Here is a 71808-nt window from a genome sequence, read left to right as displayed (position 1 = left end):
GGGCTACTGCAGTTCATATCCAAAATGTTACCCTGCAAAGTACTGCAAAGTGCGTGTCATTCCCGTTGTCCACGCCGCTTTAAAAGTTGATTTATCTTTTGACATCGTGACAGGAGAACCATGTCAACTTTGGATGCAGTTCTCTAGCGATAGTTTCTGTAATAGGTATACCTTCTATATAGGCTACATATAGTTGGAAAGCTTAGTTTATGGCCGTTCATGTGAGCACAATTAAGCATAACTTCATTTCATTTTTCTATGTAGTCCATGCAGTTGAAATCGCTCCGGTTCTCTCATACTTATGACATTAACATCGACTACATAATAGCTTATGCAGAACAGACAAACAACCATATAAAGTGCCCTTCACAGCTTATTGGCCTATATATAAAAAAAAAGCTCCGCCTACCCTGAGTAGTACCAGACACCATTGCTTCAAGAAGCTCCACTGAGCTCAGAGTGACGCCCCCTTGGGTGGCAGGTCGGTCTCCTAGGACAATATCGATAGTGTCGAACCACTTAAAGTTTTTTCTGTTATTGCCACTTTTCTTGTTGTGGTCCTTCGCTTCCTTGTACTGGGATTTTAGCTTCTTTAGCTTCTCCCGACACTGTTTGACCGACCGCCTATAACCTAGCTCAGCCAGACGGCTGCTAATATCGTTATACACTGCTGCATTTGTATAAACCGAAGAGCCAAATGCACCCTGTATGTTTTCATCGGACCACACGGCTAACAAAGCTTGCACCTCTTCCTCACTCCAATGAAAACTAGCGTCCATTTTTATCTCCCTTTTTGTTTTCTCGAAATAAATAACTGAAATAACGGTAGCTGGCTAGGCTAAATTCTTTTCTTTTACTTACCTTATTATTACGTTTGATTCCATTTCCACTCCCGTTCGAAGTCCTCGGTCTGGCCTCGGCTGGCCCTGCCCAACTCCGGGGCCGGACTGAGGCCGTTTCAGCCCCGGCCCTGGGCCGGCCCCGATCATGGAAAGACGTCAAGCCCGAGGCTTTACCCCAAACACCGGGGTTTTACCCCGTAGTGGAAAGGCGCCATACATGTACATGGGCACTAAAGGTTGAATACAAACCTATGGAGAAAATTGGGAAGTCACCTGTTGTTTCTCTTTTCTCCTTTTCAATATTGTAACTTCAATCTCTTCTATGGAGATGAGATGTAACATTTCCAAACAGTTTCTTTTCTTTTCTTAGTTTGTGAGGTGAGCATTACTTTCACCCTAGGCTGGGTGAACCCTGCCTGAACTTCCGGGGAATTTGAATTTCGCCCGGCAGCTCAGGCTGGAAACCAGCAGATCTATCTGCTCTGTTTACTGCCAGAACCTTTGGCTCCAATCAGAAACGGCCATACTCTAGTCCAGGCAGCCTATTGGCCGGTGACGTGACGATAACGAAACTTAAGCGACGCGAAATGCAGTAGAAACAAAGCGCAGCCTCCCCAGGCTAATGTTCAATCTTAAAAGATTGAGCTTAGTATGGTGAAAACCAGACTACTTTCACCCCATAAACAGTCCAGAAATCACATTGGTGGATGCTTATAAATATGAGCAGGGATGATGTGCATAACTAATGATATTTGTTGTCCAGTCAAAACATGTTGGAGTTAATCCAATCCAGGGCCATGTCCCCACAACTCACTCCTTGATTGGCAAGATAGCAGCGAGCACGAAAACCAAGTGAGTTGTCCAAACCTTTTCTTTTAGTAAACTCTGTGTACACAAACAATGTGTTCAATGTTTGAGTGTGTAGAGACACTGATGATACAGTACTTCTTTCAAAGTTTTATGTTGTGTCGAGCCTTCTTAGTGTTTTAAAAATAGATTATGACGCCATCATGTATAAAATAGTAGTGTTCCTACGGTTCCCATTCAAAATGCCATTTGACCGAAAAACAAAAGTGTAAAAGTGGCGGTTCCGACATAATTATGGATGCGTATTGGTGAGAGTTACACTTTAAGTAGATAGAGTGAAACCTAGACATGCACCCACAATTTCATTATGAATGGTGACCAGGGTTGGGCAGTAACTAAGTACATTTACTTGATTTCTGTGCTTAAGTATAATTTTCGAGTATCTGTACTCTTCTTGAAAATTTATATTTTTGGAAACTTGCGAATTATATTCCACTACATCTGAAAGGCAAATACTGTAGTTTTGGCTCCACTACATTTGAAATATGAGCATGAAGTACTCGTTACTATTAAGGACATTTGAAGTGATTCTTTAAATGTAATAGACCATATTAAAAGTTCTTTTTTTCAATAGTTACATTTGAATTTGGCTGTTGTAATGATAGTGAGAGCAGATTCATCTTCAGAATATCTTCCATGATCATGGCAAATTTGAAATGAAATTAGACAATCACCTGACATTCACCACATAGCTGGATCTTAACATCATTAAATGGTAAGTAAATTACTCATCATTTAGTTATCCTGTTTTGTTTTCGGCGATGAACATGTTTTACATTTTTGAACAGAGAATGAACAACTATTAACAACAATTTATAACAATTGCAAATTCATGAGAGAAGGAAAAATGTTGATGCTGGATGCAAGGAACAACAAAGATGCCAGGTCTGTTTAAGTCCTTGTGAACAACCAACGGATGTACATCCTCTTGTTCACAAAATAAACATAACATTACAATACATTACGAAGGACAAATACTTGTACTTTTGAATACTTCAGCATGTTTGAAAGCAAGTACTACTTGTATTTGGAGTATTTGACGAGGTGTATACTTTGACTTAAGTAAAGGAATTGTGTCCTCTGGCCACTTCTGATGGTGACATGCAGGAGAGGAACCTTTCAGTAGATTGAGATAATTCCCCATAACATTACACTTTATGGTGTCAAAATTAGAAGCATCATAAAATATACACTAAGTGAATATTTAGGTTTCATTCTATCAGTCTAAGTTTGACAATCGCACATGTCCATTTAATCCACTGAGTAAATGTACAAGGTCCACTGTAAATCAGGACCATATAAAGATTTTCATCCATCATAAGGATATATACAAAATGGCTATCAATATAAAACAGGTTTTTAATGCATGAAGGTGTCATTGTCATGTGTTTTATTTTTAGCAACATTATATCTGTCCTTAATATGCCCTTCCCGAGATTTAGCAAATCTACTTATCTCTAAAAAGTCAATATTTTTCTTTCTTTCTTTTTTTTTTTTTTTAAAGGAAATTTTAAGTTTAAATTGCATATGGTAACACTTGTGCATGTAGGTTGAATCTATACATTTAGTTGCGGTCAAAAAAAGATTAAATTCGAAAATTTGCTTTCAGGGCACAGAATTTTCTTTGCTTTCAGGCAATGCAGAGAACAATATGGAAATGGATAATCTAGTCACCAACATCAAATAACCCTTTACAGTATAGCGCGCTCTGACAAAGAACACACCCCTCTGATACTGTATGCTGTTGAGTCAGGGCTTTAGTACAATGGTGCCACAGATGGTTTGGGTTCTTAGTTGGGTATAAAAGTGGCAGCTGGTGATACAGGTTTCACTGCAGGTGTGCGACAGGACTTAAAACATCATCATGGGAAGGGTATGGGACTGAATCATTACTGCATTTTCACATCTTTAGGCATAGTGTATTTCATTGATGGATTGAAATACTATCATGTAGTCTTGTTGTTGTATTTTCAAGTGGGGACACATCGCTCTCTGTAACAATTTCAGTATATATCGCCGTGTGGAGGATTCAATTCAGCGGAATTTACTTTGTTATCTGTATTTTCAGATCGTGTTCTACGAGGAGAAGAACTTCCAGGGGCGCTCCTATGAGTGCATGAGCGACTGCTCTGACATGTCCTCCTACCTCAGTCGCTGCAATTCCATCAGGGTGGAGAGCGGCTGTTTCATGATCTACGACCGCCCCAACTTCATGGGCAACCAGTTCTTCATGAGGAGGGGCGAGTATCCCGACAACCAGAGGCTGATGGGTATGGGCATGATGAGTGACTTCATCCGCTCCTGCCGAATGATTCCCCAAGTGAGTATATTGGACTGAGAGGAGGGAATTCCTAACTTCACAAAGGTCTCTAGCATAAAACTAAACCAACACATACAACTCTGAAAACCCTCACACTAAATATGCATATTGTTCACAGCCATTATAGTACAGACTTCTAGAAACAAACATGCCTAGTCAACTCAAGTGTGTCAAAACTGTCATGGCGTGATAATTTGAATGACTGAATAGAATAATTTCTGAACTGTCTCAAAACAGCACAGAGGACAGTTCAGAATGAGGATCTACGAGAGGGAGAACTTCGGTGGTCAGATGTCTGAGCTGATGGAGGACTGTGACTCAATCATGGACCGTTTCCGCATGTCTGACTGCCAGTCCTGCAATGTTATGGATGGCCACTGGCTCATGTATGAGCAGCCCCACTTCAGAGGCAGAATGATGTACATGATGCCTGGAGAGCACAGAAGCTTCAGGGAGATGGGAATGAACAACATGAGGTTCATGAGCATGAGGCGTATCATGGATTCTTGTTAAACTGAAAATCAAATGTTTATCTACCTGAGCCGTTTGTACAAAATAAACTGTTCAAAAACGAATGGTAAAGAAAGAGTTTCTATGTTAAATTCATATTATCAGCATGTCCCAGAATTTCCCAATCTACATGGTGCAAACCATTACTTCAAAAGGTTACTAATAGGTACTAAAGGTTATTAATACAAGTTAATTCATACCTCAATGCAACCAAGAAATGAGCTTCAGTTCGATAAAAGTCTGCAAGCAAAGCAGCATAAGAAACGCAGTCCATCGTGATCATGGATTGCATCTAATTCTACCTATTTTGCAGAAATGTATTTTCCAAGTAGAATCAAAAAAATGAAATGCCATTTTAAGGTATAACAAACTATACACAATTGTGCTTAAATAGCATACAACATAGTTTTGTAACTAGCTGTAATGCTGGTGCTTCCTGCACACAGATAGGTAATAAAATCAGTAATTACATGGAATTATTACACAGCTCTTCAGAGTGCTGCAAAAAGTTCCATTCACATGAATGGGCCTTCTAAACGTTCGGAGGTTTGTTAAATCTATATAATGACCACTGCAAAGTATATAATGACGGCTGTTAATGGCAACAGGCTTTGTGCTGCTAATTCATATCTTTCATATCAATCCACAACAAATCCATTCGCTAACTGCATTGAAAGTGAAACTAAGCTAGCAAGAGATTGACGGGAGAACCATGTAAACTTTGGATGCAGTCATCTTAACGATCGTTTTTGTAATACCCTTGATATACATATCGTTGGAAAGCTTAGTTTATGGCCGTGAGCACAATAACTTTATTTTGTAAATGTTACCAAAGCGACTGGTTTCGGCTTTCAGGGTCAATCTTTTGAGATTGAACATTAGTCCGGGGACTCTGCGCTGTATTTCTAATGCACAAGAGGCATGTTCAATAGGCATAGTTCAAATTACTTTGAACCCTTGGATAGTCCTTCAACCAATCAGACCAACAAACTAGGTGCACCTGATGGATAAGCCAGTTGTGCCTGGTTACAGCAAACATGGACAGAAAGCAGGAGAGATACTCTAGGCTAAATATGCAGGTTTCCAGCCTGAGCCACATGGCGAAATCCAATCTATGCTACATACAGTCTATGTGATGCATACATACTGTACATGCAGTAAACAACAAATACATAAAACTGAGAAAATTATGCCATTTACAAAGCATAATTATTGGAGCACTTGGACAGAATTACATGTTTTCCTCATGTGTTTCATTTTCTCATGTGTTTCATTTACATTGCAAACATTTTGAGCTTCGTTGATACTGTGTACTCATCATGCTCTTGTAGACAGTATAACTATATATTTCCTATGGAATTACTTATGCAATATGTTCCCCTGTCCTTCCTGTTCGTTCGTGCTCGTTAGTCGGCTTATCGCGACTTGATTACAAGATGGCGGTCAGCGGAGAGATTCTATAAAGGTACTGCTTGTAAACAGTCTTTTTAAATAAACTTCCTGTGCACTTCCAAAGTTCTCAGTATCTCGTTTTAAATGTCAGGGCCCTCAGAAGTCTACCAATAAAGTGTGGAGCTACTTTGAGCCTCATAAATGGTGTAAAACAGTGATTTATTTGCATGGCTAAGCCGATGAAAACTCCCATTTAAAACCTGTTGGTAGCATCGGCTAACTAGCGGCAAATTTCTGAGTGCAAGGGGCAGGTCGAGATCAGCTCTGAGACAAACGCTTACATTCGGTATCATGTTTCAACACACTTTAAGTCAATATCACACCGGAATTCTCCTTTAAGCAAGATACAGATCATTCAGCAGTGGCAATCCTAGTCTCTGCTCAAACCCTCCACACACACAGAAAATGGCTTGTCTTGTATCTATTTCATATTTTGAATAATTTAGGATCTGCATAATTACTTATAGCTTAAAATATTCAGTTATTCAAATACTTCATATTGCTTACACAATGTCTTTAATGATATTACAGGGGTGGTGTGTAGGTCTAATTGAGTGCCTGTCACTTTAAGAAGTACTGTAGGTGAACATAATTAGGTTTCATTCGGTTTTAGGAAAATAGTTACACATAGTTCAAGGATACATGTTTTCATTAAGTAACATAAATGTTCAAAAAACGAACAAAGGTGAAGACAAATATTTCTGGTGTAATAGAAAAGATGAGTGTCCAGCAATGTTAACTTCTATGATTTAGGTAGCCTAACGTGGCATGGCATTGAGAGTTGTCCCGTTCACTTTTTCCTTGGTCATGTTTAATTGGCTGGGTGCTTAACTTACTCTACCATGACTTGTCTTGGAGTTTGGTATATCTGTTATATCCAATGAGTGACAATCAGTGCTCAAAATAAAACGTTACGTTACGTAACGTATTCTCCTGATAACGTTAGTGGAATGGATTTAATGTGAACGTAGCCTACATAAAAAGACGCAGAGTGGCTATATGATACAGCGCACATTTGCGATGAAAATGTTCCGCCTTTTTAAAGCAGGTGTAGCCTTCACCTAATCGTGGTTAAATCCATCATTTAGACAACAGAATCAGCAGGATACCATTTTTGTTTCATAGAAGTCTACCAGGCCAATGTCTCGGGTGAAGCTGGGAGGAATTTAACACACGGTTTCCACACTGTGTTTATCAACCGTGATAATAATAATATTTGAAATGAACATGGTAATTGTTATAGACAGCCTTTTTATCATGGTTTACCGTTTCACCGGTAATCGCTACATAGTCACTAACTGATAACGAACAGATTGAAGAAAAAGAAGAAAGGATTTGGAGTGACATTTCTTGTGTGTGTGTGAGAGCGCGAAGTTGATGCTGAAAGCGTTGAGTGTCCAGCCAGGTGCGTAAGAGTTGTCAACTCTGAAATTTGTATAGAGATGTGTGAAAATTGTACTTAACTTTGATTCATTGGATTGGATTCATTTTGGGATCAAAATGCGAATGGAAGGGTTGAAATCAGTAGGACTACTCACACGTGTGTGCCCATTTTATTTTTTCTACTCGCACTTATATATTTCTAGTCGCATTTGCGACAATCTTCTCGCACTGTACAGCCCTGCTCTGACTGACTCTGGACCTCGACGCAATTGGATAACTACCACCAAAACCGAAAGTTGTCGTCATCAGTTCAGCTTGCCTTTGTCCCGCCTATGCCGATTTGATTGGTTAGCTCCAATGTAGGTGCAAAACATAATGTGTATCATTGCTCGTGGCCAGAGTATCTTGCAGACACAATTCAAATTGTGCTCTCGCAAGAACTCTGGATTTCCAGAGTAATGTTTTCTATGTCATTGTTTAAAATACAGGTTCAAAAACCTAACAACTTGAAACAAATCTATCTGGGATCATAAATTGAGTTACATTACGCCAACAGCTATACAGGGTTGTTTTAATTAATTTGTTTTTTGACAACAATCCAACAATAGCATTAATAAATGCAAAAATGCAACATTGTGTCAGCAGAGTATTAACTGTCACTTATGCTCTCAAAGAAAAGGCCTCAAATATGAGAAGTAAAGATGATCTGGCACCACAATCATGACTGTGATATCCTCTGCATCCACACCACTCCTACCATCACACAGTTGGTCTGTGGCCTTCCATTTCTAATTGTCACAGCTCCCCCTTATTGTTAAAGTCATAAAACCTACAATATCTCCCCAATCTATGTTCATTTCTACTCTAACATGTTTTGACTATGGGCCTTTCCTCTGTATCTCACAACTGTCTCTCCATTGTGGTCTATATTTTGCCTTCGCTAACTTGTTGGTAGATTACGTTTAAGCCATAAGTGGTTAGCATTTCCGGCAGGATATTTATGTAGATATCTCCCAAAAATTAGTAGTGTAGTTGGCTAAGGAGCTAGGCCAGTAAAGTTGTGGGTTGAGTTCCCGGCTTCCTTCAGCAAGGCACTTAACCCCAAGTTCCTTTGGGGGGAATGGCCCTTATAGTATAACTGACATAATATGTCAATGAATGCAGCTACATGTATTCATCAATCTCTTCCCCCAACCCGTACATTAAGATCGCATTTCAATTAAACAAAATTATTCCAAAATGGCTTGTGTTGCTTAGTATAATTTTCTCATGTGTTAAATACATGGCTAGTCAACTACAAAATGAAGAAGAGCATATATAATGCCCACAAAAGTCCAACTTACAGAAAGTGAAACATTTGCTGCAAAGTTGTGCCTAAACTGTGGACTGGCACGATAATACTGTGAAAAGTAACAACACAGCCTTTTATTCTCTTCAGATTGATCTTCATGAATGCACTCAAATATAACAACAAAATGGGATGGGAAAAATCACCTAATGTTAGCCCTTAACATTAAAAAAAAAAACATATATGGGGAAAATTGAGAGCTTCTGCTTTGTAGTGATGTGTGTGGAACTGGAAATTTCTTTTTACTTCATGTGGAAACAATACCAACACACATGCTACAGAAGGGTATACAGTGAAGAATAACAAAACCGTTGGAACTGTCCCTGCAGGGCAGGTTTCAATGTGTTGTTGCTGGGTCAGATGTTTATATACAATGGCGAACATGTTATTTACGCTGATCAGGTATAAAAGTAAGGGTTAAATCGTCAGGATGTCAGTGCATCACTCAGTCAGTCCTGGGACACAGCCATTTCCAACATCAACATGGGAAAGGTATGTAACACCAAAGGCCAACACTAACTCTTCCTACCCACTGTGACAATCCAAATTCAGAATTTATTCCTATATTTTAATATTTATATCCTATTTTTAAATATCTTTAAATTGTTAGTTATCCATTATTGAAAGTGATTGATACTGACTAATTTTACAGTGAAACTAAACTAAACTATACTGAATTAAACTGAATTATCTCATTTCATTATTTTTTTAATTACCATTAACCATATATCAATCTACGATTTCAGATCATCTTCTACGAGGACAAGAACTTCATGGGTCGCTCCTATGAGTGCATGAGCGATTGTGCTGACATGCACTCTCATATCAACCGTTGCCACTCCTGCAAGGTGGAGAGCGGTTGCTTCATGGTCTACGACCGTCCCAACTTCATGGGTAACCAGCACTTCATGAGGAGGGGCGAGTACTCCGACTACATGAACATGTTTGGCTGGAATGACTGCATCAGATCCTGCCGCATGATCCCCATGGTAAATAAATTCAGAATTATGAGTATTTGTTTTTATTATAATGACTATTATGATAATTGTTTTCTAGAGAATTAAACGTTTTGTAACATCTCATGTCTACAGCACAGAGGCCAGTACAGAATGAGGATCTACGAGAGGGAGAACTACGGTGGTCAGATGATGGAGCTGAATGATGACTGTGACTCCATCATGGACCGTTACCGCATGTCCGACTGCCAGTCCTGCCACGTTATGGATGGCCACTGGCTCATGTATGAGCAGCCCCACTTCAGAGGCAGAATGATGTACATGAGGCCTGGCGAGTACAAAAGCTTCAGGAACATGGGATTCAACAACACGAAATTCATGAGCATGAGGCGCATCACTGATATGATGTAAATGTTTTTTTTTTCTTCATACTTTCTGGGTCGAACAATGGGTATGATAATGACTCAAATAAAATCTTTCCCTTTTTACAATGAGGGGTGTGTGATATCTTTTTTTAAAGCAGTCTAAATGTGTATGTGTGTGTATACATATAGGCTATATATATATATATATATATATATATATATATATATATATATATTTATATATATATATATTTATTTATTTATTTTTGTTGGCTGTATCATTCCCCAGTATACTCAAGACCTGAAACTAAAAAGTCATATAACGGTATACACATTCCTCAATCTAGTGTTTTTTTTTTTCTGAGTATGTCGGCCCAACGATCAGCACACAGTAACAGCAGAGGACAGAAACACCACCTATTGGACTGTGACAGCCCTACACCTTATGAATGGAATATGTGTCCACAAGCAGTTTGCTGAAAGATTAGGTTATTTTGGCAGTAATAGTAATTCATTACTACAGTAATTGATTACCATTTCTAGTAATAGTGATATATTAACTATCATGCTTAGTTAATATATTTTCCAGACCACTCATCTTAATTACTAATAAGAAGCACTACTATGTTCATTGGGTGCAGAGCTGTCAACATTGAGTATTGAAAATAAAGGTGCACGAAATTAGCTACACTAATTAATTAAACAAGGTGTGAAGTTAGGTCTAACTTGACGTGACTGATTGCCGTCAAATTGTGCTCTCAACAATCACGTTGTTATCTTAAATAGGCTAATTTCATTCTAAGGTCACCTTTAAGCAAGCAAAATTACGCTTTGCTTGCTGGAAGTGCAAAGGGTAGTCAGGATAACAGTAGGCTACTGAGACTGACAGTGTTAAAATATGGGATATTTTACAGGAAAATATAAAAATGGGAGGACAGATGAAAAAAGGTTGAAATATGTGAGGACCCCAAAAAAAACAGGCTTGACAGCTATGACTGGGTGAGTGTACTATGCAAAATTACAATCAGGGCTGACTGTACAACTGTTATTTTGAGGGATATAATGAAAAAAGTATATGCATTATCTAAATAGGTTTTCTTCACCAATAACATGGCATATAAAATGGCCAAATATGAGACAAACAGGGCTTATAAATGTTTAAAGGACTGTCCTGGGTTGGATTATACTGTATGAACTTGAATCAGCTAACAGGCCACAACAAGCATAAAGACCAATGCTGACTTGGTCGCGGGACGTTCTGAAAATATGTCAAATATATAAATATATAAATGTGTGTGCGTGTGTGTGCTCTATCCCTGGGACTAGGAGACTGGACTGGACCCACACACACACACACACACACCCTTGTCTGTCTTGTTCTCCCCTTGTCTTGTCTTGTTTGTCTTATATGTTGTGCGTCTTATGTGTCGCTATGCCTGCATGGAGAAATTGCCCCTCGGGGATAAATAAAGTTTTTTGAATTTAATTGAATTGAATTGTTTGGGGTTTTTTTTAATCAGAATTCAGTCCGCAGTATATGTAAAAACATATATAAACATTTCCTCAGGCTACAAACTTCCAAGTCTACAGTTTTGAACATTCAACCAATCAAATGACTATCAGATACAGTATATACTGTAAAATGTATCAACTTCAGCGTCACTTACTTTGGCAGTGCGCTACACTGGTCTCTTGCAAAGATGTAGTCTGCTAGTAGTCTGGCTATCACCATACTAAGTTCAATATTTTAATATTGAACATTAGTATGGGGAGGCTGCGCTTTGTTTCTACTGCACAAGAGTCATGATCAATGGGCATCGTTCAAATGACTCTGTACGCTTCTATAGTCCTTCAACCAATCAGATCAACGATCCGGTGCGTCTTTTGGATAAGCTAGTTTCTGATTGGAGCCAAAGGTTCAGGCAGGGAACAGAGGAGATAGATCTGCAGGTTTCCAGCCTGAGCTGCCGGGCGAAATTCAAATTCGCCGGTAGTTCAGACAGGGTTCACCCAGCCAAGTCTGCTAGTGTAATAAGCCATCATGGATACATTTCATAAAAATATGGCAAAATAGGCTATGTGGAAACGCCAATTACTGATGAATCTAATCGATCGCGGCCTGCAGAAGTTTTCAGAGTTGACTCTCCCTCAGTTCTGGCACAGTGTTGTGAAAGGATATCCTGCCCTTGCCTTTAAGCACCACCTACTTCTGTGAAGCTGGCTTCTCTACGCTCACGCAGCTAAAGAACAGGCTAATGGAAAACTGTTTGCAAACGTTCGCCTATGTTTGCGAATTTGGATGCACCTCTGTATCCCAATTTGTTAGGCTATTAAATGTGCAGTACATACATACAGTAAATACAGTACATGTATTTGAATGTGTAATCATATTTTTTTTATTTTCTAAAATATTTTTTTTAATTATTGGCTTGCTGAATGAGTGCTGTAAATTTGCTACTGGATCGCAACTGAGTTGGTATATTCAAAATTGGTTGAGAACCACTGACCTAGGTCACCAAGGGGTCAACCTGACTTCTGAATTCTCTGCATTGTATATTTGCTCCAATTACAATAAAATCATAGAAATACAAGCGACAGTCCTAAAAAATGTGACTAAGTGGAATAGCCACGGCCGAAGCCATAGAGTCAACATTGTTTTCTTTTAAACAATAATGTCTAATCATACTGTTTTTCCTCATTTCCGTATGCTAGTGAGGGTTGAACAAATTCTAACTACTGTATAATCATGTGAACATCTATGCATTGATATAGAAAATAAGACCACACATTGTGGTCAAAGTAGCAAATACTAAAAAACTTGCTTTTGCAACATCTCCATGTGCTTTCTGGGTATGCCTTTGTGTGCCTTTTTGGCAATACCACTTTCATTATGTTAAAAAAGGAATCAACATTTTGCATGTTCATCACAAGACATTTTCTGAAAGTCAAGTAGATTTCAAGAGTTGTATGCAAGTTGGTAATGTTGTAATTCAGAGGGAGACAGGAGCTGAACTCCAGCAGAACATCAGTAGTTAGATTAAGAGGCAGAGCACAGCTCCAGTGCCAGCTCTGACCCAGTTTAAACCTTATCTCAAAACAGCAGGTCACGCTACTTTTTTTGCACGTTACTTTTGCCCCTTGCATCGAGGGAAACCAATCACATCGGATACATATGATATACATATACACTGATATAGGTGGGCCAGAGGCGAGCTAAACAGATGACGACAGCGCTGCAACGATGGAAGTCAGCAGGTATATAGCAGGTAAGAGGGATAACTATATTTTGTGGCGCAGTAATATCCTTACTCTTGCACTTTCAGTTTCACTTTGGAGTGAGGATATTACTGCGCCGGGTCTAAGTGCTCCCAACTGTTATTCCGCCACACAATATAGTTATCCCTCTTACCTTATTAGAAATGCACCACATTTTATTTTGTCTCCCATTGTTGGTCGTGTGACTACTCGCGCAACTGTATTTTAATAAGGAAAACATGGAGGTGTTTGGTCGTTGGGCTAGCTAAGTGCTATCAAAGTATGTATCAACTCGTCTTAGTTAAAGGTTGGGTACGGAATTCGCAAAACGGCCGGCAGATTTTGAACATATACAGCTCAAGTCCCTCCCTCTGGACGCACATTCATGCAGGAGCAAGATAATTCAGATGCGCGAGAGCGAGCAGACTAAATGAAATGCCAGCCTGGCGTCTACAGCACTATGAGCTCTAGTCTTCATACAATCAATCGCTCACATCAACTTCCCCAATTACATTCTTTATTCACCTCCAAAGGGTTGTAGGTAATAGTTCCACAAATCAGACAAGGTAGATGATTTTATAGCCTACATTATGGTAAACGCACCAATTAGGCTACCAGCCCTTTCATTCGGAAATTATAAAACAACGATGCATTTTAATACACCAAAATAACATTTGATATACCTCACATTTTTCAGTAGCCACAGGTGTGTATATTTGAACAGAATCTGGTTTGGTTCTTACCAGGGCGATTATCTCCTGAAATATCCGAGTTTAGTGCTGGTAGAAGGTTAAGAATACTATTGGCTGGAGTTTTTCGAGCCCTGCCCGTTCTGCAGATGATTGACGTGTTTAATTTCCATTTCAATGCTTCCAACTCAGTGGCTGTAAGTGGGTTAGGAATAGGATTTCAAGTGATTTTGCAAAAATGGCCAAAAAAGCTAATTCCATACCCTACCTTTAACCCTATGAGCCCTAAGCTGTTTTAAGGGCATTTTCACTACCTCTAGTTAGAAGCATTTATCCTGGTCATTGTAAGTGCCATTCACACATGCTACATATCGTTTTTTTCAGCACAGTCTAGGCTACCCAGATCTGCCACAATATCAGGTATACATACTTGCATTGATTTGATTTAGATTTTTAAATAATAAAAATTTAAAAAGCATACTATACAAATTCTTACATTTTGACGTGTATCTCACCACAGCAAGCTCACATCTCGACAAAACTTGCATGGTTGTGTAGGCCTGACTGTCCTGAAAACGGCAATATAAGAACCATGGTGGAGGTATACTTTGGGGCTGAGCAATTTACAGAAATATGTGGTGTGTGCCTTCCAGAAATAAATGTCCATTTTTATGTAGTGATGAGAAATGACTTTTTTACACTTTTTGCGCTCCATATTTGTGACACTAGCTGATCTGGCCTGACTTGTTTGCGTGGTAGCACACATGACGTGCACAGATAATGATTCTCTATAATATTTTTTACTGCATTGCAATGAACAAAGTAAACGCAAAAAAAGTGTTTATTTGCCAACCAAATTTGGATGCAATATGAGTCTTGAATTTGATACCATACAGGAGTTTGCTAGGATCTCAAAACCGTATTATGAACGTCACTTGCCATAGAGAAACACATGATAACGTTGGATTATGAACATAGGTTATTATGCCACACAAAAACATGGGGTAAGTGGAGCTAAATGAAGTTATTATTTCTCTGTCACCTTGTCTGTTTTATGGCCTAGAAGGCTGTATTTGGTATCTGTGGATAGCTTTAGCTCTCCTCTTTCATCTGACATGCGTGCCATATCTTTCTGAGTTCGGTTTCACGAGTAAATCAAACGAGAGTAAAGGTAGCTGAAGCTATATGACATTATTATTTGTTTGTCACTTCGTCTGTTTTTATAACACAAGAGGATCGATGTCTTTGGTATCAATGGAAAGCTCTGTTTCCCCTCTTTCATTTGATATGCGTGTCATGTCTGTACGATGCGGGGTCCGCGAGGAATTCAAGCGAGAGTCCTGGATGCGCAGGTGAACGCAGAGCAATATAGACTGTAAATATGATATACTTTGATTTAACTTTATGATTTTATTTTATTTTCATACTTGATCGTACAGACAAGTGTCTAGTCTTTTTTTTTTTTTTAAAGATTATTTTTTTGGGGCTTTTTATGCCTTTAATTGGACAGGACAGTAGAGAGTATGACAGGAAACAAGCAGGAGAGAGAGTAGGGGTGGGATCCGGAAAGGACCACGGGGCGGGAATCGAACCCGGGTCGCCGGCGTGCGGTGCAGGTGCCCCAGCCAGTCGCGCCACGGCTGGGGCCAAGTGTCTAGTCTTGTTGGAAAGCCCCGGTTCCGCTCTTTCGTGCAGTATTCGTCTCATCTCGCTGTGACAAATAATCGCGGAGCAATGTAACAGAGAAGAATGGGTGTGTTTTTTGACGCACTTTGCGTCCGTCGGGCTCATAGGGTTAAGGGAATAACATAGTTTACAGTAATATGAAAAACGGTGAAGTTTTCCTTTGAGATTGAGTAAAATTTCATGGTAAGCCAATCAGAGGTAGAGTTGGGCGGGTGTTGGAAAGCACGCATAGTTTGACACACACAACGGGCAACAGAAACAAGCCAATCAACGACAAGAGGTATGCCCAACTACAGTTTTTCTCAGTCGCTTTGGTACATTTCTCAGATCAGAATTGAAATTCTCAAAACTACCTGTGCAATCTTCACATCAGTTGCCACGTTTACATGATGTTTTTAATTCCGAATTAGTTTATTCAGAATTAAATAAATCGGAATTAAAATATTCTCCTTCGAGTTTACATGGAAATAATCATTCCGAATTGGCGTTTACATGGAACATAGGTTAATTCCTCTTTATTGTATTCCGCTTAACGTCTGGGGGTCGGGAAGGGTTCCGATTGGACAGGCGGCGCATGAACGCAGCCTAATTAAGGTCTACCGGAAGAAAACAAACTTTAGCTGGCTAGCGGCTTTTTTGTCTCGGGTTAACGTTACAGCATGGGCAATAACATAATGAAAACGGTTTTGGCAGTAATTCTGATAATAGGCCTACTATTTAACCAGCAGCTCGAGAATATTGTCAAGCTTCACGTTTGCTAGCTGAGGAGGAGAAGAGTGCCGGAGAAGGGGGGAAGAAGACGGAGCCGAATTAGCAATGAAACAAGCATGCGCTGCTGCTTCCTCCTTGTATGAGCATGCGCCAAACAAACGGAATAAACTTTGAATCGGAATAAAGGTTTACATGATCAAGGAGTGTGTTAATTCCGCTTTAACATCGGAATAAACCAAGCACTTAAATCGGAATTAAGTTTAATTCCGAATAATCATTTTCAAGCGGAATAAGCGTTTACATAGTCTCTTTTTAAAGCGGAATCAACTTTTATTCCGAATTAACTTGGTTTTATTCGGAATTAAAGCTCTCATGTAAACGCAGCAATTGTGTCACTTGTGCACATCAAAAAAGCAGTTTCTTATTTGTTTCAGCAAGTTGCAAATGCTTTGGTACATCCATGCAAATTGTTATAAACAATTCTCTGCTGAATAGTCTCACCCAACATTTAGCATCAGTTCATGGCAGAAGTCTTTACAAAATGGTTTAACATGTTGTCATATGAGAATTTGTGTCACAAAAGACAGGAACGTCAGGAGGTGTAAGAAGACTACACTGTAATTCCAACAGTACTGCAGTTTTCCCTAAGGAGATTGTCCTATGGTCAAATTGTTCCCCTTTGTACTATGCAGTGCTGTCTTTTCCTTTCTGTATCACAATGACAGGGTCTGTCAACAAATTACAGTAAAAAACAGTAAAAGCGTAAATGTGAATATTGTCGATCAAACTCCCACATACACTACGGTGTAACCTATAATTTACAAAAAAATTTCATCAAAAGTTTAGCCATAGTTTACATCAGATCATCCCTCCAGAGTACACTGTTATACTGACAACATGACTAAGCCATTTGACTGTCTTATTCGACTGTCTTGACTGTCTTATGACACAAGGACTTGTCATTCTGATGCACTGACATGTTCATTGACTGACATGTTCATTGTAATACACTGACCATGGTATTTAGCCTTCTCTGACCTTGTGTGTATTTCACTTAAATTAGAATCAAAAGCAAGTAGAGCTCTTTTCACAAATGATATTAATTCTAATTAATATTTACATTAGCCACCTTCGTAGCTTAAGTATACTGTATGCGGGCCATTACTGGTCAATATTTACATTTTTGTCCTGAGAACTCAGAACAGAAAGGCACACAGTCAAAAATAACAAAACCTTTAGAACTGTCCCTGCAGGACAAGTTTCAATGTGTTGTTGCTGGGTCAGGATTTTACATACAATGGCAAACATGTTCTTTACGTTGGTCAGGTATAAAAGTAAGGGTTAAACCGTCAGGATGTCAGTGCATCACTCGTGAACGCTCAGTACTGGGACACAGTCATCTCCATCAACCATCAACATGGGAAAGGTATGTAACACCAAAGGCCATAACGTACACGGCTGTGACAATCCAAACTCTCAGAACTTCTTATTTTCTTATCATGACCTGTTAGTTATAAGTTATTGATCCTGATGTCAGATTAGTTCTACAGCTAAACTATACTTTAACGGCTTTGATTGGGCTTATTTAATTTAATTCATTTGTAATCACTATGATTTCAGATCGTCTTCTTCGAGAACAAGAACTTCCAGGGTCGCTCCTATGAGTGCATGGGAGACTGCTCTGACATGCACTCTCATCTCAGCCGCTGCCAATCCTGCAGGGTGGAGAGCGGCTGCTTCATGGTCTACGACCGTCCCAACTTCATGGGTAACCAGTTCCTCATGAGGAGGGGCGAGTACTCCGACTACATGAGCATGTTTGGTATGAGCGACTGCATCAGATCCTGCCGCAGCATCCCCATGGTAATGGATTTTTAGCATGAATATTTAGTCGATTCTGTCCACTCAATATATAATTGAATGTAGCAGGTATTAACTAATAAATATCATCCCTCTCCAATACAGCACAGAGGCCAGTACAGAATGAAGATCTACGAGAGGGAGAACTACGGTGGTCAGAGTATGGAGCTGATGGACGACTGTGACTCCATCATGGACCGTTACCGCATGTCCGACTGCCAGTCCTGCAATGTCATGGATGGCCACTGGCTCATGTATGAGCAGCCCCACTTCAGAGGCAGAATGATGTACATGAGGCCTGGCGAGTACAGAAGCTTCAGGGAGATGGGAATGAACAACATGAGGTTCATGAGCATGAGGCGCATCACTGATATGATGTAAATTGTGACTTAAAATAATGACTTTAATAAAAAAGTAGTAGTTTTTACAATGAAGAATGTCTGATGTGTTTTTGAAACAGTCTACAGTATATCTTTTTGGCTGTTTTCTACAGCACACTCCCTAACACTCAATACCTAAAACTAACTATTCATACATACATATTCCTTAATCTGCTGCCACCATTTTTGTCTGGGTATGTCTGCCCTTTGATCAGTAGACAGTCTTCAACTAACAACAGAAGACAGCAACACCACCTATTGGAATGTGACAATACTACACCTTATGTATGGCATGTGTTTCCACAGGTAGTTTGCTGGAAGATTAGGTTTATTTGGGCAGAAATAGTAGTCTATTACAATAGCAATCTGTTACTCTTTCTAGAAATAGCAAGATATTATTATTGGGTGAATGTGCTGTGTAAAACTTTAAGATCAATGTATTCATGGCATCAATATTTGGAAGATCTGGGATGACAACTGTACAGCAGCTATTTTAAGGAATATAGTGAAAAAAAATATGCATTATTTAAATTGGTTTTAGTTCACCAATTACATGGCCAGATGTGAGATAAACAGGGCTCATAAATGTTTAAAGGAGGGGTTGAACCTATGCTCAACCTGGGTCACCATGGGGTCAACCTGATTCACCAATTATTATTATTTTTTTTGCATTGCTCATTTGATTTAATAGCCTCATTTACATGGACACTTCTATTCCAATCAGAAACGGAATAACAGCTCATTTGGAATAAAAATCACCATATAAACACCTCAATCCTGATCCAATTAGAATTTTAATCGGAATGGAAGAGGTGGTGTAGTCCGTTCCTATTCCGAATGAACACCCATGTATACGGTCATTTGGGTTGACTGCTATATCTTCCCAATGAAAAGTATGCAACAACGGATATTCCGATCAAAGATTTCAAAGCGCTTGAAAGCAAATGATCAGAATAGAACATACCCCACGTAAATAGAGGGCACAAAATGTTCAATCGGAATAGTTTAATCGGAATGACAAAAAAACTGTCCATGTAAACGTGGCTATTTATGAATTGTAGAGAAGGATATGAGAACACAATAAACAGTGCTCAAACATGTGACTAAATAGAATAGGAGCTGTTTGTTTCTTTTTAGCAATACCACCAGTATTGTGTTAAAAAAGGAGTCAACATAGCAAGTCATTGTCTGAAAGTCAAAGTAGATTTGTATGTAAGGGTTCTATGCAAGCTGCCAATGCTGCGATTCAGCGATTAAAAAAAAAAAAAAAAAAAACATGAATATGCTGTAAGTTATTGAAAGGAAATGTCATGTTGAATTACATTATTTAGATAATGTTTTTGAATGGATTCATTTTAATTTGAATAGACTACTATGCTCATGTAACCTACTTGTAAAGTAGCTTGTCCTGTCACAACAATTAGCCTAATTGTCAGTTTTAGTCACTTCAGAGCAGTTATTCGAAAGGATTAGGAAATCTCCACAAAATAAGAAAATCTCCACAAAATAAGCCTAGGCTAGCCTCTATTTGTTTGCTAGAGTGCCCATTGCCCATTATCCTATTGTCCTATCCTCCGACAAGAATTTTTGGAAGTACTTTATAGTAAATGGCTGAATGAAAGAATGAATGAATGAATGAGTAATCTTAATTTGATCAGCAGCAGCAGAAAAATAAAATAGGCTGATCTAAAAGGGTTTCAGCTGAAGCAAAGCTGATAGATGCCGAACAATATTCATTTCCAAGCAGATAAGTAACAATAATACAAACGCATATGGTGCATACATGTAATAAAATCACGTGGTACATATATGTATATACAGTACATATCCACATACGCACACATGTATATGTACCTGTCTTGCATACATACTGTACATACAGTACATACATACTGTACATATGTACCCACGAACATAAATATGTACATAATGTACCTACATAACTTGTGTCTACGCCCAAACAAATATCAAACAAAACAGAAGAAATTAATCATATAATATTCTATATTTTTCAAAAATGTTTTTTATAAAGTTTGTCTATAAATGGACAGCACTTTTACTCTCTTTAATATCCACTGTGTGACGGAGTACCGTCACTACAGTTGAGTATGCGCTATGACTGGCATACCAACAGGCCTGGTGTTGCGGTCAGGCTGCAGAGTTAGTACCCCAGCGACCCCATGTTCAAGACCGGATGGGGTCACCACTCTGTCCCTTCACTACACACCGGTATAAACTATTCCACAGTTTCACTCCATACAGTAATTTCCCTCATATAAGCCTCATTGTGTATAAGCCGCAGGACAGTGTTTTATGCAAGTTAAAAGAAACAAAACCATATTAACGCCATACTAACTGCCCCCTATATTAACCTCATAGCGGAAGACATTTTTCAAAATCAAAGTATAAGCCGCGGCTAATAGTCAGGAAATTACGGTAGACTGAAATGCACATAGTTTTCAGTCTGAAAGCTGGCTCTCTCCTTCATATCACCAGCTGTGCAATTGAGTGGTGAAATCTCAACTGATAGGACAAGATGTAAATATTTTTTATGTGCCAAAAACACTCACCAAAAGAGTAGCGCAGTAGATTTGATGACACTGACAGGTTGACACAGAGGAATTTTCAAATAGGCGTTCTCCTTCCTTAGCGTTTCCTCCATGAGCCTAAGATGCCCCCAGAGGGCAGGAAAGTGACTCCAAGCATCCTGGGACCACCCCCTCTCCATGCCAACCATGGACGGATTATGAGCCGCTGGGTCCCTGGGCACAGACATGAAAAATGCCCCTTGTGAGATTGTGAGATTTTTAAAATAATATCTAAAAAAAAAATACGGGTAACTGGTCTATTTTTGCTTATTTTGCGCTTTCCATTACTAGCTACAGTATGTTGTGTATACAGTATTTGTGTATTAAATCATAAACATAAGCAGTTCAGTGTACTGACAATTGCCAGAAGAAAAAAAACAGAAAAGTGTAAAGACAACACAGAGAGTTGTTGAAAGGTAGGTAAATATCAGTTATTCAGAATTATTTTGTCGACAATGTTGACTACTTTTCCCATAGGCTTTACCCACATGTTTTACCTTTGACCTGGCTCAGAAAGAAACAGAATTTTTGCTATCTGCATTTCAGAGATTAGTATTTATGTGTAACCTCTTTTGCCTTCCTCAGCCCCGCCCTCGCCTGCCCTGAACTCGAACCCACAAACAGCAGCTCAGATCGGAAGTCGAGTATCATATTCGTATTTATCCATATGTAGCCAGCTTGATTGCTGGAATCGAGCTGGCTACATACGGCACATAAGGATCTGATGTTGTTTTTGTCCCTCAATGTGTCATACTAAATAAGGAATTATATGAACTTCACAATGCTGTGTTCTTTTTTTCCCCAGTTAGGGTCAAATAGCGATGGGAGAAAATCAAGTGATGTTATCATAATGAGTTTGTACTCCAATAGTTACAGTATGTGTCAGTGTGTCACCTAGAAGCTCTTCACACTGATTTATTTCAGTCATACCCTAATGTACCTCTTACAGATTCCACTATTAGTTTTTCTCAGTCGCTTTGGTACATTTCTCAGATCAGAATTGAAATTCTCAAAACTATCCGTTCAATCTTCATATCACTGTGTCACTTGTGAATATCAAAAAAGCAGTTTCTCATATCTTTGAACATTTTGCAAATGTTTTGGTACATCCATGCCAATTATTGTGCATAATTCTCTGCTGAATAGTCTCACCCTCACAGCATTTAGCCATTAGTTCATAGCATAAGTCTTTACATGCAGAATGGTTGAACATGTTGTCATTTGTGCCCCAAAAGACAGGAACGTCAGGAGGCGTAGGAAGACTGCACTGTAATTCCTACAGGACTGCATGTACAGTTTTCCCTAAAGAGATTGTCCTGTGGTCACATTCCTACTTTTTTTCTTTTCCCGTTGTACTATGCAGTGCTGTCTCTTCCTTTCTGTATTGCAATGACAGGGTCTGTCAAGAAATTACAGTAAAAAAAACAGTAAAAGTGTAAATGTGAATCTTGTCGATCAAACTCCCACATACACTAAGGTGTAACTTACAATTTACAAACATTGTCATAAAAATGTTAGCCATAGTTTACATCAGAACATCCTTCCAGAGTACACTGTTATACTGACATGACTAAGCCATTTGACTGTCTTATCCGTACACAATGACACAAGGACTTGTCATTCTGATGCACTGACATGTTAATTGAAACAGATATTTAGTTTTGAGATATGAACTAAGGATTTTGACTTTCGCAGGTAATCCATGGTGTTTTGCTATTTGTAGGCTACAAATAGTTTTGAGAAATGCACTTACTGTTTTGCAAATCTCAAGCATGATTCGAGAAATGTACCAAAGCAACTGAGAAAAACTTCGAAAGGACAAATCCAGATCATAAATCATTTAGAAATGGTTTACACCTTCTCTGTTGTGAAAAGTAGAGAAATTATAAATGACAAATCCGTAGTTGTGGTTAAGATTGTGAAGAATAATTCAATTTGATTGTTTTATAGCATGTACCTGAAAAATAGCCAGGAGCTGTCTGGAGGTGTTGATAAACATATTAAATGTAATATACTGACTAACTAAGTATTTAGCCTTCTCTAACCATGTGTGTAATTCTATTTATATGTTCTCTACAATAGAAAAGTGATTGCCTTTAAAACCAAAAGCAAGTACTCATCTTCTCACAAATTATTAAATGTAATGAATCTTACATGAACAACCTTAGTAGCTGAAGTATATGCTAGCCATTACTTGTCAATATTTACATTTTGTTCTAACGTATCTATGCTCTGATACAGAAAGTATAGATAGATAGATAGTTTGAAAGAGATATAACATAATACATTTACAATTCAACTATTACTTAACTCAAATGGTCCTGAGAACTCAGAACAGAAGGGCACACAGTCAAAAAATAACAAAACCTTTAGAACTGTCCCTGCAGGACAAGTTTCAATGTGTTGTTGCTGGGTCAGGATTTTACATACAATGGCAAACATGTTCTTTACGTTGGTCAGGTATAAAAGTAAGGGTTAAACCGTCAGGATGTCAGTGCATCACTCGTGAACGCTCAGTACTGGGACACAGTCATCTCCATCAACCATCAACATGGGAAAGGTATGTAACACCAAAGGCCATAACGTACACATCTCTGACAATCCAAACTCAGAACTTCTTATTTTTTATCTATGACCTGTTGGTTAAAGGTTATTGATACTAATATCAGGTTCCGTCTACACTTAAACTATACTTTAACAGATTTATCTTTGTATTCTTTTATTAAGCTTATTACATTTATTTGTAATCACTATGATTTCAGATCGTCTTCTTCGAGAACAAGAACTTCCAGGGTCGCTCCTATGAGTGCATGGGAGACTGCTCTGACATGCACTCTCATCTCAGCCGCTGCCAATCCTGCAGGGTGGAGAGCGGCTGCTTCATGGTCTACGACCGTCCCAACTTCATGGGTAACCAGTATTTGATGAAGAGGGGCGAGTACTCCGACTACATGCACATGATGGGCATGAGCGACTGCATCAGATCCTGCCGCAGCATCCCCATGGTAATGGGTTTTTTTTTTACATTTTAAATCAATATTTAGTATTTAGTCTATTCTGTCCACTCAATATATAATTGAATGTAGTAGGTAATAACTAATAAATATCATCCTTCTCCAATACAGCACAGAGGCCAGTACAGAATGAGGATCTACGAGAGGGAGAACTACGGTGGTCAGATGCACGAGATGATGGACGACTGTGACTCCATCATGGACCGTTACCGCATGTCCGACTGCCAGTCCTGCAATGTTATGGATGGCCACTGGCTCATGTATGAGCAGCCCCACTTCAGAGGCAGAATGATGTACATGAGGCCTGGCGAGTACAGAAGCTTCAGGGAGATGGGAATGAACAACATGAGGTTCATGAGCATGAGGCGTATCATGGATATGATGTAAATGTTTATCTATTTCATTCTTTCTGGGTTGAACAATGGGTCTAATAATGACTCAAATAAAATCTTATCCTTTTTACAATCAGGGATGTCTGATATCTTTTTGAAGCAGTCTATATCTTTTTTCCTGTTTTCCTACATCACACTCCCTAACACTCAATACCTGAAAATAACAATTCATACATATTCCTCAATCTGCTGACACCATTTTTGTCTAGGGTATGTCTGCCCTTTGATCAGTAGACAGTCTTCAACTAACAACAGAAGACAGCAACACCACCTATTGGAATATTACAATACTACAACTTATGTACAGTATGGCATGTGTTTCCACAGGTAGTTTGCTGAAAGAACAAAACTTTAAGACTAATGTATCCATGGCATCAAGATCTGGAAGTTCTGGGTTGACAATTGTACAGCAGTTAACTTAAGTATGGCCAAATGTGAGACAAAGGGCTTATAAATGTTGAGAGGAAGGGCTATCTTGAGTTGGGTTATACGTGCTAAAATCAGACAACAAGTCTATGACTGCACCTCAAAGAGCCCATCTGAAAAACTCGATGAGTTATCTTACAGGCAGGAGTTGGAGCAGCTGGTCCAGTGGTGCAGTCCGAACCACCTGGAGCTTAACCCCAAGAAGACTGTGGAGATGACAGTGGACTTTAGAAGCGCCCTGGGATCATCTATTTCACAGGATCTAAAATTGTCTCCGCACACTGATGCTATCCAGAAAAAGGCCCAGCAGAGATTATACTTCCTGAGACCGCTAAGGAAGTTTAATCTGCCTAAGGAGCTGCTGATCACTTTCTACTCAGCCATCATTCAGCCTGTCATCTGCACCTCCATCACTGTCTGGTTTGGGTCAGCCACCAAACGGGACAGGGCCAGACTGCAAAGGACAATTTGGGCTGCAGAGAGGATCATTGGAGCTGAACTCCCTCCATCCAGGACCTGTACTGGTCCAGGGTGTTCATCTACCTCATGTGCACTTCATTCTGCACTATTTATTTTCACATTATCATTGCAATAAACTGCCTTACGGTATTCTATATGTATAATAAATCTTAAATATTGCATTATCCCCACCTTCTTTTCAATTGTATAATGCATCTTGCATGTGCCTGTTGAGGTGTCCCCCCAAGGTCATGGGAAGGCTTACTGGAGCTCTGGTTGTACTACAATGATTAAACCATGAAGATAAGCAATTCAGTATACTTTGAAAATGACGTGATGACGTGAAAAAAGCATCCCTGATGATCAGACAGTGCAACCTGATGCGCCACTGAAGTTAGACACAGGAAAAAGAAATACTGCGAAATAATAACGCAAATAAAGGAGGCAAAAAAAGTTATAACATAACATTCCGTTTTGGTCAAAAATGAAGACATATTTTAGCATAGTTTTTATTTTGTAAACCACTTTTAGTCTCATTTTAATCGTCAACAATATTGCATTGATATTAGTGATGCTCCGATCGATCGGCCGCCGATCATGATCGGCCGATATTGGCTAAAAATGCCTTGATCGGTGAAGCCCAAAAGCGCCGATCAAAAAAGCCGATCGTGTGACCTAAATTACTTGCGTGACTTTTTTCCACCTCCAGGCGCGGCGCACAGGCACACAACAGTAGCCTAGAGTAGAGGAGCTTGCAGTGACAAACATGAGTAGGCTAAAGGTTCAGTGTAAAATACCATTTGCAATGTATGTCGTGCTGAAATCCCTCGAGGTGGAAGCCACCAACGAAGTTTTAACACCACTGACGGACAACTGAATATGTCGGGTATGAGAAACTAAACCAGCCAACTTCCCCACCCTTGAATCAGCCGACTGTAGGCCTACTAACCATAGGGATAATAAGAGATGGAAAGACATCACGTTCAGAATTAATTTGCCTCCACGAACAACCTCGTTGTGGAGGATAAAGCCCTCCTTATACAGTAGTTACGATTTTGCAAATATTTGTAGCCTAAAAGATTTTTGAAAGACAGTCAGACTCTCACATCTAAAACAAGACAAATCACAGAGTTTTAAGTCACAAACTAGTCACAGACTATGCAGACAGGCGATAATATCAGACATGTTTGATATTGTCGTAACGGCAAAACTAGAAAAAGACTCCGACTGGCTTACAACCGCTAATGGACACCTTACAACGAGTTTACGGGAGCGCGCCGCGCCATGATTTCTGTCCCGACTTTGGATATTTATTCGCCGACATGGCAACATCGTGCAATGTAAGTCGGCCCTAACCTGCCTTGATCCACGATATGACCCCGCAGGCATGAAATACTAATGTGTATCTCCCCGTGTTACCAAACAGTGTAGCCTACATTGACAAGCTGAAGAATAGAGTAATAGCTTCCCAAGCGCAGACGCCTGTCCAATGTCCCTGCTAGCTTAACAGTGCACTTTATTGACTCAAACTGGTGGCATTTAACGGCATGTTTCAATCATGGGGGATTCCAAAAGAAAAAAGGCTTGCAATTTATTGCTTACAGTAGCTTAAATTGTTTCTTTTTTGGGGATTTGGAACAGAGAAAAAGCCATAGTTTTGCACTTTGTGGCAGTAGGTTTTGATGTAACACGTTTTTCATCTAATGTAGTCAGTGTATTTAAAGGCTGTACTTTTCAAGTAGCCTAGGCAATGTAATTTGGACCCATCCCATTTAGGTGATGTGTGTTGGTCTGCCTGACCCCCTCCTTGTATGAAATCATTTTATGTCTCGCTGCATATTTGGAAGAGATGGCCAAAGTTATTTACAGTAATTTTCCAAATACAAATCGATAAATGGTTGTTCTTCAACATCTTGACTAGCCTATAGGACTACTGTCTTCTATGCCACTTACATTAATTCATAGTTAGTTCAATTTCTACAAATGATGCAAACTCTATTAGACTATTGTTAAAAGACTCTCATTCCCCTGCCATTCTGTGATCGGCAGTGATCGGCAATCGGCCGATCATGATTTTGGTGATCGGTAATCGGTGATCGGCCCCAAAAATGCTGATCGGAGCATCTCTAATTGATATTGATATTTTTAAATTGAATTATAGTCATCGTCACAAACCTCTGCATTTACGTCTCGTCTCGTCTCGTCTCGTCTCGTCTTCCTCGCATGACACCTTGTCCTAGTTGTAAGCGACTGTGCGACTGTTGCGTTGCGCCGGATAGTTTGCGTCCACATTGTATCTGTTAACAATCTTTAATGAACCTTTGTTACGTCGAGAAAAAGTTAGTGTCAAGGTGACGCAATGCGACTAAAATAGAAACGGACAGAGCAACAAAACAGGGTTGAAAAAGTTGCATAGCAAAGCAACTTGTCGCAACTTGTCGCATTCAGTCAGGACATTCCAATTGAAAATACAGCGATGGAACTGATTTTGTTGCACGCATTCAGTCGCGTCGCTTGCAGTTAGGACACGGTGTAAGTCTACCGTCCTGTTCAGAGTCTATAGCAACCATCAGAGTCTATAGCAACCTTGATGAGACTGACAAGATAATGCAATCGTAGTTGAAATACTCTAAGACCGCAAAGAAAACAAGGTAGTGTCAAAAAAGCAAAAAAAAGTTTTTGGTGAAACCAACCTATATTGTACTGCCGATTACTAAAGACCCAGATCAAAGAAGAAAGTCTACTCTTTCTATTGGTAGTTTCGGTGTTTAGTCATAGAACTCACTGTTCTGTGGATCTTGGAAAATCAGTCAAAATGCTGTAAAGCACTTGACAGTATATGGGGCTCCCTGCACTGAAAATGGCTGGCAGCCAATGAGTTAATTGCATTTATGTTTTTTAACACATAGTGTATTTCAAAATCTGCAGCTATTAACGGGCTGAAAATCCAAGAGTGATGATATGACTACGCGGAGTCTAAGTGCTCCCAAGAGCTATACCATACAGAATAGTTATCCTTTTTACCTGCTTAGAAAAGTGTCACGTTTTATTTTGTGTCACCTTTCTTTGGTTGTGTAACTACTCGTGTAACTATATTTAAAGGGGAACTATGCAGGTTTGGCGATTTTTTGGTTTTCGTTTTCACTCATTTTACACTGGCAGGTTTCTCTGCAGAGCTTCCCCAACAGCTTTAGCGTGTATATTTTACAACACTCTTCAATAGGTCAGTCTGCTTTTTCATGAGTGATACACGAGACTTCACATCACACTTCCTAGACCAAGGGTGCGACCTGAGGGCTCCTGAAATTGCAAGCGTGGTTCTACCGCTACAGATCTCTAGGGCGGGCGAAAAAAAACATTGTTCGACTGGTAATGACTCATTTACGTAATCATGTATAACAGTATGAAACGAATTGATTAACTGAAAAATGTTGCATAGTGTACCTTTAAGTAGGGAAAACGTGGAGGTGTCTGGTCACCTCTAGGCTCTAACTTAATCTCTGTTTGGATGCTAATGAATGAACTGGGCTAGCTCAGTGCTTTCAAAGTGGTGCCGCACGCCAAAGCCACTGAGCGCACACACTGAGACGTGAGAGGTATGTATCAACTCGTCTTAATTATGGGAATAATGTAGTTTAATATGAAGAAAAACAGTGGAGTGTTCATTTAAAGATGTTGTATCACATCTTTAATTTAATGTAAACTTCTTGATATATACCAGCAGCACTATAAGGTGTAGGCTACTTTATACCTAACTGGATAAAGAATATCTAACACAGATTTCTTGTCTTTGAACAGTTGTTACCATTACAGGAACCCCATTTTCTATTTCATGGGAACATTCCAGTCATCATGTACATGAAATTATGACAAAGGCATCTCCACTGTAAAGAGCTCTATGTAGTGATGCTTGGTCAGGGGTTTAGAAACAATAGGAGGCCACATATTATCTATGTTCAGTCACATATATAAGGAAGGGTTAAACCAGCTAGGACAGTGCAGTGCCATCAGTTCAGTATTGGGGGAAACGCCTTAAACTACCATCATGGGCAGAGTAAGTATTTGGAAAAAAAAAGATTATTATTTTCAAAATAGAGCATTTGTGGCATATTTAATTCATACAATATTTACTATGATTATAGATCATCTTCTACGAGGACAGGAACTTCCAGGGTCGCTCCTATGAGTGCATGAGCGACTGTGCTGACATGAGCTCCATGCTCAGTCGCTGCCACTCCTGCAGGGTGGAGAGCGGTTGCTTCATGGTCTACGACCGCTCCAACTTCATGGGTAACCAGTACTTCATGAAGAGGGGCGAGTACTCCGACTACCAGCGCATGATGGGCATGAACGACAGCATCAGATCCTGCCGCATGATCCCCATGGTAATGTTTCTTGAATTTTAAATCAATATTTAGTCTATTCTGTCCACACAATATGTAATTGAGTGTAGTAGGTAATAACTACTAAATATCATCCCTCTCCAATACAGCACAGAGGACAGTTCAGAATGAAGATCTACGAGAGGGAGAACTACGGTGGTCAGAGTATGGAGCTGATGGACGACTGTGACTCCATCATGGACCGTTACCGCATGTCCGACTGCCAGTCCTGCAATGTCATGGATGGCCACTGGCTCATGTATGAGCAGCCCCACTTCAGAGGCAGAATGATGTACATGAGGCCTGGCGAGTACAGAAGCTTCAGGGAGATGGGAATGAACAACATGAGGTTCATGAGCATGAGGCGTATCATGGATTCCTGTATGTAAAAACTACAGAAAATGCACTGTTAAAAGGTTTGAATAAAACCTTTTGAAAAAGCAAAAACAGACTTCAATAAAGCTGCTTTTATATTAAAGGTGACATAGAATGGCAATCATTTTTGTCTTGGTTTTAATTAATTAGGAGAGGTTGTGCATAACCAAAGAGCTATCATGAATATGAGGCATGGTTGTGCCCTCCTTCATACGAAAATCTGTAACTTCAAAATAGCCACCAAAAAATGGGCGAATTAGAACAAAGCCTACTTGTGATGTCAAATATCGCAAAGCCATTGAAGTTCAATTGGGATTGCCAAAGAGGGCGCCATTTAAGGCCTATTCGGACAGGATTCGTTTTATGGGGTGACATCAGGTAAAGTAATAATTACAAGGGAATTTAGTCCCGTCCGGATGCGCCATGTCAGTAAACATAACGGAGTATGTCGGTGAAATTTACAGCCACTTTTACCTTCCATAAAACGGTCTGGAGAAATTACCTTAGGTAATATTAATCCCGTGTGAACGCGACCCTCTGTAAAGATGTCTGTAATATTTTGTCACATCCTGATTTGAAAACAATTCCACTATAGTCTGAATGAAAACCTAACATGCTGGGCAGCTTCTAATAGGACGTTAGCTAGTTTGCCTAATAGATTGATGTTGTTAGTCATTTCAAACTACTTATGGCATAACATAAAGATAACGTTTGCTAGTTTAACCAACTTGTGTAGTCTTTCAAATTCAACTGACGCAAAGTAACACGTGCATGGCGACGAAGATGTGACGGCAGAACGTAAACGTAGTTACTCCTCCCATGTCAAATAAAATGACAGAGATGTCTAGACCCGTCCGAATTGGACATTTACATTACAGAGGTCATATGATAAACCTGCATTACTCTACATCCCCCTGTAAAATAAGTCCTGTCCGAATAGACCTTTAGTCAAACGAACCATTTCAATACCCAGCCTAAATATAAGGTTTTAATTGGGCTTGTAAAATTGCTATTGAGTTTAATTTTTATTAATCAAAGTTGAATATATTCTATTGTAACATCAGAGAACACAGTACAATATTTGATTAATCCATTGTCCTCTTTAACTTTGTGTAGAAAAAAATGCAGTTGATGTGCAATGCTCAATATATTACAAAAAATACTGTAGAGGTTTAACCACTTACCTTTCTTACCACCTCTACATTTCTTCTCCAATAAGGACCAATCAATCACTTTTTGTATTAGGGTACCCCCTCACATTAGTGGACGAGGTTGCATGGTTTAGTATTTCGGAGAGGCCCCCCTTGTAGAAACATACAATAGGACCTAAATTCCTGCACAGTTAATTGTATTTTCACAAAACTGACAAAACTGCTCTTTCATGCACGGCCATTGTATCCCTAATGCGCACCAAATCCGCGGTCACACGTACACAGATGTGTTTAACATGGGGTTGAAAAGACATACAGTATGCGTAACACAACATCAGTCCAGATGGTGAGAAATTGACATTTTAGTGAAAAAATGTGCAGTTGTTTTTAGCACTGCATAATATGACAGCCTTGTGGTGCTGCATGTACTATCTGAAGAAAATGAAATCGCAAATCTCAACTTCTCTCTATCCCCTACTAAACCACAATTATTTATGCACTGTACCCTTGGTTGCTGAAATGATCGCTGAAACCTAGTCATATTCTCTACAAGGTCAGAAACATGTGTGCAATATCTGACTAAGACAATTCTGCAACAATAGACAAAGTATGGTTTGGGTGACACCTAAATGTACATCTGTATTTGTGTGTGTATATGTACTGTACCTCTGTGTACGTGTGTATGAAAAAACCTATATGACTACAATCAGGGCTGGACTGGGACCAAAAAACGGCCCGGGCATTTTTGGCCATAGTGGCCCACCATGATAATTTACACGATAAAACATATGTGCACACTGTTTTGTTTGTAAAAAATATTTAAGTAAACCGCAGTAGCCTGCATGGAAGCGAGTAGGCTAGCCTACCCTTGCTAAAAAAATATTAATTATTATTATACTCTCTCTCTCTCTCTCTCTCTCTCTCTCTCTCTCTCACACACACACACACACACACACACACACACACACACACACACACACACACACACACACACACACACACACACACACACACACTAGAGTGACCTTTAAACCAGCAAGGATGAGGTTGTGCACAAAACTCATGCTATTAAATGCTTCACTAAATAAAACCTGCTATAATTTATGTTGAGCATTTGCACAGTTTTAGCCAACAATTCACCTTGATACTATTTAGTGAAGATGTATAGGCTACACATCCCAAAACATTTTCATTGTTAATTCCATGGGCTATCACCATTCCTGTTTCATTCCATGCGTCTGACTGCATGTCTGTGTGTATGGGTGTCTGCTTGTCGCAAAGAAATGTGATAGTTTGCTTGTTGTACTGCGTCAAGATTGACAACAATTTCGACCAATCGTGACTGTCTTATGATTTCAGAAGGTTGATGGCGAGCCGACAACTCGTTAATTTAATGGGTATCGCAATTCAAATGCATGCGAGAGGGGTAGGCCTACACAGAAACCACACAAAAAGACGCGCTCACACTATAAAACTTTGTTTTGCTTAACTGGGTGCTGAATCCTACATAGTAGGCAGGTTAATACATCTAAAAGAAGCAAGGGGAAGAAGCAGTCGCAGATAAACTTTTAATTGTTCGTTGTGCGCCCAAAAAGTTCAGCCAACATTTCGGCTCCTTCTTACCTACCTCACAGTAGCTATTCTGACCTCCTCCTCAATCTGTCCCTGCTGGGTCACGTCTCTCACCTCTTCCTCCTCCTCCGAATCAATTTGAATAGCTACTCCTTCCTCTGTGTAACTCTGTTGAACACGCATGTGCCTCTCTAAAGCCTGCACTCGGTGCTGCTTCTGCACTGCTGCTATATGTCGACGGCCCTGTTTGAACTTGTGGTGGCAAACATTTCTGTAATTTTAGCACATTTTTGCTGCATCCACTTGTAGGCTTTAGCCTTTTACCTCGCAACTTCTCTGCGTCCCCCTTGCGCTTTTGTGGTTTGTCTTCGTACATTTTCATATACGGACGGTCTCAAACTCCGGTCGAACTCCAGTCAAGGGGGAGATGAGGCCGGGAGGGAGATAGGGAGGGCCCTGAGATTTCATTGGACTAGCCCAATGTCCATTAAGGCAGTCAACCAATGGGCCGCGATTCGCTGCCGTTGTGGCCGTACGCTATATAAATGAGCCTAATATTTTTTTTTTAAATTATTATTAAATTGACAGCCTCGGCCCAAATATGCGTCGGCCCACCGGGCATTGCCCGGTATGCCCTATGGCCAGTCCATGCCTGACTACAATGAGCTAGCACTAGCGGCGGTCCTAATAGTAACCATAAATAATAATAAAATGCTTACTGATTTATTCAAAGTTTTAAAAAACTGTTTGTTCAGCTCTTTGTTTATGATTGGTTGAATCCATTCCCTTCTCTGTCTCTTCAAGACATAACCATATGTCTTACTGAACAATCTGCACATTGGGGTAGATACTAGATACTGTATCTAATATCACACTGAAATGACGGTCTTGCTACTACTCCGATTAATGTATTCTTGCTCTCAAATGAAAGTTTGAACTGGCCTGTGTGTGTATTCATTCTAAAAAAGAAAGTGGTAGGCAACTTTATATGGAGTTATTTAGCAATGTAGGTCGCTACTTACAGTATACTGTATCTTATGTATTTGGCCAAAGCTAAACTATGGAGCTACTGTATGTGTACAGACGTTACAGTGTTAGAAAAGACATGTAGATGTTTACATTCCGCCAAAAGCTAGCGTAGTAGACGCGTTACAACAACTAGCTGATAGGATAACAGACATTGAGAAAACAAAGGAGATCAAGGTAGCTAAAAGAAACTACAGTGAGAAGCTAAATAATAGCCTATCAGCCAACAACCCTACAGCAGTTTGGAAGGGCCTGCAACAGGTCACAAATTACAAAAGACCATCCCCAAGCCCTGCAGAAAATCCCAGACTGGCTGACGACCTCAACGACTTCTACTGCAGGTTTGAAAAGCATCCATTATCACATCCATCACCTACAGTACAATAGGCCTAATCTTCACGCAGATCTTCAACCAGTCCCTGGAGTTGTGTGAAGTGCACTCCTGCTTTAAAAGCTCCACCATCATCCCATTCCCCCAAAAAATCACATAAATCCATCACAGGATTAAATGATTACAGGCCCGTTGACCTGACGTCTGTGGTCATGAAATGCTTCGAAAGACTGATGTTGTGCCATCTGAAGGACATAACAGGATCCCTGCTAGACCCCCTGCAGTTTGCCTACAGAGCAAATATTCAATCTTACAGTTGCAATATTGTTTCTTTACTTTGTACTGCATTGCACTATATTTATATCAAATCTTAAACCTCAGTATACGAAGAGAGAATGGTATCAGTACTGCACTATTCCCATTCTCTCTTCAATTGTATATTGCATCCTGCGTCTTGCCTGTGCCTGTTGGAGTGTCCACGGCCATGTTACTGTATACCTTGACAGGGACAGCAAGGCATAACAAGGCATAACATAACTTACTGCCCTTATTATAGTGCATGAAAATGCACTATACTGTTCTTCCAAAGTCTCCTTATTTTTCTTCTAACGCATGCAATTCAGCTTCAACCGATTAACGCAGAAACTCCATTCAAACTATGTTGCATAGGTCTTACTTACGCAATGTGTGCTTTGTATTTTTCAACTTTGTAACTTTTATACTTTTTAAACTATTAGTTAAAAACTATTCGGTTGTTAAGTCCGACGTCACGGACCCAGCAGCTATTTTGTGAAAAGACGTTTATTAGCGCAGCCAGACGGGTTTTGCTACTTGTAAACTTTGTCATCACCACCTTCGTTTTAGCGGTTTTAAAACAAAATCGCTAAACTTTAACAAAGTAATCACTGTAGCTATGCAGCCAGATATATGAATGGGTAACGTCCAGGCTTCCGCGAAAAATATAGATTTGATTAGGTAGAGGCAACAAGTCCGTATAAGATGAAAATTGTCTTAAAGGCTAGTCAGAATAGCGGAAAATAATAGTTTATTTTACTGTCTATGGAGAATAACATGAGAGTTTGAGAGCCGTTGGACCCGGAAAACTATTTATTATCCCATTATTACATCATCACTTAATAACCGAATTACAATTTCCCCCATAGACTTAACATTGCTCATTATGACATCACGGCAGCAATTAGAATCTTATGCCAGGTGGCCGGCCACCTGGGCACCAACTGTCAGTTTCTCTGGCTTTAAACATACGGGACATTCCATAATTAGAGGACATTTTGGCATTTACACTTCTTAAAAATAGATCTTCAATTTTAACATGGTATGTTGAATATTTAAGAAATATGGGTCATAAACTACTAAATGATATGATTTGTTGATTCAGAATGCTGCAGCACGACTGGTCTTCAATCAGCCAAAGAGGACACATGTAACCCCTCTCCTAGTTACTCTCCACTGGCTCCCTATAGTAGCCAGAATTAAATTTAAATCCCTCACTCTGGCCTATAGGACACTGACTGGATCTGCTCCCAGCTACTTCAGTTCTTTAATCACGATGTACATTCCCAACCGCCCATTGCGATCTTCTGAGGAGCGTCTGTTATGTCGACCAACCATACATGCTAGGTCAAATTGTAGATCCTATTCTTCAGTGGTTCCGTGTTGGTGGAATGAGTTGCCCAGTGCTCTCCGTTCCAGCAACAGCTTTGGATCTTTTAAGAGGGGTCTTAAGGCATATTTATTTAATATGCACTTAGTCCTTTGAGTTTGTGATGTGTTATGGTTTGTATAATAGTATTGTTTTGTTATAATTTGTCTATTGATAGAATTTGAAATTTATTTTGCTATTGTCCTTAAATTTAGCCATACCATGCTTTAGTTATTATTATTATATATAATTAACTGAGTGACTTATTTGATTGCTATTCTCATTTCACTGTTTTATTTCTCATTAGGTTAGTGCTTAAAATTATTGTTTTACTGATAATATTACTATTCTCCCTAGTTTGTAATTGTTCACTGTTAATTTAATTTGTATTGTTATTTATTTGTATGTCGCTTTGGACAAAGGCGTCTGCTAAATAACCATAGCCATAGCCATAGCCATAGCCATAGCCATAGCCATAGCCATAGCCATTTGTCAAGCTCAGCCATCGACGGTACCTTTTCCACCACATATGTTTTATTTGCTATGTGTATACTGTATGTCCGCGCAACCCTGTTACTAACATATTAGGCCTATATCTTGGAAATAATCACAACAATCTTACCAAAATTAGTTTATTTTCAAATGTTATTGGATCTGAACATGTATTGTGGCACACTATGCAGTGATGATGCTGTTCTAACAGAAGAAACATAGAGATTCCGGCTATTTATTTTAAATGTCTAAAATATGTAAATATTTTAATAATATTAAGTAAATTCTTGTCCAAATATATGAAATTACACAAATAAATTCATTTTTATTATTTAACTAAACATATTTATCCACAAACACCCTGCTAACTATGATAATAACCATGTTATTTCATTTCAGTAACAGGGTTGCAAGTAACAGGGTTGCGAAACCAGTGCTAATACAGCCTCTAGCTAATGAACAAAGGCTAGCAGGTTGATTTTGCTATTTTGCCAAGGTCAAGGACCAATGTAGTTGTACAAATTTAGAAAATAAAAATTGAAATTATTCAACGTTATTCTTCAAATATGGGTAACAGGGTTGAGTGGTTTAGCTTGACGGACTCGGTTAACAAAGACAAATTTGAAAAAATATCAAAAATGCAAGAGGGCACACACCTTTGGTCTACCCATGGATTTTCAAAATGCTTGGATGATGTAATTTCCTGTTTGTAATATGACATAATATTTTAACCCTTCATCAGCCAGGCAAAAATGCTATGGGTAACAGGGTTGCGTGCACTTTTAAGGACACAACGTCATACAATAAATACTATTCAAAATACGTTTTATCCTATTTTTTTGTTTTTTTCAGGTACAATAAATTCATGTAATGAAAATAAAACTGAAGACAATTAATTCAAGACTTCTTTTAGATATTGAAAATGATGTTAAAGTTTGTCACCTGGAGGCGTGGACAAGAGAAAAACCTCGTTTTTGGGGGTATTTTACACCTATTAAGTATGTTTAAACCCGTAAAGACACAATTTTCCCCTGCAAAATTAGTATATGTTGCTTTAGGACTGATTGACAAAATATGTGATATATTTCATTGTTTTGGACTTAGGTATTTTAAATGTCAGTAGGGGACAGCAAATGTCCTCTAATTCTGGAATGTCCCATACAGTCTCTCAGAAGACTACATATCCTGTTAACCAGTGTTCGAATTACCCCTCCAGCTTCGGGGAGTTTTTGTAAAAATGACCATTGACGTCACAATATTGCCCAGTGTACAGCAGTGGCGGCTGGTGGTTTCAGAATTAACGGAGGAAGGTGTGTGCATGGGGGGGGGGGGGGGGGGGGGGGGTCTTTCAGAGAGGGAAGTTGTTAAGCCCACATTATGGTTATGGATATGATTTAATGCCAAAGTAAGTAAATTAGAATTAATAAATACAATTATTTGTACCCCAGCTTGTTAGTATACTTTTAGTATCCTGTACTGAGTCTGTTTTATACCCCTTTACTGCAAGACATAATTCATGCACTGAAAATGTGGAAGGACTTTTATTTTTACATTTCTTATAGTTTTCAGCCGATTGATAACGTGAATTGTGAGCAGCTGGGTAGAAGTGTCAAACTTCTAAAGCAAAGTTTCTTATCCGTCTTTCTGCCGTTCTGACCCTGTTTGTAAGTCCAGTGAGTGACACAAAGTTGGATGCTCAATCAAACGTTTGATTTATTAACAACTAAGCAACTGAAATGATTAAGTTAATTAAGTTCATTTTCGATCCACATACTCGACTTTCCTGCAGCATGCCAACTGATGTGTACAGTTATCCTGCATTTCTGATTGGATATTAGCAGCATGAGCTCCACTGATTGGTTCATTGACGGAGACACTTCCGCGGAGGATCTTCCTCCCTTCGGCCATTCACTTGAATGGTATCCATGAGCCGCGGGGGTCTGGAGAGTTTATAATGGGTGCTAATGGGGGTCTTGAGGAGGAAGATCCTCTGTGCAGTAATTTTCAATTGCGATAGGGGTCGCTTTCACAAATTTGACTAATTTCAGTAACATTGAGTTTGAAACGCAATTAGTTCTATGTTGTTTTAGTTAGGAAGTTGGTTAAATATATGTATATTTTATTATTAATTTCCCTGAAAAGTTTAGGGAGGATTGTTCTCCCTTTCCTCAATGGACGAGCCTCCTCTGGTGTACAGTAGGCCTATGTTCATACCTACATCACTACACACTTACGGTGTGTAACCAACATTCGTGGTAACTGCATACAATGCCTATGCCAGGTGGCTAATTCTGAAGAAAAATATTGCTAACAAATGCAGCAGCAAGCAGCACCAACTTACTTAATAAGACAGGATTAAGGAAGCATTTTTGCAAATTTATTCACGTGACCTGCGGGTTAAGGCAGCGACGCGCTGAATGATTGCATGCAGATTTAAAACTTTTATACGCTCATTCAGAACATATTCGTGACCAGAGATTTACAGACAAGTTAATTGTAGACAGGCGAAGACAGACATATTTTGATCTCAAACAAGCTTTAGCCTACATTGGTGCCGCCTGCGCGCGTGTGTGAGATGAGAGTGGGAGAGAGAGGCATGTTACAGTGACCAGAGGGATGTGAATGTAGCGATACTCTTATAAAGATCACAAAATAAATCCTCGGATCCAAACCGCTGTGCAAATTATTAACCTGCTGCTGTTGTGAAGGAGAGAGGGAGTTAACCCGAGTCAATTCAAGTACCTCGGCCCTGGAGCAGCCAGCCAAATATACAGTCTCCCCTGAGATCTCAAACTACGTCCTGAGACAACGCAGGAAAAGTTAACGTTGGGCTCCGTACAGTACAGCCTAGGCTACTCGAGTTAATGCGTTGTCAACTCGTCTTTCATGCTGCGCCGAAACAAGCCGTTTTTCTTTAACAGACGCTTCAGTTTTCATGCTTATAATCACATTGTGTCTCACAGACAAATCCACTAGTACTGTATATTGTTGTATGTGAGCCCCAGGTTAAAGTAAAAACCTAATAATGTCCAGATTATCCACGAGATGAGTTTTAGCTGAACTGCACTCCAAGTAAACCTGGATGATAGCCTATCCAAAGTTGACAGGAACGACAGGGACACTGGCATGGCCTAGGGAACCAGACAGTGAGGGAGGACGGAGGCGTGATAAGTTTAAACAATCATTTGCGGTTTAACCAAATCACAAAGAAATAATACATTAACAAAAACTAAACTAATGTATAGGCTACAGTCTAGGTAGCGATCAGTATGCAGTGGTGAGGTGCGCGCTTATGTTGCGTGTGGGTAGGCTAATGCAGTGTGTGCGTGTTAGCGCAGAAATGGAACAGTCCACTGAAGGGGTGTGTGAAATCGTATGCCACTAGATTACTCCTAGTACGTTGAGAAATATTAAATAACTAGAGATGTTTTTTCAACACTTAATTTTAATAATATATTAAGTATTTCAGGACCCCCCCAAAGTTTTGGTCCCATTTGGGGGGGTCCAAGTCACGTTCGGGGGGGTCTGACCCCCCCGATCACCCCCGTAATTCGAACCCTTCTGTTAACTGTTTCCTCTGTCCACAACTGTTTCAAAATAAAAGTCCTCACTGCAATAATACACTATTAAATCATTTAACCATTGAAACTACTCAACTATTGAACTGTTCAACCATTCCAACCGTCAGTTATCATCCACTTTGCCTCCAGTCAACTACATGAAACCTCCATGTACCTAGCAACCAACATAGCAACCATTAAAATTAAGTGTTTATGACCGTTTCCGTAGCAACCATCATGATTATACTGCAGTAACTTCTTGTTTCCTGATAGTGGCCACCATGGATACCCTAGCAACAAATGTTTCAAAATAAAAGTCCTCACTAGCAAGTTAGTTAGTTAGCATGGTTAGCATTGTTAACATAGTTAGCATTTTTAACATAACTGCAAAAAATCATCAACTAAGTTAGCTAATCAACCTGGTTAGCATTGTTAGCAAATTTAGCATTGTTAACATAGTTAGCATTTTTAGCATTACTGCTAGAAATCATCGGTTAAGTTAGCTAATCAACCTGGTTAGCATTGTTAGTAAAGTTAGCATTGCTAGCATAATTAGCATTTTTAACGTAACTGCTAGAAATCATTAGCTAAGTTAGCTAATCAACATTTTAACATGAATAGAAATCATTAGTTAAGTTAGAACTGGAATGTTTCATCTTTAAACTGTCTACCTTCACACTATCAACTCTCTGTAAACTATGCAACCACCATGTTTACCCTAGCTACACCTTAGTAACCATATCTACATTATCTATCTATTTTTGCATTTTCATGCACTGGTAATTCCTTGGAATTGCATTTCTAGTTATTTTTTACTGTTTAACCAGAGTCAAATTCGACTGCTGCCAGTGTGTCCTTGAACACGTCACTCCAGGGAGAGTCTATCAGTTGCTTTTTTATAAAAGTGTCAGCCAAATTAATAAATACTCTAACACTTGTATGTAATCTACCTGTGTAACTTATATTGTTTGCGGATATCTGCACTGCAGTTGTAAGCAAGTGCTATTTAAGGGTAGCTATGTTACGAGGCTATCTATATTGACTATAATGACTCTGAGCAGGATGTTTTATAAAAGTGCTAACAAAGCGTATGTTTTTAGTTATGGCAATGAGATGTGAATGTGACATGAGTTATTTGGCTATGGTTAGTGACAATGATAGGCTGTGGTGCTCTGTCCATCTCTCTCCCCTCAAATGTGCACTTTTCCTCCTGCAGCTATCAGGCAGTGTGTGTTCATGTGTTTTGGAAGAGCATTTAATAGCGAGGCCAAAAGGAAGGGACTGAGATTGTTTTGATCGTGACATTTTTCTGTTATGTGTGTGACATTGTCAATATCTTTGATTATTCGTACCCTCAACAAAGACATAAACAATTCCCTCCGGGAAAATAAGTATTGATAATTAAAACTTCCACTTATAATGTCTTTACCCACTATGATTACATAAGGTCTTACTGATCTGTTCCAATCAAGTTATTATTCTTAATTGTAAGATTAAGATATCAGGACTGGCAACTGTGAGTTGGCATATTGCATACTTGTACCCTGGTGTTGACCCAGAAGTATCATACTTCAAATGAATGTGAATGACAGTGTCACTAGTTTTCTGTGAAGTCATCTCAAGTACATTTTAATTAACCAAAATCCTGATATCCAACACAACAAGGATAATTATGCCTTATTTTGATTGTTGTTTTGAAGTTTGACAGCAACATAAATTCACTTTGTGTATGTGATCCAATAGAGATTTTAATAAATAAAAAAGAAGCCTTTAAAGTAACAGGGAAAATACTATACATCAGTCCAACACATTTGCCTCTGTGGTGTATTTCTACCTGCATCTTTGACCAGTTCTTCCTCTTCTATAATGTTTTGTTCCCTTCACCATCCTCTGCTGGTTCTGTCAGGGAAGTGAATACGCTTTTGTTTTAAACATTGAATATTTACTTTAACAAAACGTACATACACTGTAAAAAAAATATTGATGTTCCGGTATGTTGTAATAAGCCAAAATGAAACATTGACACAATTAATATGTCAACATATTTTGGTACATTTCATACACTATGCAAAATCATTTTCCCTCGTACCTCCAGATCTTGATCTGTCATAAAGGTACATGATATGATTGCCATACTGCAATCTGCTATGCAAAGAAAATTAAGCACACTTCCAAACAAGCACACGTCCTCACCATATCCCACTCCTGCAAATCTTTGTTTTGGTTACTCAATGATTGTTTGGTAAAGCGATACAACAATATAGACAGTATGAACAGGTTGAACTGCAAAATAAATTTACATGAAATAACATGTGTACCAATTGAAGCTTTATTTCACCAGATGTTTTCTGTAAATGAATGCAACTGCTTGAAAGTTGACTGTCAAATTGAAGAAGGGGGATTACTGAGGGCCTCAACGTGTTTCAGCACCTTTCTGTCTGGGAACATTAATTGCTTTGATGAGTTCTCCCAACATATGCAGAACTGCCACCAAGGTTTCCAACACATACCAAGTGTCTGGTAGAATATCCACCTAAAGGGCCTAAACAGTAAGAATTATGTCACATGGAAACTGAGTGAAAGCACTTTTACACACTAAAGGCTTCAATAGTGTGTGCTGGGTCAGGCTTTTACACACAAAGGGGGGCACACAGTCTTTGGCCTTTAGTCAAGTATATAAGTAGGGTTAACCATTGCTTGTCAGTACAGGACTACCACCTACTGACTCCTAACCATGACCATGGGAAAGGTAAGCGATTTGAAACACATCATTGTTAATCGATACCCTAAATTGGAAAGCTAATGTAGCGATCAACTGACCTGGACAACTTTCCCTTTTAGATCATCTTTTACGAGGAGAGGAACTTCCAGGGTCGCTCCTATGAGTGCATGAGCGACTGCGCTGACATGAGCTCCATGCTCAGTCGCTGCCACTCCATCAGGGTGGAGAGCGGTTGCTTCATGGTCTATGACCGCTCCAACTTCATGGGTAATCAGTACTTCATGAGGAGGGGCGAGTATGCTGACTACATGCGCATGATGAACATGAGCGACAGCATCAGATCTTGCCGCATGATCCCCATGGTAACAGCCACTACTTTTACAATTAATTTGCAGCTAATGATCACTTATACTGCTTTGTTGGACAAATTTGTCATATATATTTTTCCATGGACATAATATTTTTCCCACATTATCACTCTCTAATACAGCACAGAGGCCAGTTCAGAATGAGGATCTACGAGAGGGAGAACTTCGGAGGCATGATGAACGAGCTGATGGATGACTGTGACTCCATCATGGACCGTTACCGCATGTCTGACTGCATGTCCTGCAATGTTATGGATGGCCACTGGCTCATGTACGAGCAGCCCCACTTCAGAGGCAGAATGATGTACATGAGGCCTGGCGAGTACAGAAGCTTCAGGGACATGGGAATGAACAACATGAGGTTCATGAGCATGAGGCGCATCACTGATATGATGTAAATTGTGACTTAAAATAATGACTTTAATAAAAAAGTAGTAGTTTTTACAATGAAGAATGTCTGATGTGTTTTTGAAACAGTCTACAGTATATCTTTTTGGCTGTTTTCTACAGCACACTCCCTAACACTCAATACCTAAAACTAACTATTGCATGAGGCGTATCATGGATTCCTGCATGTAAAAACTACAGAAAATGCACTGTTAAAAGGTTTGAATAAAACTTTTTGAAAAAGCAAAAACAGACTTCAAGCTGCTTTTATATTAAAGGTGACATAGAATGGCAATCATTTTTGTCTTGGTATTAATTAATTAGGAGAGGTTGTGCATAACCAAAGAGCTATCATGAATATGAGGCATGGTTGTGCCCTCCTTCATACAAAAATCTTGAACTTCAAAATAGCCACCAAAAAATGGGCGAATTAGAACAAAGCCTACTGTGATGTCAAATATCGCAAAGCCATTGAAGTTCAATTGGGATTGCCAAAGAGGGCGCCATTTAAGGCCTATTCGGACGGGATTGGTTTTATGGGGTGACATCAGGTAAAGTAATAATTACCAGGGAATTTAGTCCCGTCTGGACGCGCCATGTCAGTAAACATAACGGAGTATGTCGGTGAAATTTACAGCCACTTTTACCTTCCGTAAAACGGTCCTGAGAAATTAACTTAGGTAATATTAATCCTGTGCGAACGCGACCCTCTGTAAAGATGTCTGTAATATTTTGTCACATCCTGATTTGAAAACAATTCCACCATAGTCTGAATGAAAACATAAGATGCTGTTATGATGATCCAGTACTTCTGCTGGAGCTGGTCCACAAAAACATTTTGTGGACCAGGGTGACGGGGCTCAATCTATATCAGACACGAGGAGGTTGGTGATACGATTCTTAGGATGGTTATGGTTATGGTTATGGTTATTTAGCAGACGCCTTTGTCCAAAGCGACATACAAATAAATAACAATACAAATTAAATAACAGTGAACAATTACAAAAAGGGGGAATAGCAATATTATCAATAAAACAATCAATTAAGCACTAACCTAATGAGAAATAAAACAATGAAATGAGAATAGCAATCAAATAAGTCACTCAGTTAATTATATAATAACAATAACTATAGCATGGTAAGGCTAAATTTAAGGACAATAGCAGAATAAATGTCAAATTCTAACAATGGACAAATTATAACAAAACAATACTATTATACAAACCATAACACATAACAAACGCTCAAAAGACTAAGTGCATATTAAACAAATATGCCTTAAGACCCCTCTTGAAAGATCCAAAACTGTTGCTGGAACGGAGAGTACTGGGCAACTCATTCCACCAACACGGAACCACTGAAGAATAGGATCTACAGTTTGACCTAGCATGAATGGTTTGTCGACATAACAGACGCTCCTCAGAAGATCGCAATGGGCGGTTGGGAATGTACATCTTGATCAAAGAACTGAAGTAGCTAGGAGCAGATCCAGTCAGTGTCCTATAGGCCAGAGTGAGAGATTTAAATTTAATTCTGGCTACTATAGGGAGCCAGTGGAGAGTAACTAGGAGAGGGGTTACATGTGTCCTCTTTGGCTGATTGAAGACCAGTCGTGCTGCAGCATTCTGAATCAACTGTAGTGGTCTTAATACGCAAGCAGGTAAGCCAGCTAACAGGGAATTGCAGTAGTCCAGCTTGGAGATAACCATTGCCTGTACAAGAAGCTGAGTGGAATCTTGGGTCAGATAAGGTCTGATCTTCCTAATGTTGTACAGGGTATACCGACATGACTTTGCAATTGAGGCAACATGCTCAGAGAAAGTAAGTTGGTCATCAATTATGACACCCAAGTTACGTGCCGATCTAGTTGGAGTCAATGAGGATGAATCAAGCTGGATGTTCATCTGTTGGGGAATGGCTGTTTTTGCTGGAAACACCAAGAGCTCAGTTTTTGAAAGATTAAGCTGAAGGTGCTGATCCTTCATCCAGATTGAAATATCCTTCAGGCATGCAGAGATCCGATGGGAAACACTAGAGTCCTCAGGTGGGAAGGATAGGAAAAGTTGAGTGTCGTCCGCATAGCAATGATATTCAAATCCATGAGAGCGAATAATCCCACCTAAAGAAGTGGTGTAAATAGAGAAAAGGAGGGGCCCTAATACTGATCCTTGAGGGACTCCTGTAGTGAGGTCATGAGACTTTGATATCTGTCCCTGCCAAGACACGCTGAAAGAACGCCCTTTAAGGTAAGATTTGAACCAGTCAAGAGCTTTCCCAGAAATTCCCAGTTCATATAGTGTAGAAAGGAGAATGTCATGGTTAACCGTATCAAAGGCTGCAGGATCAAGGACAATGGAATGGATAATATCTGGCTCGAGGTCCTCGCTATGACGGAGTCGGCCACCAACTATGAGGAGTCTTGTACAGTAGCTGGGTCAAATTCAGGGGTCAACTCAGCCAGTTGACTTTGAGGGGAAACTTCTCGGCCACTTTCAAGGATCTTACACTGGCCAGGGAAGTCTACCCTCTGGGCTTGGCGAAGCAAATTCAACTCAGCTTGGACTCTGTGGGGTCCAAAGGCAGCTTCTCAGCAGCTGTATCAAGCAGCTCTGACCAGGTGTTCTTCCATGTCATCCAAACCACTCTGATGTCTTATGGGATATCTTAATCATCCCATCCCCTGACTGGCTTCATCCACAATTGTTGGGGCAGGATTTCACTGCTCAGGTGGTGAATGGGATAATAAATCCAAGAGGGTCATATCGACGGGCGAGTATACTGTACAGGACCCGCATGGTGAGAACTCCACTCGATGATGTTTAAAGCTCAAAATGTCCTGCACACAATGCCAGGTAAGTCCAAGAGTGCCCTCACATTGAGCTAATGTACCCAGGCAGCTACAGCACTACACTGTGGGCATGTCCTCAGTGTAGCATTGTAGCTGCCTGGCTACATTAGCTGCTGGTTGTAAATAGGTAAAAAACAATTGCTTTTTGTTTTGTTTCGTGCCGAAAGTACTCGGTGACCTCAAGATAAGGTGAAAACTTTGGATTTCTCCTTAAAGGGACACTTCACCGACTAGCATTAAGCTTTGCATCTTTAGAAAACCAGTCATGTTTTTGAATGGTCCTGCATCATTCCCTCAGTTTGCCTTGAGATGAGAGAAATACAGATTTCAATGTTGGACTTCCTGCTTTCAATGATGTAAAAATCATAATTTTACATCACTGAAAGCAGGAAGTCCTATTCATGGGTTTAATTGAAATCCGTATTTCTCCCATCTCAAGGCAAACTGAGGGAATGATGCACGACCATTCAAAAACATGACTGGTTTTCTAAAGATACAAAGCTTAATGCTAATCGGTGAAGTGTCCCTTTAAAAGTGTAAGGGGTCGTGTCTCAATGTGGCAGGGAGAAAATTACTGGGATTTTGAAAAAGTGGTATCAAGTCAAAAGTCCCATTTACATATACAGCGATTCACTTACCACCTCTTGTTCGTCACCTCACCACTTTTGTGACTGCCATCAGCCATTTGGGCATTGCTGTTTTATCTTGTCATGCTGTGTAATGCTTAAGTTTGGTTGTTGATTTGATTGGCACAAGGACCTAACCTGCATATTTATTTAGAATCACCTTTATAGTCCGGCAGCCAAATGCCATAATTTAGGTGAACCTGGTTTTGTCTGTGTAATGCTTAAGTTTGGTTGTTGATTTGGTTGGCACAAGGACCTAACCTGCATATTTATTTAGAATCACCTTTATAGTCCGGCAGCCAAATGCCATAATTTAGGTGAACCAGTTCATAGAATCAACGTTCATGAGATACGGACACAGTACAGGAGGAATCATTGGTATAACCCTGAAGTCAGAGGCCTTGAAGATCTGGGCATTGAGCCGTCATATCTCCTGTAGGATTGAATTTGATATGAGGAAGATGGAAGAGGAGGAGAAGAATACCTCCAAAGTTCAACTTTATCACAAGGAGGAGAGCAACGCCAGGATTGAAGCAGATGCGAAGGATAGGGCTGGACTTTGCCAGAAATTGAACACCTGTCTAAATCCATTACATCCCAAAGACCATCCATTGGGAGGCATTGTTAATATCACCAGTGGGAAGATATCTCCATCATCTGTCAACATAGACAATGCTGTAAAAATTGGAGAGGTTGCTCTTCAAGAATTTGAGAAGACCTGGCCAGAGGGATTTTATACTGTAGCTCCATACCAAAGAAAGTTGAGACTATGGCAGCAACATGCAAATCTGTCCAAGTTGGTGACTCCAAAGTGTACAATCTGTATGCTATCTACACAAGGGTAATAGCACTGTTATCTAGTGACCGTGATGTTGATGTTAAGAATGTCTCATATGAGCTTGCACCTGTCCCAACCTCAATGTTTACAAAGGATGGAATGAGGATTTGTAAAGCCAAGTCCACACTCAAAAAATTGCTCCAGGTTGCAGTATCAAGAAGGAATGCCTGTGGGGCAGATGTCACTGTCATAGATGGATCAGCTCTTCTTTGGACCATTCATTGGCCAGCAGATGGCACAGTAGCAGATTTCATTGCTAATGTTACCTTTATTTTACAGAGTAATTGACCCTTAATTCAGAATAGTTTCTTTGTAATAGTTAAGACATTTATATGACATGGTTTTATATTTACTCTGTAGTTACCCTCATTTTTACCAGTTAGTTACCACATAATTACATGGTAGGTAACTGAATGGTTGAAATACTGAATGATATTACTAGGGAACATGGTCATAATTTCTTTATTTTTATGTAGTAATTGTGTCATAATTATTCTGTAGTTACCTGTACATTCTCAGAAGTAATTAAACATTAATTCAGAATAGTTTCTTTGTAATAGCCAAGACATTTCTATGTAATTGTTTTATATTTACTCTGTAGTTACCCTCATTTTACCTAGATTAGTTACCACATAATTACACAATATTACCATGTTGTTACCTGGTAAACACCTAGTAATAGGGGACTGTAAAAGGAAGTGCTACCAAAACATCTTTTGGAAATGTATCTTAACACAATAAATCGAGGAAAGAGCCAACATTTTACCTAATTTTCTTTATCAATGAATAATGTATCGTAAATAAATACATGTTCTTTCTTAAAATACAGGGGGCATACGTGTACACACTCCTATGTTAATTTTCCATAGAAGCAGAGCGAATTTTACTTTCAAAGGCCAGTTATTTCATGGATACAGGTTACTATGCATCCTGATAAAGTTCTGTTGGCCTTTGGAATTCAAATAGCCCCACATCACCACATACCCTTCACCATATCTAAAGATTGGCGTGGAATACTTTCCATAAGATTAATTCTAAATGCAAACCAGTTGTTAGGCTAATATTTTTGAAAATAATAAAAAACAAAGAAAGGTTATCACATGTAATTTGCATGATAGGAAAATCTGATTTCCTCCCTGTCTCCCTGTCCAGCTGTTTGATATAATGCAAAGATGGTTTACTGGACTGGAGTTTGAATTAGGTTAGACTGGACTTTTATTAGGTTAATTGGGGATGTGGAGAAAGGTGGAAAACACTGTGACACTGACCAATATGTATGGATGCCATTCAGGATAGTGCTTGTAAAAAAACAGCTAGCGGACCCCTTTCAGTAGCTCAGGCCACATTCATGCTATGGCTATCTCTGACAATGTCACCAAATGTTTCCTGTAAAGAATGTTCTGGCAATTTTCCATCATTGTCCGCTGAGAGGTGTTGTCAGTCATAATAACATAATCCTATCATAACAAAAATCATAGTCCATTTCAAAGATAATTATATCTATACAAGTACATTCTGCTAAGCTGCTGTTAAAATTACTAACAATGCCTGATGTAGTAATGTGCCCAACTAAAGGAACTGGAAAGTGGATGTGCAAAAATGGAAATAAAGACCTATTTCGAATTCAAAATCAATTATTAAGAATTAAGAATTCAATTTGACTATGGTGACAACATTTTGCACTAATATTTATCAACATATGAATGATAAATAGCCTACTGATGTGCTCTCAACTAGCACATAGTAATAGTACCAACATCGCTACTGTATAATACTGTACAGTAGTGATAAAACAAATGATTCATCCCTGAATCTTGAGTTTGAGGATGTATATTGTCATTGGTTATTATGTCAAACGAATTTACACAGTATATGGTCCAATTTTTTATTTTTCTTAAATGTATGCACAGTAGGGTACAGTGCAGTACAGTAATGCCACATACAATATGTCTGAGACTATTCCAGTATCAGACTGCATGTTTTGTCAGAACTTCTGATGAATCAGGTGAACCCAGAGTCAGGTGTACCAGGTGAGCAATGGGTGCACTGCTTTCTACAATTATGAGACTACAGTACATCTAAAGGGCCTAAAATGAGGGCCTGTAGTAACATGGAAACGAGAAACAAAAGCACTTTGACACCATATAGCACTCAATGGTGTGTTGCTGGGTCAGGCTTTTACACACAATGGGAGGCGACAGACCATGTCATGTATAAAAGTTGCGATGAACGCAGGCAGTTGATGCAGGAATCTCTCGCAGGTCAATAACCATGGGAAAAGTGAGTGGCTTAATAGATACAACCCATCTTAGCATGAGTTCAATTACGAATAATAGCTTGTGCAATTCAGTGCGTTCATCACCATATTGACCAAAATTATCTTTTTCAGATCGTCTTTTACGAGGACAGGAACTTCCAAGGTCGCTCCTATGAGTGCATGAGCGACTGTTCCGACATGTCCTCCTTCCTCAGCCGCTGCCACTCCTGCAGGGTGGAGAGCGGTTGTTTCATGACCTATGACCGTCCCAACTTCATGGGTAACCAGTACTTCATGAGGAAGGGAGAGTACTCTGACTATATGCGCATGATGGGCATGAATGACAACATCAAATCCTGCCGTAACATCCCCATGGTAATGATGTCAGAAACCATTGATGATTGAGTTTTTACCATTAAGTGTTGAGAGAAATGCCTCATGAACTTTCATATCTATACTTTACAGCACAGAGGACAGTTCAGAATGAGGATCTACGAGAGGGAGAACTTTGGTGGTCAGATGCACGAGCTGATGGACGACTGTGACTCCATCCAGGAGCGTTACCGCATGTCTGACTGCCAGTCCTGCAATGTTATGGATGGCCACTGGCTCATGTATGAGCAGCCCCACTTCAGAGGCAGAATGAGTTACATGGCTCCTGGAGAGTACAGAAGCTTCAGGGACATGGGATTCAAGTGTATGAGCATGAGGCGTATCATGCACTCCCTCTATAACTAAAAGGATACTTTAAATGTCAATGAGCATTTATTAAACTTTTTTTAAAAAATGAAAAATCTTCTCAAGTCTGTTTTTCATTCCCTGTAGTGAAATAAGTGTAGGCATGCATCATTTCTCCAGAGCTCCTGTGACTACAAAAATCCATTATAGAAACGCAAGTCATAGTTATAACTGACGTTTCACAGCTGCAAGCCTTTAACTTCTTCAGAGTTGTCACAGGTGCCTTGGTGGCCTCCCCCACCATTGTTCTTTTTGAACAGTTATTCAGTTTGTGGTAACAGCCTGCTATAGGCACATTTGTATATTTGTCATATTCCTTACATTCCTTAATGATAGATTTCATTGACCTGAGCATTTTTTTGGATCGACTTCCTCACTTATGCTTGTCAATACCCTTTTTTAGTTTTTTGGAGTATTCTTTTGTATAGCCAAGAAAACTGATTGACCAGTCACTGGACCTTCCAGACGCCGGTGTCTTTATATTACTACAGTATATTATTAGGGGTGTCACGATTCTGCAAATCCTCGATTCAATTTGATTTTCATTTAAAAAAGAAAAATAATTAAAAAAAAAAAACTTAATGCATTCCTTCCCTTTCCTATTTACTTTTTTTTGGGCCCTTTTCCTATTCTGTTTCGGTGTTTCGAAACCGTTCCAACCGCAAGGTTGTAAACAGCCTAAACACTAAACATTATGTAGTGTACAACACAGAATGATCATTTGAGTGTTTCCGCACACTCAAAAGAAACTCAAGGTTACTGTTCATGAAATATATACTTATCAATGTGCATTTAAGCCTTAAAGTAGGCCAATTTTGGACTGTTTGATCATCTTTTCATTTGCTAAGTTGAGTAGGCTAAGTTAGTGTTAACTGACATGAATGAATGACAAAATACTTTCACACCGGTGACTTCAGAGTACAGTAGCAAGAGGGGCTTCGATTTCGGTCGATTTTAACTGGCTACAGCCTAAAGTTAGAGGAGTGTTGACAGCACAGTTCAACGCGTGTGTGTCTTGGCATACACGCTAGATGTGAGATTGGGGGTGTGGCTACAACATTGATTTTACCTATGAGTTTGAAGTTCTAGATTGAGATGTAATTTCGATCGATTTCTAATCAAAATCGAAATTGTGACACCCCTATATATTATACATGTTCACTGCACTTAGACGATCTCCTTTTCACTAATTGTGAGACTACTAGCACCAATTGGCTGGACCGCTGTTGATTTAGGTCAGTTATTTTAAAGGGATATTCCGCCATTTTTGGAAATAAGCTCATTTTCCACCTCCCCTCGGGCAAAACAATTTTTCCCATTCTGTGAGTCTGGCAATACAACTTTTAGCTTCAGCCTAAAGATCATTGAATCAGATTAGACCATTAGCATCTCGCTTGCTAGCATCATGCTTAAAAGTGACTAAGATTTCTGGTCATTTTCCCCATTTAAAACGCGTCTCTTATCAAGTTAGAAAGTGCAATAAGACCAACTGAAAATTAAACCTGGCGTTTTTCTAAGCTGATTTGACATGGAACTACACTTTCATCTGGCGTTGCAAACGTACCATGGGTGCATTGATATCTGAAAATAGTCCCCATAGGCAACAACCAGAAGTAGTGCGTGATATCACTGCGCCCATGGTCCGTTTGCAACTTCCCTTGATTATTACGCCAGATGAGAGTGTAGTTCCATGTCAAATCAGCCTAGAAAAATGCCAGGTTTCATTTTCAGTGGGGGGTGGGGGGATATGTATGCCATCACTTATTTTACATTCTACATTTTTAATTAATAAACATTTATAATTGACATTATTTGTAGAAATTTGCTTGTACTGCTCATTCCATTTATTAAGGCAATAAATATCCAAGGGGGATGAATATTATAGGCACTGTATACAGAACAATGCACTGCAGGCAGGCAGGCATCAGCAACAACATGACATTGATTAAGTCAGACACAGCATAAAAGAAGTAGTTGAGGTGGATGTGGTTTGCAAAAAAACAATTCCATACTATTTCAAAATTGAAGCAGACAATCATAGTAGATACCTTCAGATTTCTTACCTGACAGGAGAAAATTAGACGATACAACTCCAGTACTGGGCACATGTATCCACTCTGACACAGCCATCTCACAGCCTTGACACAAAGAAATGATAGTACATTTCAATGTGAGAGATGTCTGTTTAACTTCTAATTAAAATAAAAGCATAGGCAGTAAAACCAAACACATCATTTTGACATCACCATTTAATAATGATGACATCTGGTGCCACACTCTAATCATCTTATTAACTCAAACCTGCAAATGCCTTTAAATGGTGTCTCAGTCTAGTTCTGTCGGGTACACAATCATGGGGAAAACTGCTGACTTGACAGTTGTCCATAAGACGACCGATGACACCTTGCTCAAGGAGGGCATGACACAAAAGGTAATTGCTAAAGAGGCTGGCTGGTCATAGAGCTCTGTGCCCAGTCAAATGAACAGAGAGGCGAAAGGAGGGTGTGGTAAAAAAGTGTACAAGCAATAGGGATAACCGCACCCTGGAGAGGATTATGAAACAAAACCCATTAAAAAATGTGGGGGAGAGTCACAAAGAGTGGACTGCTGGAGTCAGTGCTTCAACCACCAACAGACGTATGCAAGACATGGGTTTCAGCTGTCGCATTCCTTGCGTCAAGCCACTCTTGAACAAGTGACAGCGTCAGAAGCATCTCGCCTGGGCTAAAGACAAAAAGGACTGGACTGCTGCTGAGTGGTCCAAAGTTATATTCTCTGATGAAAGTAAATTTTGCATTTAGTTTGAAAATCAAGGTCCCAGAGTCTGGAGGAAGAATCGATCGCTATTAGCACCTCTCCTCCCCTGTACTTGCGTGTTACACCCATTTTCAGCTGATCCGCCCAGGAATTAATATGCATGACACGGAAAAGCGCAAATAGCCATTCTCAGCTCCCACGGCAGGCAGTCTGCACGTTTCTCTCATTGCGGCCTGTTTATACATATCCTCTCCATGTTTATACACGCACGTTACGCCTTAAATGGGTGCAAAACGTTAGCACATCTGGCCCTGTATGTCATACGCAAACTAAGATCACTGTCTGTTGCCCCCACCTCCTTCTGCTACTCTACAAAAGCATCATCCAACCCCTTCTACTCTACTATTCCCCCTGTTTCTTCACTATACTAAATGTCACCATCAGAAACAAACTCATTAAAATCTCCCACTTAGCATCCAAAATAATACAGCTTCCCACCCCCAGCCTCACTGATGCAAATGACACAGCCACCACACGCCTTGCCCGCACCATGGCAAGCAGCCCTGACCATCCCCTGAACCGGTTTTTTACCCTACTCCCATCTGGCCGCAGATACAGAGCCCTGGACTGGAAAAAAGCGCACTTCAAGAAAAGGTTTGTACCCTCAGCCATTACTGCACTTAACAAACTCCGGTGACAATAATCCATCCCCTCTATTCTTCTGTGTTTATGTTGTCTGCACTGTCCACTTTTGCTTGCACTGTGTTGGGGGGGAGGGGAACTAGAAGGGAGGGGGTATATGGTGGGCGTCACATTATATGTTATATGTTGTATGTTATGTGTGATGTGCAATGTGCAATGTGCAATATGTGATGTCTGATGTGTGATATGTTATACTGTATGTGATGTAAACATCAAATGCTGCTATCTCTTTTATAGAATGTTGATTAATGTGTGAAGAAGAATATCCTTATAGGACAATAAAGACTCTATCTAGTGCTTCTTTGAATGATGTCCCTTTGTTAAAATGATATGCATGAGTTACAGTACATGTACACATGCGTCGCCCCAATGTTGCCACCAGGGTGCGAATTATACCAAGGCCATGCGGCCATGGCCGCCGTTGCCCTACACTTTGGCCTTGATGCCCCGTGAAAAAAAAAACATCGTACGGCCACAGTGGCCTTTATGCCCCTGACTTAAGGTTGCCAACCATTCAGTATAGTACAGAATCGTCCTGTATTTGACACATAAAAGTCTTGTTCCGTATTGAACTGATACGGAACGCTGTTTGCTCTGTGAGTGAAATTAGGTCCGTGCTTCACCTGATAATTTGCTGCGCAATTGATCACGCAATTGCGGACCGACAGAAAAAGAAAGCAAACGTTACTGCAATCAGGAGGAAATGCTAGCTAATTCGATGTGATTAAACATAGAGCCATACGATTAAGTGGTGGTATGAACTTTCATTGAATGCATGTGTGTGCGCGTTTGCGTGACAGAAACTGAAACTACATGATAACGTTAGTGTCAAAGCTCTGCTTCAACCTGTCGGAAGGCTATTTAATTATTTAACAACATTTAATAGAGCAACGTGGATTCCCGCAACTTAGTCTTTCATTTAAAGATCTCCAGATTTACGCCTATCTGCACGGCCGTTTACCATAGACAAACTTGGTATTGTGTTTTCTTACATTCAGGCATTCAAATGAAATTTCATTATAAACCATATCATTTTATTTCTCCATTTGCCTACCAGAGTGTAGCCGTTTTCAGACAGCGGTGTATTTTCGCAATGTTCACAGACTTTTGGTTTCAGCATACCTATGCGTCATTTCTGAATGTCCGCTATCGTCAGAAATGCGGCAGGTAATTATCGCAGAATGTGCAGAAACCTGTCTGAAAACGGCTTATGATGCTTGCACGAGGGAAACATCCCAAAACAATAGCACCCATATTTGTTTTCAGAAGTATCTCTCATGCAAACATGCAATAGAATGAACTATTGCAATTATATATAGCCTATCTTACATGAGTAGCCTAAAACAGACCCCTGATGTGCAGTTTTCACAAACTTTTTGTAAACAATTTTGGCACAAACATTGACTGCTTTCAAGTGAAAGTGCATGTTTAGCAATATAGCATAATACTAATTGTGATATGATAATCATAATGATGATTTGATGAGGGGTGGGGTGAGGTATGTGTAGGTGGGCCCTATGACCCCAAAGTCTGCAATGATTGGGCCTCGACTTAAAGAAGTTTGAGGCTGCGTTAGTGTTTCTCAAAGCCTACAGCGGCTAGCGGGTCTATGTATTTGTGTCGAGATAACCCTGAAATGTAAAACCATCGAATTTTACTCAGTGGCCTTTGTGCCCTATCATGTGGCCTTGGTGCCCCTAAAAAAAAAGAAGGTGAAGGCCAAATGGCCTTGCCCCAAAAATGAAACGAAATTCCCACCCTGGTTGCCACACTGCAAAAATTAAAAGTATCATTAATCTTCAATTAGTATCGAAATTAAGAAAAAAATATATTTGGTATAAAGGGACTTACCTAGCGCACTCTCGAAAAATAATTTTGACTTAATTCAAGAATACTTTGACTTATTCTAAGGAGTCTTATCAAGACAAATGTACTACTTTAAAACTTGTCTCCTCTCAAGTTAGAAAGTGTAATAAGACCACAACGGAAAATGAAACATGGCAATTTGACATGGAACTATACTCTCATTCCAGCATAATAATCAAGGAACACCATGGGCACAGCAGCACAATGATATCATGAAGCACCTGAAAATAGTCCCTGTAGGCTAACTTCCAATTATAAGTAATCTGATTTTTGAAACCAGCAATTTCAGTTTCCAAATACCTCTGTAGATATTTTATTTATTTTAATTCAAGAAATCTTCTAAATTATAAAATTGTAAAATTATCTTGCTGCCTGGACAGATAATTTAACTTGTTTTGAGTACCTTTTACCTCAGATTTAGTGTTTTTATCTTGTTTTTAGACACCCTTTTTTGCAGTGTAGGTCTCTTTATATTGAAAACAATACCAACTATTTTTTTTTTATCTTGATATAAGATATAACACTTGGTTAGATGTTATTAGATAAGCAGTACTTGCAGTGTACAGTTAGTTTGGGCCCTCAGCTAAATAGCTATCATGAACTCCTGACCTTTCCAAAAAGATGGCTGTTCAGAACTGACGGTAATCACTTGATTTCTGAGTACAATTTTTGAGGGTGAACAAATGCATCCCACAGAGAAACAGGACCTCGGGCAATAATCCCCCGCATGAGTTTTTGCCAGTCTGGACAGCTTGCTCTACAATGACCTCTGCTGGTTAATAAAAAGAACACAACAGCGGTCATCTACCACTTCCATGACAAGAGCAGTGACTGTTAAGTGACACTGGATTGTGTTTCCTGAAAACATTGCTTAGCAACCACCGTGATGAATGTCGACAGAAAAAAATAAAAACAATAATGGACTCTATTTAATGCGACTATGCTTGTTGTTCAGCCTTGTTTTCAGTAAACAATCCTCTAGTCTGGTATACTAATGACGAGATGGAAATAAATGTGAACATAAACTGGGAAGTTTGATTACTCGTGATGAAAATACAGGTTCACCTGTGAAACTCTTTTCTGCTGCCCAAACCTTTTCCATTATAAGTGCATCTGTGCACTTATGCTTTCAATTCCAGCATCTAAACTTGTTGTCTAAGGTTCCCTTCTTTGTCACTTTGCCGGGGATCACTCAGATTAATCAGATTGGAGAACAACAACGTGCTTTTAATTGGTGGCTTGGTGGTGTAATACTTCAAACATGCTGCCATTTTGACATTATTTTATGACATCAAAGCCAAAATTGGTATGCAGTGAATGACTGGCCAAGGTGGCCTTGGCAGGCTCGCAGATCATTGAATCTTGGCAGCATATCATGGGTGGCATTAATGGGGGCTGGTCTGCTTTAGCCAGCAGTCTACGTCTGGCCATTCGCCAGAATCGGATTACGTTGATGAAAAGGGATTCCTCCACAGACATCCATTTAGAAAAAATGAAACGCCTATAACATTTTCCACACCACATCTCAATCTAATTTCTCTGCGATGTGTCAGTTACTAGCGATCAGTTGGCCACGAAGAAGGGTGAAGGTAAGTGTTTCACTTGTTGATTTCTTATACAGACCAAATTAGTGATATGTACTCAACTGCTTAGCTCCAAAAAGCACATCTTACTCAAGGTTATATTTGTTCAATCTTCTGATTCGCATAAGTAGTCTTACCACCCATACTGTATATGAAATCAGAACTCCCTTGATATGTTTTAACAATATGACAAAGTTATCAAATGGCCATGTGTGTACTGGAAACATTTTTCACAACTATCATGCCTTTTCTCTTTGAAAATGTAATTTATGATACTCCTAAACTCATAAGCAAATTAAGGATAACTGGCCTATGAGACATCACAAATGAGTCAGATAAACCTTACAACAATTTGGTGGTCCTTACATACCCATAGCAGAGCAAACGATACCATTATCAAGATAGTAGAATAAGTATCATCAGATGATCATTGCAATACCAATTACAAGTATTATTACTTTTAATGACATCATAATCATGGAAAGCTTTTTACTTGGCTCAGTAATCAGTCATTTATTCCTGAATTATGACTGTTGATATAAGTGCCGTTCATTGCTTAAATATGAATACAATGTCTTGCCCCAAGATAACCTCAAACTGGTAATAAATATGTCTACACATCCATAATCTTTCGATTAGCAATTACACCACAATACTTTCTATTTCCAGACCAAATGACATCATAAAAAGCATGTATGTGACTTACTGTTTGTGTTGTACCAGTTTCACAGCCTCTATATTATCTTGCCTATTAAATAATTCCTTCTATTATGTATGAAAATAAGCAAATGGATGGACATGATTGAAAAATCCACATTATTGTCTTGTCTGTTGAATAATCTAAAGTCTTTTGAAGATTGGTTTCCATGGAAATGAGGTGAAAGCCTTTCACCTTTACGTGGGCCTCTATGTCATTTTGCTAGGTCAGGACTTTACACAATAGGGGGCACTTTTTCTTTGAGGTTGGTCAGGTATAAAAGTAAGGGGTTAACACAGCCAGGACATCAGTGCTAACCGGTCTCGGAAGAACGACAACCGCAACCATGATGGGCAAGGTAAGGTTAAGAGGCACCTACCATTATGTATGAATCATATCTATCTTCTGGTACTGATTATTAATCCCTCACTTCCTCTTGAACAGATTATCTTCTACGAGGACAGGAACTTCCAGGGTCGCTCCTATGAGTGCATGAGCGACTGTGCTGACATGAGCTCCATGCTCAGTCGCTGCCACTCCTGCAGGGTGGAGAGCGGTTGCTTCATGGTCTATGACCGTTCCAACTTCATGGGTAATCAGTACTTCATGAAGAGGGGCGAGTACTCCGACTACATGCGCATGATGGGCATGAGCGACTGCATCAGATCTTGTCGCATGATCCCCATGGTAAATCACGTGTCAGATTCTACTAATAATTAATGGTAATTTCATAAAGAGGGGTGAAATGCTTACTGAACTTTTAACTCTGTCCTATACAGCACAGAGGACAGTTCAGAATGAGGATCTACGAGAGGGAGAGCTTCGGAGGCATGATGCATGAGCTGATGGATGACTGTGACTCCATCATGGACCGTTACCGTATGTCCGACTGCCAGTCCTGCAACGTGATGGATGGCCACTGGCTCATGTATGAGCAGCCCCACTTCAGAGGCAGAATGATGTACATGAGGCCTGGCGAGTACAGAAGCTTCAGGGAGATGGGAATGAACAACATGAAGTTCATGAGCATGAGGCGTATCATGGATTCCTGCATGTAAACTGTTAAATTAAACTATTTTTCTATCTATTTATGCAGTAATACAGAAATAATTGATGATCATCTGGCATTACAAATAAACAAGTGGAAGTCTATTCCCTGACTGGTTATTCAAACATGATGCACAGTCATATTGGCTGCTTCATTGTTTCACATGAGCTTCAAAGTTGAGGCGAATTCTGACACGATTGAAAGTAGATCAACACTGAAAAGGTTTTTGTAAAATATATTTATTAGTGTGCTTCCTGAAAGCAGACACACTCGTGTTCTTAAGTTTTCTTATATTTTTTTTCTTATTGTTATTCCCGTAAGCCCACTTTTTTGGCCAGCTCCTGCTCCTAAACCTTTTAAGATATCTCCACCGGTCCAACTCTGGAACATCCAGCCGGAACCAGCGTAGTTTGGAAATTGACTATGGCGTCACTGACCCTTGTCATTCTTCTGCCATATTGGACTTAGTTGAAAGTGAAACTAAACTCACAGGTCACATAACAGACCAGCCTCACAAAAGATACCAGAAAGATTTTTGATTTTCAAAAGTGTTCAGCCGTCACAGCCGAAATCAACTGTCACAGCCGAAATCGCAAACGAAATCAGCGGCGCAGCCACCAAACAGGAAGTACAGTAGGTGATATCTCAGGAACGCTTGCACATATCAGAACAAAACTTGGTACATGAACTCAACATTCCAATGTCAGGATGTAAAAGAAATGTGGCTTATTTGATCCCTGAGGGGCACTGCAATTAGCGAAACAATTTTATCCATATGCCCGATTTTCAAAAAACAAACTTGGTCCATAGACAGACGGACCAAGCAAGGATGTCACACAACGCACGTAACTTTTGACCCCTACTACCTACTGTTGAAAAATGAAATGAAATATTGTTGGACTCTGGTATCTATTGAGAGGACACACGTAGAGTTTTGTAATAAATAAATAAATAAATAAATAATAAAAATATATATATATAGGTTCTCTTTATCCATACTCTGACCTACCCATGTAGACATATTGTTCCCCTGGCCAAATTGCTTCTTATACTATGCCAATTCCTTGACGCATCACTCCTGTGCAATGGCCCTCCATGTCTTGCCTCACACATCCATTCAGTGTCCTACCACAGGCGTATGTGGGATTACAGCAAGTAATCATTAGGAAAACATTAGCCGACATTACAACAATTTTCACAGTAATGGTGTTTAACTCTTACTTATAATTACTGTTTAATTGTCATGATAGGAGAGTAAAATTCGAAATGTTACAAGAACACAAGTGGCATATTCATATATTTAGGAAAATGATATATTACTGTGCTGTTTTGTGGTGTTTAAAGACATGCAAGGCATTCTGGGTATAAACATGTAACGAGAGAAGCAGTTGTCGCCAGAGTTTAATACTTTAATTTCCATGCCCACTGTTCTGTGTGTCTGTAAACCGACAGACAATGAACAGACATCTCTGCTAGACGAACAAACTGGTAATTGCTCACTGAAGAGGGAAACTATCTATAAAATGTCTGTTTACCCCAGAGCATCGAGTCTCTGCCCCTGGAGCTGATGAGAGAACGAGCAGGAGAGGTAACTGGGGTTGGCAAGAGAGTTCAGAGCAGCGTCTGTCAACGGAGTTTAAACAGCAAACTGGTAGGAAAAACTACTTGTTGAGACCTGGAAGAGTGTGTTATTACTGTGCGGAGTCGAAACTTACAGGTTAACAATGCTCTAGAAGTGTTAGCAAATAAATTATGATGAATCGCATGCTATGAAACAAAGCAATTCATTTTAGTTACTACTTTTAAAAGGGCTGGTGTACATTTATTTAAATCCTAGTCAGACTATCTGGTTTAGGCTACATGTTTGGACACTGTAGATTTTGTTACTATTAGTAGCTATGGAGTCAAAATAAGTTTTAGTCACTAAACAACTTTGTGATCTCTGGAAATGCATTTAAAACTATAAATCAAAGGAGTTTGAATACACTTGTTTTTTACATGTTTTATAAATGTTGTCATCATGTTATGTTCTTTAGAGCAATGTATGCCATTAATGTTGTGAGTACTGTCACAATGTCTGCTTAGAAAGATGTTTACAACTTCATGATAGAGCTAAGCACACTTATAACTCCTATAATTCACGAATACATGAAATCTTGAATTTCCCCTTGGGGATTGTGATAATGTGTCCGTGCAGTTGGAGTGACTCAGGTCGAAATGCAAAGTAGAAGAAAAACTTCCTTTTTATTATTAAGCTACCGGTAGGTTGTAGACATGAGACATAAACAAAAGAAAAACACTTATCAAAACGAAAAACACAAACATGGGACAATGCCCAATAGCTAGGCCCTTATGTACCCATACACTGACCGAGACAATGCATCCTCTCACGGCAGAGGCCCATCTCCGAATGAAGCGGCCAATACTCTTATATACTATTGGCGCGGACCAAACACCAAACAATCAATTAGCGCACCCACATATCCTCTAGGCTAGATACTATGGAGCGCAACACATTACTTGACCACATTCCTGTGCAATCATAACTACTTGGCTAAAGTCCCCAATAAAACAAAACTACTGAAACACCCCTGTCTCCATGAGCGCTTCCCTTATGGGAGCGCGCCCCGTCCCTTTAACTGGGTCTCACCTCCGACACTCTTATTGCACCCCGGAAGACAGGTAGACAGGTAAGGTGAACAATACACAATACAAAGACAAACATTGACACAGTCGCAACGGTTTTATTTCAGATGACAATTGTGCGCACACGAAACCCGCCACAACTGCCCCGACATTATGCCTTGCATCAGCCGCTAATAGCCATGTTTAGCGCACGGCCTAACCACTATTCCTTCGCATCATTCAACGACATAATACATAGTTATTCTTTACTTTTCAACATATGCATTTCAACATTTATTTTCTTTATCTCCTGTATGCGTGAACTGTATGTAATGTCTGTTCAAGGGCAAACTCCGTTCCCCTTGTTCTTACTGGCGGGAATGCGCCCGCTTGCGTGACAGACGCGGTGCGCTCTGTCACAGGGATCAATAAAGTATCTATCTATCTATTATCTAATGCTGCCCTCTTAACTCGCAGCCCCATTTTTAGCTTTTTGCCTGACATTGCACATCTACTAAGGAGGGCACTGCTCACACAAACTATGGCCCATCATCAAATGCTTGACCTCTTTTGAAAGCTGAGACCCCATAGAATTCTCAGAAACAGAGTGACTGTCTGATAAACAACATGAACAACCAGTACGGCAAAGAGTTACAGAGGCTTGAATGTTGTTTTATCTTTCAGCTGGTAACATACATCTCTGGAACTGCCCACAATAGGGCCCTCTAGGTCACTTAAGTGGCTTTGAAACTTTGAAATGGCTGCGTTCAGACTGCAGGCGAGTCTGATTGAAATCTAATACCATATCCGATTTTTAGGGCTGACTGTCCACACTGCTTTTAGCAAGTGTTCAAATCGTGTATATGGCTCTGTTCAGACTGGGTCACATTAGTAACAGATCTGACAGGTTGCTATAGCAAGGAAAACAAACGTTTCTGACATCAGGAGGAACTAGAAAACGTAATTTCGAGGAAATTACCAGTGCAAGCAAAAGAAAGACATACATTAACCCTATGAGCCCTAAGCTGTTTTAAGGGCATTTTCACTACCTCTAGTTAGAAGCATTTATACTGGTCATTGTAAGTGCCATTCACACATGCTACATATTGTTTTTTTCAGCACAGTCTAGGCTATCCAGATCTGCCACAATATCATGTATAAATACTTGCATTGATTTGATTTAGATTTTTAAATAATACAAATTTGAAAAGCGTACTATACAAATTCTTACATTTTGACGTGTATCTCACCACAGCAAGCTCACATCTCGACGAAACTTGCATGGTTGTGTAGGCCTGACTGTCCTGAAAATGGCAATATAAGAACCATGGTGGAGGTATACTTTGGGACTGAGCAATTTACAGAAATATGTGGTGTGTGCCTTCCAGAAATAAATGGCAATTTTTATTTAGTGATGAAAAAATGACTTTTTGGCACTTTTTGCACTCCATATTTGTGACACTAGCTGATCTGACATGACTTGTTTGCGGTAGCACACATGACGTGCACAGATGATGATTCTCTACAATATTTGTTTTACTGCATTGCAATGAACAAAGTAAAGGCAAACAGTGTTTATTTGTCAAACAAATTTGGATGCAATATGAGTCTTGAATTGGATACCATACAGGAGTTTGCTAGGATCTCAAAACCGTGTTATGAACGTGACTTGCCATAGAGAAACACATGATAACATTGGATTATGAACATGCTATTATGCCACACAAAAACACGAGGTAAGTGGAGCTAAATGAAGTTATTATTTTGCTGTCACTTCGTCTGTTTTATGGCCTAGAAGGTTGTATTTGGTATCTGTGGATAGCTCTAGCTCTCCTCTTTCATCTGACATGCGTGCCATATCTTTTTGATCGCGATTTCACGTGGAAATCAAACGAGAGTAAAGGTAGCCAAAGTTATATGACATTATTATTTGTTTGTAACATCGTCTGATTTTATAATACGAAATGATCGATGTATTTGGTATCAATGCAAAGCTCTGCTTCTCCTCTTTCATTTGATATGCGTGTCATGTCTGTGCGATGCGTGGTCCGCGAGTAATTCAAGCGAGAGTTCTGGATGCGCCTGTGAACGCAGAGCAATATAGACTGTAAATATGATATACTTTGATTTAACTTCATGATTTTATTTTATTTTCATACTTGATCGTACAGACAAGTGTCTAGTATCGTTGGAAAGCCCCGGTTCTGCTCTTTCCTGCAATATAAGTCTTATCTCGCTGTGACTAATAATAGCGGAGCAATGTAACAAAGAAAATGTGTGCGTTTTTTGACGCACTTTGCGTCCGTCGGGCTCATAGGGTTAAGATAAGAATGTGAAACAAAGGAACGAGAACGCGAACGCAAACCCCAAGGCAAGGCCAAGCAAGGACGCCATGATGCGTACCTACCGCGACGCAATGACGCCTGTATTACCATGCGTATCTGATGGGGGCGATAATGAAAGCAACATACTTGTGTCAATCCCATTTATCAATTCACCGAAGAAGTGTGGTTAAGCGACATGGTGGCGATAGACGACTTATTTTTATACGCCGACGACTCAATAGTCAAAGTATCCTCTTCCGTCGCCATTTGTCACCAGTGTCCCGAAAAATGTCACCCTGAAAATGTTACGCCACCCTGACTCTGCTACCCCCCAGCGCATGAGCGACGTATTTCATTTGGACGGATCAAGCGCAGCAAACAACGCGTGTTCAAGTTGCCATAAAAATACGCGCGTGAGCAAGCGTTCCTTGCAACACGTGCGTACCTTGCATTGACTATGAATCAGGCCTAAGTAGTGATATGAGTGTTCATTGAATGCATGAATGTGTGTGCGCGTTTGCGTGACAAAAACTGAAACTACTCGGTGGCAAGATCCGCTTCAAACTGTTGGAAGGCTATTTCATTATTTAACTGTATTTAACAACGTGGATTCTTGCAACTTTCATAGAAACAGAGCAAAGACTGTATAATGCACTATTTAGCATTGAGTATTGTTTAGTCAAATTCTAACATGGTCAAAAGACATAACGTTGCTCCACAACTCGAAATAGGTGGGTGGTCATGCACGTAAAGTCACGTCACGGACAGTCAAAACCGATCTGAGTGTTGGGAGCTGTTCACATCTGTCCATATCCGATACCAATGCGATATGAAACTACCTCCTGGATGTGGTTTGGATCCGTTTTGCAAAAATCGAATTTCATGTGACCTGTCACTGTTCAGACGTCAAAAGCTACATCCGATTCCAATCTGAATGGACTAAAAATTGGATTTTGGCTGGCAGTCTGAACGCAGCCTTAAGGCCTGGACCTAGGTGTTGTGGAGCCGTGACCCAAAGTAGATGACTATAGAGTAAAATACGAATTTTTCACAAATTTATTACAGTGCATGAAAACGCACTGTACTGTTATCGCTGGACTTTCTCTATAGTTACGATGATGACACAAAGACTGGCTATGATGGCAGACACAAACGGAATGAAATAAATAATAGAGTCGGCAATTCAAGATATAAATACAAAATATTCGTACAATACAACAACGATTAAGCATAAATATGTTCTTGCGTCACTACCATTTTGTTGTTGATTGTTTTTACGAAGTTAAGTCCATCAGGGGCACAGATCATAAATGGAAAGCCCACGTTGTCACTGAACTAAAAAAAAGAACATGTCAATGACTGGATCGCTGCATACGAACAGACTAACAACATCACTATAAAAATCCAGACAAAGAAAACACCAACAAGTGGATATCAGGTACAAAATTATTATCGATGCCATCACAACACAAGAAATTGGAGCACGAGCAAGGATCCTCAGAAAAAACGTAACACCAATCCATCTGCTCGTGTTAAAAATACAAATTGCCCCTTCCAGCTGAAGGTGAAGATAGGCACTCAGGTATGCTGTTCCATCGAAATAGAGTGGGAACACAACCATTCTGTGGCAACACTTGAGGCCTCCAATTTCAGCAGTCTTTCTCAGGAGTGCACAGAAAAGGTCCTGCAATTGTTTGAAAAAGGACACACCCCAGCAATGGCCAGACAGCTGTATTTGAAGGAGCTAAAGGATTCATGTGAGGATGAACTGGATTTCCACAGAAAAAAAGCCAATCGAGCAATTATGCCAAGGAGAAGGGGTTTCAGTTACCTTTACTATCAGTTTGGCAAGGACAGGTATGGTGGGCAAGGGGTCCTGATGTATGAGAGACTCGCTGAGAAACTAGTTCAGCACCAGGCTGAAAACCCAGAAGCTACAACTTGTCATCAAATGTATGAGGATGTTGGTAAGCCTCTCATAATTGCCATTGTAACACCTCTGATGAATCGTGTGCACAAGGAAGTACAGCAGTCTGGTGAATTGTTTTTTGAGGATGCGACTTCCAACACAGAAGAGCACAATCTGAAAGTGTTTGTAATGTGCACACACAGTGTATCTGGAGCACTACCACTTGGTATCTTCATCACTAGTGATGAGCAAGAAAGCACACTTAAACAGGGTTTTGAAATGCTTCGCTCCTGTTTACCTCAGCATGCGTTCAATGGCCGTGGCCCAGAACAAGGACCCCGAGTCATCCTCACAGACAACTGCAAAGAAGAAAGAAATGCACTGAAGTCTGTTCGGCCATCTTGTGTTTTACTCCTTTGCATCTTTCACATGTTCCAGCAGGTCTGGAGATGGCTTCATGAGGGTAGCCATAATATCAACCAATCAGACAGGCCCCATATCCTAAACCTTTTTAAGAAGTCCCTATATGCCCAAACAAAGCAAGAATTCGACAACTGTTTCAGTGCATTTGTGAATGATGACCAATGTAAACGATACCCAAATCTACTCAGTTATCTACACAATCTGTTCAAAGACAAAGAAGCTTTTGCTCTATGCTTCAGAACAGAAATTGAGCGTCAGCGTCAGTTCTGGCAGGCCAAGTCAAGTCGCTGCCTACCGCTATGGGCGTCAGCTACCAGCGGGTCAACTCCCCTCACACTCCCCTCGCTTCCAAATGGCTACATCCAAACAGGGCGCTTCATTTAAAGCTGCTTTAGTTGCCCCTAACTGCTTGCTGCTCGCTTTATGCACTCAGCACATTCATGAACACCAAACTCATGCTATTGTCGCTATCTAAAATCTCAGTGGTCTTACTCACCCTGCTGACGACCATGACTTCCAACACTGTCAACGAAGATCTATTGGATTTCATCAACGACACCTAGCCGTCTCAGCTTCAACCAAGCCAGGGCGAAGATGACAACACCACCGCCGTCCGTCGGAGCTCCCGGCTGGCAAGCAGAACCTCGAGTCCCCTCAACATCGGCGATTGGCCTGTGTCTAGGATCCTGGAGGTATTGTTCCATCATGACGTCCAGCCACCGATCGGCGCGTCCCACGAAGATTTATTTGTCCTTCTCGACTCCCTGGACATTCAACCAGTTATTGATATCCTGCCTGTGCCTGCTATTCCCCAAACATCCGGAAGGAAGCACCCACAGAAAAGAAAAAATATTGAGCCAGCCGGCGCGGCTCACAAACGTGCCGGTGGCCAAGTTCGTCCGGATCCCAACGCACCTCCAGCCAATGACCCAGTGCTTGCGGCGCTGTCTACCATCCAGTCTTCACTCCTCGATATGACGGTCAGGATTTCCACGCTGGAGAGCGACTCCATTAGACCCTCGTCGCCAACCTTCCCTTCCGCATCAGGAGTCTCCACCGCACCTGACCTGCGTCACCTCCGACACCAGCCCCAGCGTGATGACGTCACTGCAGAGTTCAATCCTAGGAGGACTCTGGCCACCGCTGTACCCCTAACCACGGGCCCCCCCTTCTTCCCACCGTCTTCTGCCATCCCTCAGCACTTGAGGAGCCAGATTTTAGCAGGTAAAGACATTAATCTCGTCAAAATTCTGCTGGGCTCTGAACTGTGGGAGCGGCGCGTCGTAGACTGTGGCGACATATCAGTTGCGTTGAAGGATGGAGACCCTAGACTTCTCAAAACTCTGACCTTCCCTGAGTTCTGCGTAGCCTTTGGGGTATACAGGGACGTAATCTGTGAAGTCTATCCGGCTCGCAGAGCCGAGCTCGATACATATATCGCCATCATCTCCGACTTAGCGCTCTCCTACGGGGGCACCTTGTTTTACGCGTACCACAAATCATTTTCAGCTAAGGCCGCAATGTTCATCCAGCGCTTTAACCAAAGACTGGACTGGTCCGTGGTCGACCTCGCGCTGATAAGTAGGCACTTCACAGGCCACCAAGTCATCTCCTGCTCTATCTGCGGTTCTCTGGCGCACTCCACTTCTCTGTGTCCAAAAACGGCCCCTCGCCTGTTCCATTCTGGTGGCACGAGCCGTAATCCTGGCCCGAGCCGTGATCCTGGTTCGCAGGTGACCAATAGCACTCCCCTCTGTTATAATTTTAATGAGAATATTTGCAGGATGGATAACTGTAAATATCTTCATGTTTGTAGCTACTGCGGGGATGCCCACCCCAAGTCGGTATGTCCACGGAGAACCCGCTTCATGCGAACAGAGAAAAAGAAATAAAACCCTCAACGCCTGTCAACGTCCCTAGTCTGGGTCGGGCTTTGAGAAAGCATCCTAACCGCTGTTTTGTGGATTATTTACTGACTGGTCTTGTCCAAGGATTTTTTGCTGGTCTGTTACACTTGCCTGCCACGTCATTTAGCTGTAAAAACTTGCTGTCTGCGTCATCGGAGCCTGAGATTGTGGATGCCTTGTTGGAGAAGGAAGTCAAGAAAGGCTTCATGATCGGGCCGTTTGAGGAATCTCCTTTCCCAGTTAGTAGGATTAATCCCATAGGGATCGCCACCCGGAAATATTCTGGTAAAAAACGACTGATCATTGACCTATCCGCTCCCCATAACAATTCGGCTGCAAGCATCAATAGTCTCATTCCTTTAGCACCCTTCTCCCTGTTCTATAGCACTGTCGACCATGCTATCAAGTTTATTAAAAAGGCAGGGCAAGGAGCTTGGCTTGCTAAGGCGGATATTACAGACGCGTTTAAAGTGATGCCATTGCATCCATCACAGTGGCATCTGTTTGGCGTTAAGTGGAGAGGAAAAAGTTATTTTTCGGTCAGACTCACTTTCGGCTGTCGGAGTAGTCAAAAAATTTTCGATACCCTATCCGAAGCCTTATGTTGGATTCTACTCAACAACGATAAATTACCGTTCGTACTCCATCTTTTAGACGACTTTCTTCTGGTGGATTTTCCAACAGCCAAAGCAGATTTTTCCATCTCGGCACTCAAGACTACTTTCTCGGATCTGGGTATTCCTCTCTCAGAGGAGAAGACCGTGGGTCCCGTCAAAGTTCTAGAGTTTCTGGGCATAATCTTGGATTCTGACCTTATGCAAGCCTCGCTTCCGCTCGAGAAATCCCAGGAAAAGACAGGTTATGCAGACTGCTAAAGAATCAAAATCCTTCTCCAAAAGGGAACTGCTCTCTCTTTTAGGCCATCTGAATTTCGCAATGAGAGTAATTCCTCAAGGCAGATCCTTCATTTCCAGGCTTCTCGACTTGTCTAAAACAGTTAGAGAGCTCAATGACGTTGTCACCTTAGACGCAGGATGTAGATCCGAGCTGAAATTCTGGTCTTTGCTTTTGGATAGTTGGAACGGCATCTCCTTTTTCCATAATGATCGTCTGGAGTCGTCTCCAGAGCTTAATCTGCATACGGATGCTGCGCCCTCCGTAGGGTTTGGGGGGGTTTTCAATAACGAATGGTTCGCAAGCGCTTGGCCGGAAGAACTAGTTAATTTACCTGCTAATGTCTCCTCAACAGCCCTACTAGAGTTGTATCCGATTGTTGTAGCCTGCATTCTCTGGGGTAAACATTGGGCCAGGAAACAAATTCTGTTTTTCTGCGATAACGAGGCAACCGTTAGTATTATTAACAAGATGCGCTCATCAATTCCAATCATTAATAGATTCAAGAGACGTCTTACATGGCTGTCAATATTGGGTAATTATACCTTTCGCGCAGCTCATATACCTGGTCTGAATAATCAAGTGGCCGATTCTCTCTCTCGACTTAATTTACAGAAATTCCATCTTCTGCGTCCAGAAGCAGCCCAATCCAGCCTGGAATGCCCCCCGTTCAGCCAAACCATTTTAGATTAAATGATCCGCTGCAATCGTACGTGCGCGCTGCTGCGCAGTACATGCGTGGAGGTCTGTCTAAATCTACATTAAAAGCATATGACTCAGCTTGGTCTTATTTCACCACTTTCTGTGCTACCTTATCTGTTGCCGCTCTGCCTGTAAATATATCATATGTTAGTGCTTTCATAGTCCACTGCTTTGAGTCTCGAAAAATGCAGCCCTCCTCCATCAAGAGTACCGTCGCTGGCATCCAATTCCATCTACGCTGCCTGGATCCATCCGCTACCAGTATTCTGGAAAACCCATCCATTCGCCTTCTGCTGAACGGCCTCAAGAAGGAGTCACCTCGAGGCAATGACAAACGTCTCCCTTTCACATTACCTTTAGTTAATTCAATTATATCACGATTGAGGGAAGGGTGTTTTGGGCCTTACACAGATCAAATGTTAGAGACGGTCATTCTTACAGCTTTCTTTGGTTTCTTAAGGGGTGGCGAAATCTCTTCACGCACGTGTTTCTTTGACCCAAATCACGATCTCACCATTTCTGATGTTTCGATTAATGATCACCATTTCACCTTGTTTCTCAAACACTCCAAATCAGATAGAAATAGTGAAGGCGTAGTTGTTTATATATCAGAGTCTAATACTGTCTTTTGTCCCCTATCTTCTATGCTGACCTACTTGAGGAGCCGTCCTCGTGCTGGTTCGCAGGAGCCGCTGTTTGTCACTCAAGAGGGGAAACCAATGTCCAGAGCCTGGTTTGCATCACATCTACGCCTCCTCTGCCAGTTCTGCGGACTGCCCCCAGACCGTTATACAGCTCATTCCCTCCGCATAGGGGCTGCGACTACTGCCGCGGCATCTGCTCCTGTTTCAACCCTAAAAGCCATGGGCCGATGGACGTCTGCTGCATATGAACGTTACCTTCGACCTGACGTTCGCGCCATTCTCGACGCTCAGAAAGCCATGAGCTCTGTTCCCTGATCTACTATGTGCTCTGCTGCTCCCCCATGCTTAAAGGCTACTTGACCCCATCCTCTTGTATTGATTGGTTACAAGAGGATTACCAGGTATGGTCTGTTTGGGGGGAATAGTTAGCTCGCTCAGTATTAAACTGTGTGAGCGCCTCCTATGCTGCTGCTGTCCCCAGGCTCTGCTCTTTCATGGTGCTCATGAAAGGTCTGGGGACTCCTCTGAACAGAGCCATACCGCCAAATTTATTTCGTAAAATATTCAATAAAATTACTTAAAGGATTTTATTGTTTGTGTTATTCTTGACTTATGGACCTGACAGAAATTGAGCGTCAGCGTCAGTTCTGGCAGGCCAAGTCAAGTCGCTGCCTACCGCTATGGGCGTCAGCTACCAGCGGGTCAACTCCCCTCACACTCCCCTCGCTTCCAAATGGCTACATCCAAACAGGGCGCTTCATTTAAAGCTGCTTTAGTTGCCCCTAACTGCTTGCTGCTCGCTTTATGCAACCCACCTTCTCCCCTACTCCACCCTGTTGTGTATAACATGGCATAAGCCTTGTCATAGTTGCCGCTCTGTTCATATGG

At 40.3% G+C, this 71808-nt stretch overlaps 8 protein-coding genes across 9 annotated transcripts; all 8 read left to right on the top strand.

Annotated features, from left to right (window-relative positions):
• Positions 1-3548: 3548 nt before the first annotated feature.
• On the top strand, positions 3549-4604 carry LOC134078409 (gamma-crystallin M1-like). The gene is made up of 3 exons (XM_062534346.1): positions 3549-3582; positions 3778-4029; positions 4267-4604. Exons 1-3 carry the CDS (start codon positions 3574-3576, stop codon positions 4540-4542), a joined length of 537 nt encoding a protein of 178 aa, XP_062390330.1. The 5' UTR covers positions 3549-3573; the 3' UTR covers positions 4543-4604.
• Positions 4605-9127: 4523 nt separating this feature from the next.
• Positions 9128-10172, top strand: LOC134077796 (gamma-crystallin M3-like). Its single transcript, XM_062533437.1, has 3 exons — positions 9128-9214; positions 9469-9711; positions 9814-10172. Exons 1-3 carry the CDS (start codon positions 9206-9208, stop codon positions 10087-10089), a joined length of 528 nt encoding a protein of 175 aa, XP_062389421.1. The 5' UTR covers positions 9128-9205; the 3' UTR covers positions 10090-10172.
• A 4628-nt stretch (positions 10173-14800) lies between these two features.
• Positions 14801-18625, top strand: LOC134077797 (gamma-crystallin M3-like). Of its 2 annotated transcripts, none has more exons than XM_062533438.1 (3): positions 14801-14809; positions 18005-18247; positions 18350-18625. In XM_062533438.1, the coding sequence occupies exons 1-3, from the start codon at positions 14801-14803 to the stop codon at positions 18623-18625; spliced, it is 528 nt and encodes a 175-aa protein (XP_062389422.1). The 2 variants fall into 2 exon arrangements, with proteins under 2 accessions (XP_062389422.1, XP_062389423.1); XM_062533439.1 differs by lacking the exon at positions 14801-14809 and adding an exon at positions 17772-17810.
• A 5108-nt stretch (positions 18626-23733) lies between these two features.
• Positions 23734-24613, top strand: LOC134078407 (gamma-crystallin M3-like). The gene is made up of 3 exons (XM_062534344.1): positions 23734-23772; positions 23975-24217; positions 24338-24613. The coding sequence occupies exons 1-3, from the start codon at positions 23764-23766 to the stop codon at positions 24611-24613; spliced, it is 528 nt and encodes a 175-aa protein (XP_062390328.1). The 5' UTR covers positions 23734-23763.
• A 4935-nt stretch (positions 24614-29548) lies between these two features.
• On the top strand, positions 29549-30274 carry LOC134077901 (gamma-crystallin M3-like). Its single transcript, XM_062533542.1, has 3 exons — positions 29549-29557; positions 29646-29888; positions 29996-30274. The coding sequence occupies exons 1-3, from the start codon at positions 29549-29551 to the stop codon at positions 30272-30274; spliced, it is 531 nt and encodes a 176-aa protein (XP_062389526.1).
• A 12515-nt stretch (positions 30275-42789) lies between these two features.
• LOC134077795 (gamma-crystallin M3-like) lies at positions 42790-43543 on the top strand. Its single transcript, XM_062533436.1, has 3 exons — positions 42790-42804; positions 42897-43139; positions 43268-43543. Exons 1-3 carry the CDS (start codon positions 42790-42792, stop codon positions 43541-43543), a joined length of 534 nt encoding a protein of 177 aa, XP_062389420.1.
• Positions 43544-47350: 3807 nt separating this feature from the next.
• LOC134077895 (gamma-crystallin M3-like) lies at positions 47351-50839 on the top strand. The gene is made up of 3 exons (XM_062533532.1): positions 47351-47746; positions 50195-50476; positions 50567-50839. The coding sequence occupies exons 1-3, from the start codon at positions 47351-47353 to the stop codon at positions 50837-50839; spliced, it is 951 nt and encodes a 316-aa protein (XP_062389516.1).
• Positions 50840-58790: 7951 nt separating this feature from the next.
• On the top strand, positions 58791-59502 carry LOC134078019 (gamma-crystallin M3-like). The gene is made up of 3 exons (XM_062533648.1): positions 58791-58802; positions 58889-59131; positions 59224-59502. The coding sequence occupies exons 1-3, from the start codon at positions 58791-58793 to the stop codon at positions 59500-59502; spliced, it is 534 nt and encodes a 177-aa protein (XP_062389632.1).
• The last annotated feature ends 12306 nt before the right edge of the window (positions 59503-71808 follow it).

This window comes from Sardina pilchardus, chromosome 4 (assembly GCF_963854185.1).
Source record: "Sardina pilchardus chromosome 4, fSarPil1.1, whole genome shotgun sequence".
Lineage (NCBI taxonomy): Eukaryota > Metazoa > Chordata > Actinopteri > Clupeiformes > Clupeidae > Sardina > Sardina pilchardus.
This window is presented reverse-complemented; position numbering and strand designations above follow the sequence as displayed.

Coding starts and splice junctions, on each gene's coding strand:
- LOC134078409 (XM_062534346.1), top strand. Junction 4,030..4,266: donor CCTGCCGAATGATTCCCCAA/GTGAGTATATTG, acceptor GTCTCAAAACAG/CACAGAGGACAGTTCAGAAT.
- LOC134077796 (XM_062533437.1), top strand. Junction 9,712..9,813: donor CCTGCCGCATGATCCCCATG/GTAAATAAATTC, acceptor TCATGTCTACAG/CACAGAGGCCAGTACAGAAT.
- LOC134077797 (XM_062533438.1), top strand. Junction 18,248..18,349: donor CCTGCCGCAGCATCCCCATG/GTAATGGATTTT, acceptor TCTCCAATACAG/CACAGAGGCCAGTACAGAAT.
- LOC134078407 (XM_062534344.1), top strand. Junction 24,218..24,337: donor CCTGCCGCAGCATCCCCATG/GTAATGGGTTTT, acceptor TCTCCAATACAG/CACAGAGGCCAGTACAGAAT.
- LOC134077901 (XM_062533542.1), top strand. Junction 29,889..29,995: donor CCTGCCGCATGATCCCCATG/GTAATGTTTCTT, acceptor TCTCCAATACAG/CACAGAGGACAGTTCAGAAT.
- LOC134077795 (XM_062533436.1), top strand. Junction 43,140..43,267: donor CTTGCCGCATGATCCCCATG/GTAACAGCCACT, acceptor TCTCTAATACAG/CACAGAGGCCAGTTCAGAAT.
- LOC134077895 (XM_062533532.1), top strand. CDS start 47,351: ATGAGATACGGACACAGTACAGGAGGAATCATTGGTATAACCCTGAAG. Junction 47,747..50,194: donor GGCCAGAGGGATTTTATACT/GTAGCTCCATAC, acceptor TGTGCAATTCAG/TGCGTTCATCACCATATTGA. Junction 50,477..50,566: donor CCTGCCGTAACATCCCCATG/GTAATGATGTCA, acceptor TATACTTTACAG/CACAGAGGACAGTTCAGAAT.
- LOC134078019 (XM_062533648.1), top strand. Junction 59,132..59,223: donor CTTGTCGCATGATCCCCATG/GTAAATCACGTG, acceptor TGTCCTATACAG/CACAGAGGACAGTTCAGAAT.